This window comes from Beta vulgaris, chromosome 4 (genome assembly GCF_026745355.1).
Source record: "Beta vulgaris subsp. vulgaris cultivar EL10 chromosome 4, EL10.2, whole genome shotgun sequence".
Lineage (NCBI taxonomy): Eukaryota > Viridiplantae > Streptophyta > Magnoliopsida > Caryophyllales > Amaranthaceae > Beta > Beta vulgaris.
This window is the reverse complement of record NC_079205.1, coordinates 22,556,817-22,617,479: the sequence shown is the minus strand read 5'-3', so window position 1 is coordinate 22,617,479 and position 60,663 is coordinate 22,556,817. Positions and strand designations below refer to the sequence as shown.

General features: G+C 34.9%; 4 protein-coding genes across 6 annotated transcripts; 1 reads left to right on the top strand and 3 right to left on the bottom strand.

Annotated features, from left to right (window-relative positions):
* Positions 1-7,757: 7,757 nt before the first annotated feature.
* On the bottom strand, positions 7,758-41,749 carry LOC104907362 (uncharacterized). 2 transcript variants are annotated; one of them, XM_048642936.2, is made up of 8 exons: positions 41,589-41,749; positions 38,108-38,357; positions 33,129-33,234; positions 25,547-25,881; positions 23,680-25,456; positions 22,842-23,089; positions 22,319-22,423; positions 7,758-8,051 (listed from the first exon to the last, which is right to left on the bottom strand). In XM_048642936.2, the coding sequence occupies exons 1-7, from the start codon at positions 41,651-41,653 to the stop codon at positions 22,352-22,354; spliced, it is 2,853 nt and encodes a 950-aa protein (XP_048498893.1). In that variant the 5' UTR covers positions 41,654-41,749; the 3' UTR covers positions 7,758-8,051; positions 22,319-22,351. The 2 variants fall into 2 exon arrangements, with proteins under 2 accessions (XP_048498893.1, XP_048498894.1); XM_048642937.2 differs by lacking the exon at positions 7,758-8,051 and adding an exon at positions 21,745-22,115.
* Positions 41,750-46,013: 4,264 nt separating this feature from the next.
* On the top strand, positions 46,014-46,960 carry LOC130590958 (uncharacterized). The gene is made up of 2 exons (XM_057393753.1): positions 46,014-46,123; positions 46,479-46,960. The coding sequence occupies exons 1-2, from the start codon at positions 46,030-46,032 to the stop codon at positions 46,841-46,843; spliced, it is 459 nt and encodes a 152-aa protein (XP_057249736.1). The 5' UTR covers positions 46,014-46,029; the 3' UTR covers positions 46,844-46,960.
* Positions 46,961-47,646: 686 nt separating this feature from the next.
* On the bottom strand, positions 47,647-52,260 carry LOC130591085 (uncharacterized). The gene is made up of 7 exons (XM_057393996.1): positions 52,253-52,260; positions 51,241-51,329; positions 50,130-50,704; positions 49,211-49,459; positions 48,861-49,007; positions 48,565-48,765; positions 47,647-48,139 (listed from the first exon to the last, which is right to left on the bottom strand). Exons 1-7 carry the CDS (start codon positions 52,258-52,260, stop codon positions 47,816-47,818), a joined length of 1,593 nt encoding a protein of 530 aa, XP_057249979.1. The 3' UTR covers positions 47,647-47,815.
* An 813-nt stretch (positions 52,261-53,073) lies between these two features.
* Positions 53,074-57,852, bottom strand: LOC130591239 (uncharacterized). 2 transcript variants are annotated; one of them, XM_057394234.1, is made up of 4 exons: positions 57,596-57,852; positions 54,437-55,664; positions 53,515-53,842; positions 53,074-53,171 (listed from the first exon to the last, which is right to left on the bottom strand). In XM_057394234.1, the coding sequence occupies exons 2-4, from the start codon at positions 55,520-55,522 to the stop codon at positions 53,089-53,091; spliced, it is 1,497 nt and encodes a 498-aa protein (XP_057250217.1). In that variant the 5' UTR covers positions 55,523-55,664; positions 57,596-57,852; the 3' UTR covers positions 53,074-53,088. The 2 variants fall into 2 exon arrangements, with proteins under 2 accessions (XP_057250217.1, XP_057250218.1); XM_057394235.1 differs by lacking the exon at positions 57,596-57,852 and having other exon boundaries at positions 54,596-55,940.
* Between the last annotated feature and the right edge of the window lie 2,811 nt (positions 57,853-60,663).

Sequence of the window (60,663 nt, the reverse complement as noted above, 5' to 3'; positions counted from 1 at the left end):
AGATATTAGCAGATTGGTGCAAACAACTCAGACAAAGCATATAATGATGCAATAATGCAAATTTAGAATCTCTAAGGATGCATGAGACGCTATGCAAGGATTAAGGTTATGCAAATCTAAGGGATGACACGTCATGCAAGGTAAGGGTCATGCATGACTAGAATGTATGAAATGAAATGCAAGGTCAGGGTTTTGCAAGGCTAGAAAATATGGATATTTAGAATGATAGAATGATTTTCGAAAACTGTTTTTAGTAAATAATCGGGGCCTGTAAACGAGGTGTGCAGATTACAATTTTTTGAAAGTTTTTTGGAGGAACCACCACATATATAAGAATCCCCCAAGTTGGGTGAGCTTATCTTGAATTAGGCACTATGAGCCTTGAGTGAAGTGTAGTTGATATCTCTTGAATGTTTAGAGTTTTCGATGGGTTGTCTTCTTTGGAAAGTTGATATAGACAAAGTCAAATACCGCCAGAAACCATGGAATTGTTGGAGAGTCCTTCAGGGAAAAGGATAGTGTATGGGGGGCTGACTATGTTCCATACCGGTCCATATAGACCGTTAAGAATCGTCATGGTCAATGCACTTATCATAGAACCGTTGACTTTGTCATAGCGGTTTAGTCAGGATAACTAGACGGTACTCCTTGGGCCATTCTCACATGGGCCTGGGCTTGATCCAGTTACTATTTAAATGCACCTACGAGCCTAAAGATAAACATCAATAGAGGATAAAAGTATATTCCAAAAGGATATACTTACATCCAGCCAATAGGAGCAGAGTCCTACCTTAGCAATGACTCTTACCGGCTCCTATAAATACCCCGTTGATCCAAGTCATAAGGTACGTTCACAACACAATTATAGTCCACTTGAGAGCTACCGATTTACCCATTACTGACTTAGGCATCGGAGGGGCGATCCTCGGATCAACCCCCGAGGTTAGCTTACGTGTTCTCTTTAGAGGAAATCAAACCGACTTACATACGAAGGAGATACTGGTTCATACCCTACATTTATTCCATACCAGAACAATTAGCGCTAGATGGAGGGGTGAATTATACTTTTGAGTCTAAGCCATAATTTTACCAGCAAAACCACTCTCATGGATCCTAATCTGCATTAGGCTTGGTCAAACGTGGTTCAAGAGTATACCACTGACAACTGTCTTCGACTTTCGCCAGCTCACATCCATGTTTGTTACCCACTTTGTCAGTAACAAATGCAGGGAAAAGACTACTGGCGAGTTGATGTCCATCAAGCAATGAGACTCCGAAAGCTTGAGGGACTAGTAGGGTGTTTCAATGCGGAAGTCGTTACCATCCCCAGTCTGCAGCAGGATCGGAGGTACCGGTCTTAGCCCTGATGATAGGTTTGAAAGAAGGGACTGCCTTCAGGAGCTACATGGGCCGCAAAAAGCTGACAAGCCTAAGAGAAGTCTTAGTGAAGGCAAATGACTTCATCTGAGGAGTGGAGTTTGACAAGGCGACAGCTGCTAAAAGGCCGACTAGAGATGGGAAGGAAAAGCAGAAAGATCGCAGGGAAGACAAGTATCGGAAAGACAGGAAGCCGAACAATTCCGGAAGGAGGGAGGAAAGTAATTCGGTACAGAAGGGTCATGAAGGGAGATTTGACCGGTATCGCAATTACACCCCTCTGATAATGTCTCGGGCAGAGATATATGAACTCCACAAGAAGGAAGATAAGTGGCAAAGGCCCATAATGATGTATTATAAGGGCTGAGATAAATTGAAGTGGTGCGAGTTCCACAAGGATTATGGTCATGTTACAGATGACTGTAAAGACCTGAAAGACGGGATAGATGATTTGGTACGAAGAGGTTACTTCACCCAGTACCAAGCGTAAAGCCCTAACATTAAATGAGGGCTTATTTCAGAAAATGAGGAGAGAGAAAATATTGTCAAGCACCATGGTTTAGTTTGATTCCAAAAATCAGATAGTATTCACTAACTCACTGCACACACTGCACATGAATGTTCAAAATAATTATCCAAAAAATTAAGAATAGAAGTTTCCCACAAAAAAATTCAAACTTCAGTCCTTAAAAAATCTTCTCCAGCACTGAAGATGGGGTCAGCAGATGAGGGAGGGGCAGTGATGTTTGGCCTTCAAGAGTTGCTAGAAATTGAAGGCATGGAGGATGACTTGCTGATGCATGAGATGTGGACGCATTATAACAGTGATGATGACCATTACACAGAGGATGATGAAGGAGGCACAGCAGCAGATGGGAATGAGCAGAGCAACAACATCAGCAAGGTCAGCCACACCAACCAAACACAGAAATATAAAACACTATAAGTTCATCAACCCAAAAACCACATTTAACTCTTACAAAATGGAGAATGTTGGTTGATGACCTTCTTACCTCTGAAATAAATGGTAAATTTTCATGGGGTTTAAAAAGAAAAATAGCGAGAAAGCATGGCATAAGCAGGATGACATTAGATAGAATATGGAAAGATGAAAAAAAAAACAGAGAGAAAGTGGGCATGCCATAGATGTGAGAAACAAAAAAGCAGGCATATGTGGTAGGAAGCTTAAAGTATATGAGGAACAATGGCTTCAGTCAATCCCACTTCAACTAAGGACAGGTATTGGGACATTTACTGGTTCTCTTAGAGTCCCCCCATCCAATGTCTATAGACTACTCAAACAGGGCAAGCTGAGAAGTCACACAAGCAGCACCCACCCAAAACTGACAGAAGACTGTAAGCTTCTAAGAAGTGGGTGTTACAGCACATATTACTAGCAACAAGGACACAACCACCAAAATTTGTTGACATGCAAAATATTATTCAAATAGATGAGAAGTGGTTTTATTTGAGTCCAGACATGATGAGGTTTTACTTGCTCCCTGCTGAAGATGACCCTTATAGTTGTTGTCAATCCAAGAGATTTAAGATCAAAGTTATGTTCATGTGTGCCACATCTAGACCTATTAAGGACTGTGAAGGGAGGATGATACATGATGGGAAATTTGGTATGTACCCTTTTTGTTGAGTATGTGAGAGCTAAATATTCAAGTAAAAACAGAAGGGCAGGAACTTTGGTGACAAAAGCAATTGAAAGTATTAGCCTAGTAGTTATGAGGGACATGATAATCAACACTATCATCCCTGCCATCATGAGGAATTGGCCTGAAGATGTGTCTAAAGATATCTACATACAGCAAGACAATGCTAGACCTCACATTCATGCATCTGACCCAGAATTTATGGCAGCAACAACTCAAAATGGCTTCAATATTCAACTCATCAATCAACCACATCAGTCCCCTTACTTAGATGTGCTAGACTTTGTATTTTTTAGAGCAATTCAAGCACTACAATATCAATCATTTCCTAAGAATCTAGATGAATTGATTTTAAGAGTGCAGGACTATTATGATTTCTTTGACCCAGAAGTATTGAAATACACTTGGTGCAATTACAATATGTTATGGTAGAAATACTAAAGTGCAAAGGGGGAAACAATTATAAGAACCCACACCGTTCAAAAAGAAAGCTAGAGAGACAGGGATTACTTCCAGAAAATGTTAAAGTTGAGCAAGCACTGATAGATGAGGCAGTTGATTATTTGAATGAGAGGTTTGTGAATGTAGGTGAAGCACTTGACTACTTAGATGAAGCCTAGAATGGGCAGAAGATGTGGCTACTTTTTTGCACATAATGATTTTGTGTATGAAGGAGCCGAATGGGGAGCAACTTTTTGGTATATAGCAAGTATATAAGAAGACAAATACACAGGTATAGAAGTTACAACACTTTTGTTTAAGCTTATGGACAAGATGAAGCAACACTTCGAAGCAAACCATGATTTTTTTTGGAGGGGTTTTGTTTATTTATTAAACAGTTATCTGCATGTTAAATGACTGGTTTGTATAAGTAGTGATGCAACAATTATTGAAGTAAAGCATGTATGGTTATGTTTATTTTTTGCATGTCAACAAGTTTAAAGTGAGTTGTGTGTTTTATTAAATCCATCAGGGATAATTGCATGGCTCATTGAGGAAGCAATGGATGATTTCAAACCTCAACTTATTGGTTTAACAACAATAAGGAGCAAATCATCTAATGCTCCTCAAGCCCAAAGTATGAGTCCCTTCATCATCTGGATTATATATTTTATTTAAATAGGGACTCAAGTTACTACCAACATGGACTCAATTGACAAGCAGTGGGGGACTGACATAACCCAGCAAACCAGACATGAGTAACTACATCATTAGCCAATTGTTCACCCTCCAACCTCCAATCCAAATCCAACCTCATACCCAATTCCAACATCTAATCCAGGTCTATCATTTTTAAAACAGTAGGCAACATAACAATATTAGGCAGCCAACCAACATCAATAGGCAACCCAAAACAGTAGGCCACATATATTATATCCAACCAATATCCCACATACCAACCACAAAAAAGGCATCATAACAATATTAGGCAGCCAACCAACACCAACAGCCAACCAAGCATAATAAACACCCTAACAGTTTTAGGCAAACATAAATTGTGTCCAACCAACTAGATAGGCAACCCAAAATAGTAGGCAACATGAAGCTATAGCCAACAATATCCCACATACCAACCACAAAAAAAAAAGGCATCATAACAATATTAGGCAGCCAACCAAGCATAATAGACAACACATCAGTTTAAGGCAAGCATAAAATATATCCAATCCACAACAAACAAATAATGAACATGACTCAATTCACTAAGTAAACATGCACCAAAAGAATTTGCAATTAAATAGAGTTAGGATGATAGAACTTCAAGGATTCAAATCACTGGCTTTACGCCTGATTAGGAAGCAATGGGAATCAGGATCAAGTTCTGAGCTTGTATAGGGGCAGAATGCTATTTCAAGTTGATCCTCATCAGCCTCCTCAGAATCCAACAGGTCTTCAACCACATCAAAAACCTTGAACCCCCCATCAGTCTCCACATACATCACATACGTTGTGCCTTCATCGTCGTAGACGTTGAAGGCCATAGCACTGCAATCCAAACACTCACATTTCCCCTTCCTAGGGACCTCAACCTCACCCAACTTCAACTTACTCTTAGACCCCATAAGTTCCTTCTCCTTCTTCTTCACCTCTTGAACCTTACCTTTCTTTGAAAAACAGTAAAAAGCCGGAGCCCTTAAGGCGCAAATGATCTCATGTGTAGAATGTAGCATATCCTTACCTTTTTCCCGTCCCCATCTTCCTCAACCCTCGATCTAGGCCTTAACCTTTGTGAAATTGGTCTGAGGTCCAAGATATGCTCATTTTGGGGACTCAGAATTTGAGGATTGGAAGAAGAGGGACGAAATTCCCTTGATAACCCAGTAACCAGGTAAATTCATCAACCACCACACCAAAGCCTTGAAGGTGTAAGGGCGAAGCAATTGCTTTGCGTCTCCACTATCAAAAAGCCTTCTTGGCCAAGGAGACCCCGACTCAAATGCATCAACTCGCGGATGCTATCAGATTCATTAGCGTGATTAGTTTGGAACAACGCATCAACAAGGGGTTGGAGATTAGGCACATACAACTTCGCCATTTTTGTTTTAGGGTTTTTTTTTTCTGAAAACACGAAACAAGATCTAGGGTTTTTGAGCAGTTGAAGATGAATCATAGGGATGAGAGTAAGGATTTCAAGAGATAAAAGGAGAATTCGAAAGTTTAAGGGGGGATTTGAGGAGGAAGTGAAGAATTTTGGAGAGAGAAATTAGAGTGCAGTAGAGAGAGAAAGCGTAGATCAGAAGAGGGGAAATGAAAGTGGGGGGAGAGAAGATGGCGTTTTAAGAGGGGGGGTGGAAGTTCGTAGATTTAGGGTTGGGGAATTGGGGAAGAACATTAATGGGGGGATGAATCACTCTGTTGAAGAAGGTGGGGGTTGGATGTAATAAATGATCATGGGGAAGATGGAAAGGTAGTTGGGGGATTATATTTTGGTGGGAATTGTTAAAATCTGATTAGATTAGTTAATGTTTTAATAGGGTAGATTAAGGGGGTTTTAATTTTTAAATTTGTAGTTAGTAAGGGTAAGTTGGATATTTCACTAGGCAAAATTTACTAAAATAGGAAAAAAAAAGTGTAACATCTATTTAGAAACATGCAATTCAAGGAAAGTGTAACATCTAAAAAGAAACGGAGGAAGTATCATAATTGGGACCGTTTCTATCAAGATTTACTTATGGAGAAGGATATTGCATTAAGGAAAATGGAAAAACTATGTGATTGTTTGTATTTGTTAATTCTTTTTATTACTTAGTTTACACCTTTATAATAAAAATTACTTTTTTTTGCCTTTAGTCTTTTGGTATAAAGAAAAGTTAGTCATTAGTTATTTATTTTTGTCATTAGCTAATCTTATTACTTATTTAATTATCGCTTTTCCTGTAAATTTACTCCTTACTTAACTTTACTATTATTTAGTGGAAAAGTTCATTAAAAGTTAAGTCATGTTTTTCCCTTTACTCCCAAAAAATATCAATTACTTTATGGTTTTGTATTCTTGGTCGGTATACTCCCTTTGTTGTTCTTATGAAGATCTACTCACTTTTCATTTTGCTTTGTTCTATGAAGATCGTAAAAAAAACACAAGGAGTAGCATATATCCAATAAAAGTTACTTATTTTTTTTCTTTAATTTTGTTACCCATTAGTTAACCATTTTTTTAAAATAATTAACTTTATCTACTACTACCTTTATTAATTATTACAATTACTCATATAACTAAATTCAACCACATTCATTACTAACTACTATAAATCAAACCTTATCATGCTCTATCTTTTTTAATTAGTTATGTTGTATTTTTCCTAATATCATGTTTTTAATAACTTTAACAACTGAAATTTATCGTCAAAGTAAGGCATTAACAAACGTGTTGTAATTATACAACCCTGGAGAACATATTTAGTTGACAACAATCGGACCTTAATAGTGTTAAGGAGTATGTATTACAACAATGGCTAAAGATAATACATCACAAGCCATATCACACTTATTTGACTAATAATGTGAAATCATTGTTAATATACATGTAACTTTAACGAATATTTAACAATGTCAACTCCCATATCAGTAAAGTTGAATTTCATAAAACCTTAGGTCGCTAAAATTGAAAAATGAAAAAGCCTGGGCATCGAGCTTGGATTAGCCTAAACCTTGCGTCATGACACTTGAAATTTTCCTAATATATGCACATTCAGTAAAATATGAAATGCGCATTCAGCCAAAGAATATGCAAAAAAGACCTTTTTCATCCTTCTCATTTTAAGTAATCCTATCATTTGACTTAGAAAAGAGATGCCTGAAGTAAAGCTTCTAAGTTCAACAAGGTCAGTATTATCTGGAAGGTGAGCAAAATCACTGGTCCTGTTTCACCATTAATTCTGTCATTGGAAGATGAAAAGGTCAAAACACGCTCGTTCCATAGGAGTTTCCGGTGTTCAACTGTATGTAGGCAATAAACAGCCATACGCAGGATGTTCCATTTAGAAATGTTAGTTACAGAACAATGAATCAACTGTTGATCGGTGTATGGAAGAAAACTGTTCATCCTATTTTCAAGAATGACTATCACTATTATACTACCGTTTTTTAGAAACAAAAAAAAAAAAAAAAAAAAAAAAGCAAGACAGCAGTGCCTAGCACAAGAAGAATCATTCAGCCCTTTGCTTGCATGAGCAGAAAATTAGCCATAGGGTTAGGTCCAGTCCGGAAGGGAGGCATAAGTTTGTGCAGATTAAGCTTTATATCCAACCAGGAAATAAGTTACTACAATAGAAGGCCCTACATAAAACTTCCGATCAATCAAACAAGAGTAGAATGAAAGCCTTCTGTATACCTGAGTGTATTTATTACCAATCTATGTAAAGAAACAATAACCAGAAAAATCCCCAATATGGGAATAACAGGAAATTACATAAGGGTTACCCTCTGCTACCATACAGAATCTTCCTTATAACAGCAGCAGCATCCAGGACGAAACATGGGACCTAAAACATCGGTTCATTGCAACACTACATACTGCAACAGAATCAGAGTCAGTTATCAGACATATTTCATAGAGAAAAAACAACTAAACATGGAAAAGAAGATAAATTCCACAGTTCGTTTTCACAAGAGATAAATTAACTCATCAGAACCACAGTGGGAACACTATTTTAGTATTTTTCTACGTAATACTTTGAAAGGCCATCAACCAAACTAGCACTTTGCAATTCCACAGCAGGGATAACTTGAACATATCAAGTCTGTCTACCATGGAATTAAAACTCGGCCGTTGAGTTTTATAACAGATTTTGGAGTTGCCGTTCCGTGAAACCCCATTAAGGAACGCTAACAAAAATCATGTCCTTCTCACCGCGTCGTCTGTTACATGATGGTGACTCGCTGCGATAGAACGTATTTTTTCCATTACATCCGTTATTTTGTCAAACTTGGCAATATTTACATAATTAATTATCTAGTGAAGGAAACATGTTATTTTAAGTATCTATTTATACACCATTGATAGAACCAACACATATAATGATAGATTTAACTATATTATGTTGAAATAATACTTAAACTAATTAAATGTATCGAGGCTAACATTTGTAGATGTGAATTTTTTTGCACGTTGGCCTGCTCCATGAATCCATTATGGTCCGCTTCCACAACAACGCAACCAAAACCACAAACGCGATTTTATTTCCGTAAAAAACTTATATGGACTTGGTCCACACTAAATTAGAATGGACCTATTGCTAATTCATGTAATTTATGAAAAAATGGCCACTATATAAAAAAAATAAATATAAATGATGAGTAAATATAGATTATGAAGTTTGACTGTGAAAAAAAGGTTACTATGTCACAAAGTAAAAATTTCATTATGATATACTAATGTGAGAAAGAGTGAATATATTAGAAAAACCTATGTTACTCTGACACCCTGTTCTACCTCACATGCCGCATGTCGACTTGACATGACGCTCGACACACCTGGAAATGGGTGTCGACACGCGTATCAAAAAAGCGTCGCCTTACCGACACCCATTTGGGAAAAGTGAGAAAGAAACGTTCTGCCATTACTAGTTAAAAGAACTAGAGAGATGGAGAAGAGAGATAGAGGATGGCGTGACAGGGAAGATAAACGGTGCAGTGCTAGGACTTGGTAGAGATGACCACTGGTGCGGGTTGGACGGACTGGTCCGTGGACCCTAGTGGGCCGAGCTGAGATTTGACGGCCAGGTTCGGACCGTGAAATTCACGATTTCGGTGGGCTGGTCATCGAGCTGAAAAATCTTAGCCCACACCGGTCTGTTACCGGTTTTCACGGTTTGAGAAGCGAATCTGGCAGTTCGTGGGCCTAGTGGGCCGACATGAGAATTTTTTTTTCAAAGTTATATAATCATTTATTATTGTTACATAAAACCTTTAATATTAATTAAAATATATACAATTATTAATATTAATAAATAATTTCATTATTTTTGATTTTGATCGAATTATAATACATGCAATTTGATTAAAATATATACAATGTGATTAAAATATACACAATTTGATTGAATAATTACTTGGGCCGGTCTAGTTCATGGGCTGGGTTAGACCGCTTTCGTGTACCAGGCTGGGTGGTTTTAGTAGCGGGGTTTCGTGGACCATGCTCAAAAAATCTGGCCCACGACCCACCCACCAATTTTACAGTTCGAGATGCGTTGGACCGGGCTTTTCGCGGGCTCAGCCCACATGACCCAAGAGGCGGGCTGGGCTGGATTAGCCCGCACTGTTGCAACAGATAACAAAATAAATGTAGGGTGCGTCTGTGGACAGCTGTAAAGCTGTACCTTGGAATTACAACTCCTTTTATGGTCAACTTATTTTAAATGCTTTTGAGTTCTTTTTCTTTTATAAAAAGTATTTTCCTAACTACTTCCTTCTTCCACGTGACCTATCTTCTTCTTTCTTCTTTTTAAAAATTCACTCTTCTTTTTCACTTTTGTATACCGTATACTATAATTGAGAGTTTAATAAGAATTTATATTATTTTTGAAACAGAGGTAATTTCAAAATTATTTTTTTATCAAAATAGAGTGTCCGAAAATTACTTCCAACACCGTCAAAGATAGACGTGTCTAGAATATTAGTCAAGCCACTCTCTTGACCGTCTCGCCGTATCGGCCAAATTTTTGGAGTAGGGTGTCGGATCCTCCGATCCCTACTTGGATACGACACCCGTATTCGTGTCGGAGTAACATAGGAAAAACGGTCACTATGGTAGATAGTACTCCCTTCGTCCAAAATACTCTTGACACTTATCAAGGAACGTATTTTAGATGATGAGTTGTTTGGTTATCAATTATTATTTTATTGAAAAGTAAAGGAGTTAGTAGTAAGTAATTAGTAAAAATAGTATTATTTTATTTTAAGGAGACAGAATGTGGGTCATGATTAGAGTTGGTAGGTAATAAGAATGGTATTATTTTATTTATAGGAAAAAGAGTGTGGGCCAATAGTTAAAAGGTAAATGATTAAAATAATAGTAGGTCATATCTCAAAATAGAAGTGTAAAGAGTATTCTGGGACAGATAAAGAAGGAAAGTGTAATCCCCCACATTTTTAAAGGATTTTTCATAAATATATTAAGTTATTTATGTAATTATATTAAATCCAAATGAGTTTGGAAAATGATTTGACTTTTAAAAAGGGTTGACTATTTTAAAAGTCAACTAAAATATTTTTCTAAGCTTAATAAAGTTTGTAAATTTTAATTAAGCGGTTTTAAATAAGAGTTTAATTATTAAAAGTATATTTGAAAAGAAACTTAATGGAATCAAAGCCCAAAAGAAATAAAAAGGGAAAGGATATTTGATGACTAAAGTCCTAACAAGCCCATCTTGTTAGTCATCAAAGTTTTAATTGTTGAATTCCTTTTCCTAAGCCCAATAGGATTAGCCTATTGTTTTAATTATTGAATTCTTTCTTTTTCCTAAGCCCAATAGGATTAGCCTATTTAAATATCCTAAAACCCGAATTTTTGCCCTACACTTATTTTCTCTCTCCTCACTTGCACGTGACTTTGAGTTCTCTCCTCACTCGACATTTTCTCTCTCCTCTTCCTCTTGGCGTGATTTCCATCTTTTCTCTCAAAAATCGTTTCTTCTTCGCTAAGTAACGTTTCTTGTTGAACAAGAAACGTCACAAACCTTTTCTTGAAGCCGAAAACAGTGCTGCCGCCGGTCCTTGCTGCTGTCCTCAGTCCGGCGCCCCTTCCTCCTCTTATTTTGGTTGTTTTCTTTACTTCTCCTTTAAGATTCCATTAAAGTTCTAATTTTTATTGTTATTTTATTATTATTTGCATGATTTCGATTTGAGTTATTATTTTTATTATGAAATATGTATTTTTCGGATCATATGTATAAAAGAAAATTTCAGATTTATTATTTTTAGTTTTAATCATGAAAGATGTGATTTTTAGGGTTTTAAATCACTAGAAATCGCATATTTAGAGTATGAATATGATTTTTGATTGGAATACGATTTTTATATTCATTTAAAATATTTTCAGAAGGTTTAGAAAATTTTATAGTTGCTGGAAATTCAGAAAGTTAATATTTTAAGGTTTTTAATGGTTTTTAATCACTAGAATAGTTTATCTATACTAGGGATTAAAAATAATGAGAGTTTAAATTATAAAAAGCGATTTTTAAAGAAGTTTAAAAGGGTTTGGGACGTTTTAAAGTTGCTGTATTTTTTTAGTACAAGTATTTACTCGATTTCTTGGTTGTTTTAGGCGGAGAATTCACTGTAGGGGACTTTTAGTGCTTAAAAGTGGCCTACCGTTACGTTTATACGAGGTACGTACATAGTCTACGTGCTAAATGGTTAGAAACATGCTCTAGGGATGTTTTTAATTTGTAGTATCATGTATAGGACCTTGTAGTTCATATATATGATTTACTGAGATGGCTTTACATGTTATTTGCTTGATGCTACATGTAAACTAAGAATATGTTTAAGTATGACTTGTTTGTATGGAAGTTTGATGCAAGCAACTAAGTTTAGTTTGGTATTAATTCGTGAGTGAATTAATGTAAGTAAATTGGAATCATGGATTCTTTGAGTTTATTATTTATCTTATAAGAACGGGATCTTATTTGGTAAGTATGGTTTATACCTATGTAAAGGTACGGATTTCTGTTGGCTGGGTTCAACAAAGGATAAAAAGAAATAAAAGAGTCTTGATTGATAAGTTGTGAACACTTGTTAATCTAAAGATAAAAAGGAATTTTGTTATGATTATGTGATTATGAATTGTGTATTATTTGGTTGTTGTGGTGTCATCACAAGTATTAAAAGGAATGCAACGTAAAGTGAAACGAGAATAAGTTATAGACTTTAGACTAGTGCACGTCTAGAGTTGGACATAAGGGTTGGGGTTATGGTGAGCGTGCCTAGCTTTTCTAGGAATGGGTTGATCACCATCCCTTTTTATTCAAAGGTTCCTCGATATCGCAGGTCACTCTGAAATGCGGAGTCGCGCCCCATTTCATTTTTTTGGCAGGACAACTCGTCTAATAACTATTCCATTAAAGTGATAAAAAGCTAATTTAAGTTTAGTTCAGTAGAAGTCGTCTGCAGAGTATTACTTATTTATGTTATTATTTATCCCTGCAAGTTTATGTTGTAGTATCATGTTTAGGATTATTTTTGTCTGATATGTAGTACTCAGCTTTGCTGATTACGTGCTTGTCTGTGTTTGTGATCATGGCTTTGCCTATTGATCCTGTGGTGATCCTTCGGGGGAGCAGAGTCAAGAAAGCATTGACATTACAGGTTCGAAGATGCATACCATTGGGGAATCTGGAATGGAGAGGCTTTTATGTCATTAGTATTATTAAGTTGTTTCTAGGAATTTTATTAGTTTGAGTTTATTTAGTTGGTGTGTTTAGTTTAACATTGTATTTGTTTCATAAGTTTAATAAAGTTGGTTTTGTTTTAGTAAGTTTTCCGCTGCAAAATTCTGAGTAAGCCGAAACGTTTTCACACGGGCGATAATGCCTGGGTAATTCTCTAAGTTTTATATTATAAAGTATTTTCTAGAAAAAGAGAATTATCGGGGTGTTACAAAGTGGTATCTGGGAGCTTTAGGTTAGTTTAAGACTTATAGGCGCCTAACTAACTAGCTTATTAAGTGACTTTAGCTTCTTAAGTTACCTAGCTTATTGATTATTTGAAGGAAACCTTAGTATCGCTCCTACGTTTCATTTCGAAAGATGAACACAAATATTTTGAGGATCAAAAAAATTTTTTTTTTAGAACCGAAATTTTTTTTTTTTTTCGGAAATTGAGTTCGAAATTTAAATTTCGAAAATCGAGGAGTTCGAAACTTTCTTTTTGCCGTTTTCGTTTTTCGGAAATTCTTAGGAGCCGAATAAAAAAAAAAAAAAAAAATTTGAGTCGAGTAAAAAAATTTTTTTTTTTTTTTTTTTTTTGAATATCTTTGAGTTCGAAATTTTTTTTTTTAGAAAATTTATTTAGGCACAAAAGTAATGTTATTATAAAAAGTGCCTGCATTATTTTCATACCTTTAAGGGTTTACAACATGACATTGTGAGAATGGGTAGTATAGGAAGGGCATATAGGATAAAATATTATATGCTTGCATTGAAAATTTAGTTCAGCATCATTATAAATTTTCTTCCCTGCAAATAAGTGCATTATTATTTTTTTCTTCCCTACTAACGATGCATGAATGTTTTCTTTCCTGCTAATTGTTATATCCTTTTTGCTATTAAAGTGTTATATTGTACATGCTTTTGTTTTCTTATTCTTTGATTCTTGGTGGGAGTACGTTAAGGAAGAGTGCTAAACCTTTTGGGTTATTGTGATGTAGCTCTACTATTATGGCTGCAAACTTAGGAAACTACTTTAACCCTATCGTCCTGACTGACGATGAAGACGACGACCATCACCCACCCATTGACCATAGAGAATATGAAGAACTGCATTGGATAATGCGTCGCATCTTGAGGAGACACTATGCTAGGGATGATGAAGTCATCATAGAAATGGATCATGCTAGAGGAACTACCAGAGAAGACATATATGATGCATGTATGAGGGTGGAATCTGAACCTGAGGAAGACTTGGACACCATACCTACTAGGCAGTCTAAGATCAAGAGGAAATTCGTTGACTACTATGAGACTGACGAAGAGGACGAAGTTAGTGATGAAGACTTTGTACCTCAACAATATAAGGAAGATAAGGACAAGGATGGCAGTGTAGTGCCATAGGTTATAAACTTACAGATATTTTTTTTTTATATATATATAGAGGTACATAAGGTTTTAGTTAAAAGAATAAGGTTGGGTATATGCCAACAAACAAAGATGTTTTATAGGATTAGCATTTTAGGAAATATATATATACTAGTGTGTTATTTTATTTCACATTTTTTTTTCCTTCTATGGAAGAATAAATTTTAGTTTGTTTAGTTCAAGGAGTAAAATTTATTTTGGACACGTAATGGGGAATATTTTTTTTTTATTTTCATTATGTGATTTCAAATTTTCTTGCCTAAATTCATGTGACTATGAATTTACTTACGTGAACAACTGTATGAATATTAGTGAACTTTCCATGTTGAAACTTAGTGAAATCGTATGTGATGCAATCCTTAGTGATCAAATCAAGTATTGTCTTGCTTGGATGACTATACTAGTTTTCTGGAGCCTGAGTAGAGTCATATTACTTTCAGGTCCCGAAGTAGAATGGCTAACAACACTGAACTAGCTGACGCTATTCGCCTCTTGGCGGAGAAACTGAACCAGGACAAGGTTGAACGTCCAGAGACTGCTGGAGAAATGTTTGAAAGACTGTCCAAAGTGAAACCACCTTACTTTAAGGGACAAGCTGACCTACTTCCTAGAAAACTGGATTAGGGAATTTGAAAAGTTGTTTGAGGTAGTGAATTGCCCTGCTGACATGAGAGTAGGACAAGCTGTTTTATACTGAAAGATGAGGCTGACTTGTGGTGGAGAGAAAACGGGGCTAGATTGAGTGCTGTGAGATTCAATTGGGAAGCTTTTGTGATTGTGCTGAGAGGAAAGTTTTACCCTGCCTTCATGAGGAAGCAGAAAGCCCAAGAGTTCATCAACCTTAGAATGGATAGTATGACCATTTCTGAATACTATAGTAAGTTCATAGCCTTGTCTAGGTTTGCACCTGAGGTTGTAGCTACTGAGGAGCTTAAGGCTCAGAGGTTCGAACAGGGGTTGACTGATGAGATCCAGTTGGGTTTAGGGGGTGAACTGGTAACTGGTAATTTCTCTATCAACTCAGTTTTCGTTAAAACGTTATTCGATTCGGGGGCTACTTATTCTTTTATTTCGCCTTCTGTTTTAAAGAGTCTGGGATTGGTGGAGTATGAGTCAATTGCTTGTCTGTTAGTATTCCTACTGGGGAAGTCGTTAAGTGTACTAAGTTGTTTAAGAACTTACCTTTGAAGATAGGAGGGAGTGTCTTTCCATCCATTTAATCGAGTTTAACTTAGGAGATTTAGATGTGATTCTTGGGATGAACTGGTTGAGTCATTACAAGGCCAGGATCGATTGTGAAGTCCAGAAAGTAGTGTTGAGAAACCCTTCGGGAAAATTTACCTCATATAGACGATTTGGGAAACCTAAAAACTTTGGGTGATCTCTGCTCTACAAGTGCAGAAGTTGATGAGAAAGGGGTGTGAGCTGTTTTTCTGTAGTGTGCAAGATGTGAGTAAAGAAGCTGAGTTAAAACTTGAGGATGTTCCAATAGTGAATGAGTTTATGGACGTATTTCCGAGTGAAATTTCAGGTATGCCGCCTGCAAGAGCTGTCGAGTTTACCATAGACTTAGTTCCTGGAACTGCACCTATATCTAAGGCACCTTATAGAATGGCACCTCCTGAGATGAGTGAGTTAAAGACGCAATTGCAAGAACTTTTGGATAAGGGTTATATCAGACCAGTGCATCGCCTTGGGGAGCTCCTGTTTTGTTCGTGAAGAAAAAGGATGGGAGTATGAGTTATGTATCGACTTAGGGAGTTGAATAATGTTACCATCAAGAACAAGTACCCTTTGCCTAGAATAGATGACCTATTCGATCAATTGAACGGAGCTAGTGTGTTCTCGAAGATTGACTTACGTTCAGGATATCACCAGTTGAGGGTAGCTGATAAGGATGTACCTAAGACTGCTTTTAGAACGCGTTATGGTCACTACGAGTTCACTGTAATGCCATTTGGGTTAACAATGCTCCTGCTATATTTATGGATTTGATGAATAGAATCTTTCATGAGTTTTTAGATAAGTTCGTAGTGGTTTTCATCGATGACATTTTGATTTATTCGAGGAATGAAACCGAACACGATGAACATTTGAGGATTATCTTGGAACCTTGAGGAAGAACCAATATATGCCAAGTTCTCTAAGTGTGGATTTCGTTTGGAGAAAGTAGCATTCTTGGGTCATTTTGTGTCTAAGGAAGGAGTTCTGTAGATCCTGCTAAGATTCAAGCTGTGAGTGAGTGGCCAACTCCAAAGAGTGTGACTGACATTAGAAGTTTCTTGGGTTTAGCTGGCTATTATAGGAGATTTGTGAGGGATTTCTCGAAGATAGCGAGACCTATGACGAATTTAATGAAAAAGGAATCCAAGTTTGAGTGGAATGAGAAGTGTGAGGAAGCCTTCCAGATCTTGAAAGATCGTTTAACCACTGCACCTGTCTTAACCCTACCTGATGGGAATGAGGGATTTGAGGTCTATAGTGATGCTTCGAAGAATGGTTTGGGTTGTGTATTGCAACAGAATGGGAAGGTAATAGCTTATGCATCGCGTCAACTGAAACCTATGAGGCTAATTACCCTACCCATGATCTAGAGTTAGCTGCCATATGTATTTGCATTGAAGATTTGGAGACATTATCTTTATGGGGCAACCTGCAAGATATTCACAGACCATAAGAGCTTGAAATACATATTTACCCAAAAAGACTTGAATATGAGACAAAGGAGATGGCTAGAGTTGATTAAGGATTACGATCTAGACATCCAGTATCATGAAGGGAAAGCCAATGTGGTGGCTGACGCCTTGAGTAGGAAATCGAGTCATAGCTTGAGCGCTTTGATAGTTCCTGAGGAGTTGTGTAGAGATATGCAAAGGTTGAACCTAGAAATTTTAAATCCTGGGGAAAGTGAGGCGAGACTCAGTAATCTTTCTTTGGGAGTGTCAATTTTCGATGAGATCATTGAGGGTCAAGTTGGGGATGAGCATCTAGATAAGATAAAAGAGAAAATGAAGCAAGGTAAAGAGGTAGACTTCAAGATTCATGAGGATGGGAGTCTAAGGTTTAAGGGACGGTGGTGTGTACCACAGAAGTGTAACGATTAAAGAGACGTCTTATGGATGAGGGAATAAACTCCGTATTCTGTGCACCCTGGGGGTGACAAGTTGTATAAGGATCTTAAGGTGATATACTGGTGGCCGAACATGAAACGAGAGGTAGCCGAGTATGTGTCTAAGTGTCTAACCTGTCAGAAAGTGAAGATAGACCATAAGAGGCCCATGGGGACAGTCCAACCACTAGAGGTTCCTGGATGGAAGTGGGATTCGATTTCTATGGACTTTGTGACTGCCTTACCCAAGTCGAGGAGTGGAAATGATACCATTTGGGTTATAGTGGATAGACTGACCAAGTCCGCTGTTTTCATACCTATTAAGGAGACATGGAAGAAGAAGCAACTCGCTACAACCTATATCAAGCATGTAGTGAGATTGCACGGAGTCCCAAAGGACATTATTTCAGACCGTGACTCTAGATTTCTATCTAAGTTTTGGAAGAAGGTCAAGCAAACCTTGGGACAACATTAAAGATGAGTACCGCCTTTCACCCTGCGACCGATGGTCAGACTGAACGGACTAACCAAACTATGGAAGACATGTTGCGAGCTTGTGCTATAGATTTTCAAGGAAGTTGGGAGGACCAATTAGATTTGATTGAGTTCTCTTACAATAATAGTTACCATGCGAGTATCAAGATGGCACCTTTTGAGGCGTTATATGGCGGAAGTGTAGAAGTCCCATTTGCTGGAACGACTATAGTGAGAATGTAGTTTTGGGGACAGAATTCATTGAGGAGACCGTCAAGAACGTTAGATTGATTCAGGCTAGAATTCAAGCTGCGCAAGATAGGCAGAAGAGTTACGCAGACTTAAAGCGCGCGAAGATGAGTTCGCTGTAGGTGATAAAGTATTCCTGAAAGTATCACCCACCAAAGGCGTTATGCGATTTGGGAAAAAGGGCAAGCTGAGTGCTAAATATGTAGGCCCATATGAAATTTTGGAGCGCATTGGGAAAGTAGCTTATAGATTGGCATTGCCAATGGAGTTTGAAAAGATGCACGATGTGTTTCACATATCCCAATTGAAGCGCTATATCCCTGATGAGCGCCATGTGTTAGAGCCTGAACGAGTGCAGATAGATAGTAGCCTCACTTATGAGGAAAGACCTGTCAAGATTCTCGACAGGAAAGTGCGTAGTACGCGTAACAAGGATGTGCATATTGTCAAAGTTCTTTGGTCTAACCACGAGTCAGAAGAGGCAACGTGGGAAGCCGAAGAGGATATGAAGAAAAAGTATCCAGACCTATTCCTTGAGGTGAGTTACGAGGGCGTAACTCGTTTTCTTTAAGGGGGTAGAATGCGATAAATTTCGCGCTTTTTGTCTATTTTTATGACATTTTCATGTATATGTATGCCTATGTTGGGCAATTTGCACATGTTAGTGCAAAAGAAGTAGAGTCTCCGCATAAGAAAAGTGTTCATAAGTACACAAGTGTTTAAAAATGGGAAAGTGCACCAGAGGCACTATCTTTTCTTCAAAGATTTTCGAAATGATGAGTTAACTTTCGAAAACAAGAGGGTTTTGTGTTAAGTTTCGGGACGAAACTTCTTTTAAGGGGGTAGACTGTAATCCCCCACATTTTTAAAGGATTTTCATAAATATATTAAGTTATTTATGTAATTATATTAAATCCAAATGAGTTTGGAAAATGATTTGACTTTTAAAAAGGGTTGACTATTTTAAAAGTCAACTAAAAATATTTTTCTAAGCTTAATAAAGTTTGTAAATTTTAATTAAGCGTGTTTTAAATAAGAGTTTAATTATTAAAAGTATTTTGAAAAGAAACTTAATGGAATCGAAAGCCCAAAAGAAATAAAAAGGGAAAGGAATTTGATGACTAAAGTCCTAACAAGCCCATCTTGTTAGTCATCAAAGTTTTAATTATTGAATCCTTTTCCTAAGCCCAATAGGATTAGCCTATTGTTTTAATTATTGAATTCTTTTCTTTTCCTAAGCCCAATAGGATTAGCCTATTTAAATATCCTAAAACCCGAATTTTTGCCCTACACTTATTTTCTCTCTCCTCACTTGCACGTGATTTGAGTTCCTCTCCCTCACTCGACATTTTCTCTCTCCTCTTCCTCTTGGCGTGATTCATTTTTCTCTCAAAAATCGTTTCTTCTTCGCTAAGTAACGTTTCTTGTTGAACAAGAAACGTCACAAACCTTTTCTTGAAGCCGAAAAGTGCTGCCGCCGGTCCTTGCTGCTGTCTCAGTCCGGCGCCCCTTCCTCCCTTATTTTGGTTGTTTTCTTTACTTCTCCTTTAAGATTCCATTAAAGTTCTAATTTTTATTGTTATTTTATTATTATTTGCATGATTTCGATTTGAGTTATTATTTTATTATGAAATATGTATTTTTCGATCATATGTATAAAAGAAAATTTCAGATTTATTATTTTTAGTTTTAATCATGAAAGATGTGATTTTTAGGGTTTTAAATCACTAGAAATCGAATATTTAGAGTATGAATATGAATTTTGATTGGAATACGATTTTTATATTCATTTAAAATATTTTCAGAAGGTTTAGAAAATTTTATAGTTGCTGGAAATTCAGAAAGTTAATATTTTAAGGTTTTTAATGGTTTTTAATCACTAGAATAGTTTATCTATACTAGGGATTAAAAATAATGAGAGTTTAAATTATAAAAACGATTTTTAAAGAAGTTTAAAGGGTTTGGGACGTTTTAAAGTTGCTGTATTTTTTTTAGTACAAGTATTTACTCGATTTATTGGTTGTTTTAGGCGGAGAATTCACTGTAGGGGATTTTAGTGCTTAAAAGTGGCCTACCGTTACGTTTATACGAGGTACGTACATAGTCTACGTGCTAAATGGTTAGAAACATGCTCTAGGGATGTTTTTAATTTGTAGTATCATGTATAGGACCTTGTAGTTCATATATATGATTTACTGAGATGGCTTTACATGTTATTTGCTTGTATGCTACATGTAAACTAAGAATATGTTTAAGTATGACTTGTTTGTATGGAAGTTTGATGCAAGCAACTAAGTTTAGTTTGGTATTAATTCGTGAGTGAATTAATGTAAGTAAATTGGAATCATGGATTCTTTGAGTTTATTATTTATCTTATAAGAACCGAGGATCTTATTTGGTATATGTTTATACCTATTAAAGGTACGATTTCTGTTGGCTGGTTCAACAAAGGATAAAAGAAATAAAGAAGTCTTGATTGATAAGTTGTGAACACTTGTTAATCTAAGATAAAAAGGATTTTGTTATGATTATGTGATTATGATTGTGTATTATTTGGTTGTTGTGGTGTCACACAAGTATTAAAAGAATGCAACGTAAAGTGAAACGAGAATAGTTATAGACTTTAGACTGTGCACGTCTAGAGTTGGACATAAGGGTTGGGTTATGTGAGCGTGCCATAGCTTTTCTAGGATGGTTGATCACCATCCTTTTTATTCAAAGGTTCCTCGATATCGCAGGTCACTCTGAATGCGGAGTCGCGCCCATTTCATTTTATTGCAGACAACTCGTCTAATCTATTCCATTAAAGTATAAAAGTAATTAAGTTTAGTTCAGTAGAAGTCGTTGCAGAGTATTATATTATTTATTTTTATTTATCCTGACAAGTTTATGTTGTAGTATCATGTTTAGGATTATTTTGTCTGATATGTAGTACTCAGCTTTGCTGATTACGTGCTTGTCTGTGTTTGTGATCATGGCTTTGCCTATTGATCCTGTGGTGATCCTTCGGGGGAGCAGAGTCAAGAAAGCATTGACATTACAGGTTCGAAGATGCATACCATTGGGGAATCTGGAATGGAGAGGCTTTTGTATGTATAGTATTTAAGTTGTTTCTAGGAATTTTATTATTTGATTTAGTTTAGTTGGTGTGTTTCAGTTAACATTGTATTGTTTCATAAGTTTAATAAAGTTGGTTTTGTTTTAGTAAGTTTTCCGCTGCAAAATTCTGAGTAAGCCGAAACGTTTTCACACGGGCGATAATGCCTGGGTAATTCTCTAAGTTTTATATTATAAAGTATTTTCTAGAAAAAGAGAATTATCGGGGTGTTACAGAAAGTGTAAAGAGTATTATGGAACGGAGGGAGTAACTGTATACTGTAGCTTGAGATTTTAAAAGGTTACTATATTGAACAAAAAGGGTCACTATGTTAAATTAGTACCTTTGGTCCAAGGTCCACGCAAGACTGGCTCTTTATTTCCTGTTGTCTACCGCATATAGGATACTACACAAGCAAGCATGATACGCACCACACTCCCGGGAGCACATTCATTTCAGTGGTAAAAGAATATACCATTCGGAGAAAAAAAAAATCTCTAACTTCATTCATGATTAAAGCAAACACAGTAAAAAAAGTATATAGTAGTATGATAAAAGAATATACAGAAATAATGAAAAAAAACATTAACCGGGAGCAATTAAATATCATGCTCCCTAGTGTGTAATCTGTTGTCAGTCAAACAAAGCTAAGTACGCTACGGCAAGAGCCTTGCCTAGAATATTTATGTTATCGTGGTCTCTTGACTAGAAGACCCCCCTTGTAAGTTTGATCTTATTCCAAATCCCAACACAAGTTTCCACTTACAGACTTTTCAGGCAAAAGCAATTGACGATTTATAGTTGCAAATCAGCAAATGTTTTTTTTGTTGTCATCCTTCTTATAAGGCTTTGAACTTAACGCCAAATTAAGGACAAATATATAATCAATTCAGATTAAGCAATCAAAAGATTAATGAAAAATCAGATTTTAATATATACATCTAGAAAAAAAGACCAGCAGGATTAAGCAATCAAAAGATTAATGAAAAATCAGATTTTAATATATACATCTAGAAAAAAAGACCAGCAGGATTTGAAGCTTTTGTAACTAACATACCTGCAAATACCATGCTGTGCTCACGACTCATGTTTAGCTTTGCCCACGGCTTTTGCTAAAGGAATTGCGTGCTAAAAGTTTATGGCTAGAAGTTAAGTGATCATCCTAGAGAAATCAGTTTAGCTCATGTCAGCATAAAATTTTACACAAACAGCAGAACATATGATAGCACTTAGAAAATAAAACAGCAATGAGACAACAATTAACCTTGCAGCAGAAGATGACATGCATGACAGATACCACAGCTAATTAGGTTTTCTTATTAGATATGAGCTGAAAAAGCTCTACTAAATCATCAGCAACTCCGAACACCAAACAATTACAACATGAAAGCATAAGCAAGGGCATGCAAACACATATTATAGACGATATTGACCCCAAATTCATATTAAATAAGAGGCGTCAAGTTTACGGATAATCATACAGCGAAAAATCAACCAGAAAAATAAGAAAAAATAAAAACATCAACCAACATCAGCACAATCAACAGCAATCCACCAATGGTAAACTGCAGTATATATACCTTGTAAAGGGATGCTGCAGACTCTGATTCCACAGCCTGTACTGGAATATGCCCATGGGACTGAAAATTGTCCAGAGCATCAAGGGTAAGCTGCCAGCCACAGAGAGCGACAGCGCCAGCTGAGGAGCTGACACCAGTGCTGCAACCAGCTGCTGCAACGTTGCCGTTCACCCACGGACAAAATCTATTATGATGCTTGATTGGATCAAATTCAACACCACCAAAGTTACTATCCCCATTTGGAAGCCCTGCATGCATTCACCGGATTTGAAACACCATGTAAGTTAGAGGTCCACATGCAATTAGGCAAATATAGTATAGAAGTCCGGAAGGAGTCACTATGTTAACCAGACATTCGAACTTTGAGAACCCCTCTCTTTTATCTTCGGGATACATCTCTCACACACACAGACACAGGTGCCATACACAAAGTCTGTGATTCATGACCTCTAATGCATCAAAATCTCAACTCTTCAGAAGAAATCAAATTTGCCTAAACTGTACAGGAACTTAAAGTACTAATGATCCAACTGGCATAATTGCATATATTAGCCTGCTGCATGAACATATTTGCCTGACACAGCACAATACATGTGAACTTGATATGAACAGTTTTCTCCCAAAGAACTGTGTATATGTTTGTGACAAAATATTTAAGATGATTCAAAAGACATAGAAGCAGAACTAGTGAAACTGTAAACTCTTTCTTCAGGGCAGTAAAGCCAGAAACAAGATAATAAACTTCTTCTCTTTCCCTTGCTGATTATAAAGATAAATGAAATGGGTAATTCTAGAAGCAAAAGCATGGGGAACTAAAGTCAAGTAAATGACAAGTTACCTGTCCCATTAGCCATCATATAATCTGACTCAGGACATACATCCTCATCCGCAGGAGATTGCTTGCCACCTTGAGATACTTCTTCCTTAGATGCTTCAATGCCCGAGTACACAATAGCATTGCAAGATAGGGAAGGATGAACACTAGCTTCTTGGGCTAAAACTTGCATCTCACTGTTCTTCTCGCCGCTTCCTAAAGATTCTGCTTTCGTTGAACCAACTACTTTTGAGCCACTATCTGCTCTCCCCATTGAGCGAGACACAACATCTTGACTATCTCCATGAGGATCTTCTCTATCCATCTCCTCAACAAAATCATCTCTGGATCCACGTTCCGGAGCAAACTCACCAGTTTGTCCCTGATTTTCAACAACTTCAGCGATAGGCTCCACATCACCAACACCACTGTCAGATCTATTTGCAAAAACATCAGTCCCATGAATCTCAGCTTCATGACTAGCACCCATTCCCACACTTCCACCACTAATACCTATACTAGGGCCATCTCTAGCTGGTGCAGTTACTGTATCTGTGTTAAGTACTTCCTCATCATTTGTGCTACTTACACCCATTTCTCCACCAGTCCGGGCAGTTGCTGGTTGAAAACAGACACTCTGTTGTGCCTGATTACTATAGTTCAGATCAGAAGTGTCAGCAACATCAGCATTTTTAGGCATTGCTACAGAAGGAAAATTGATATCATCAACATCTCCAGGGTAGTTTTCAACACTTTCCATGGAGTTATCATCTGCACTGTGACAGATAGTATCCATTGCAATGACAGAAGATGCATGTGTTGAGTCTCTTGTAGCAGGATAGCGAAGAACTTGATCATTTCCATGTGATATATCAATTCTCCTCTCATCTGCTTCAATCTCAACGCCTTGAGAATTGCTAGGGCCTGCACCAGATGAATCTCTCCGAAATGAAGACCCACATCTTTCGAAAACATCAGCTTCACGAACACGTTTTGAGGGCCCCGCTAGATACTGTTTACCATCATCAACCTCATCAACATCACGATCAATAACTGTTCCCTCAACACTATCTGCATGTTGCAGCCTTAAAACTGGTCTGTCTACTGTGCTTCCACCCTCTTCCAAGCTCCGCTTACGGGTACTTGGTCCTCGCGATTCATACGAAGCAGCACGATCACCAACCTCACTGTTAGAAGGTTGTCCGATCATTAAATCTTTCCCTAAGTCAGCATCACAATATCGTGGAGACACTTCAGGCACATGAACATGTCCAGATGACAAGCCACCAGCCATTGTTAGATTTAGATCCACACATGTATTTGATACAAGCTTCCCCTCGTCTATTGTAGCAGCTTCATCATGGTATTCAGTCTGCTCTTTCTCCATGCAATCTGTACCAACCCATCCACTGATTCCACTGGCTGCACTCACACCACGAGTTAAAACCATTTTTTTACTTGTCTCTGGGATCTCCATGCCATTGGGGGCTACACGAACAGGGCGAGAAACAGTTATGAAGTCCCAGATTCTCACAGTAGCACCACATAAGCTGCAGTCTAGCAATGGTGACCTAGACTCACATTTAGATTCAGAACCCATTACTTCATTCTTGCAAGAATCTTTTTTAGCTGTACTTGAAAAAGCTCTCTTGCTAGGACCAGGATCATTAGGATGACCACATTTCATAGAAGGTCCTACAGAATACCCGTTTCTAGCAGACTGAGCAGAATGATCTTCACAATCTTGGATATCTGGCAGCCATCTAGGTTCCCATCCACACAAAGCTATAAGCTTTTGTGCCTGCAAAGCAATAAGACAGGGACAAAAATGTAAGGAAACCAGTAGGTCATATACTACCTAAGAATCTATGCGGTTTCTCAGATATCTTACACGGGAATATAAAGAGAATGCCTCTTCTCTAGAGGATTCCACTCCTGCAATATTTTCTGGTTTCATGCTTGGCTCGCCGATTAACAAGTTGACAGAGTTGGCAAGAAAGCGATCAATTTGTGGCCCACGAGAAATGTGCATCTGTTCCATCGCAGACGCAGCAACAACTGGTAGTGCAGCAAACTGCAAAAGCCCGTCACACCGGTCTTTGTATCCTCCAATCAGAGCTGATGGAGGAGTAGGAGGAAACTGCACTAGGCTCTCTGGACAGCTATTTCCTCTCCAAGGGCATGTCCCCCTGTGCCCTAAATCTAGCTGTTTTGAAAACTCTTCAGCTGCATTGAAAATATGGAGAACATAGCATATTGTCAAGAATGTTCAGAAACAAAGCGGAATAATACGACTGATAAAACAAAATTCAAATAATAAGGATTGACGTACAGTCAGATATAAAGCTGCAAAAGAACAGCAATCAAGCAATATGGATAAATTATCAACAAACCAAGAGACACAAAACGCACAACAAAATGCCATTCAATAAGGAACAAAGCACTGTAATCAAAGCAAACATAGCGCAATCAACAATACACCAATGTTCCAACATACTCCAGATATAAAAGTATTGATAAGCAAGTATGCAGCAGATTCTTTGTTGTTGCTTATAGTGGTGAGAGTAGGGATGGCAATTTAGTCCGAATCCAACCCGATCCAAAGCAAAAAGTCTGATCTGAATCCGCTAAAGAAAAGTCTGAATCCGACTAAGAAGTCCGAATCCACATAGGAAGCGGGTCGGACTAGGCTCCTGTGCAGGGTCCAACTAGTCCGACCCAAGTCTGATTCATGAAAGGGTAAGTGAGTGATTTTTAGGATTTTCTTTATTTTAATAGAAAAACAATCTAAACCTGAATCTACCTAATCTCTACCCACATATTCACTCAGTCGCCCCTCAACATCTTTTTCTCTCTCCTTTCTCCATTTTCTCTTTCCCCTACTGTAAACCCTCACATTTTTCTATTTGTTCTTCCTCATTCTAGTTCTTATTCTCCCTCCTCTGCCTTATCAATTCTCCCATCTTCAAGAAGCTCTTAAATTGAACCACGTCGCTGCATATCTACAAGAAGCAAATGGGAAGCAAGGATTAGGACTTGTTCTTCAAGAATTCTCGCATCTTCAAGACTACAAAAATTGAAGTTATGTTGCTGTAGATAGACAAGAAGCAAAGCATGGAGGCAAGGATCAGTACTTTCTTTCACATGTGAAACTTAATTACTCCATTAAATTCTATGTATTTTCTTTGTATAGTCACATTTGGTAGGTTTTGATGTCAAGAATCAGAAGTAGAGTATGTTCACTTTTCTGGAGTTCAAGATTTCAAATTCAGTATTTCCTGGGAAATGAAGTCATATCAGTATAGCACGTAGGTTCAAAGTGAGACCGACTACCCCAAAAGCAGTCATCCATAAACCGCTTATTTTTTGTGTGCTTTTGCATTTTTTTTCTTAGATTTCGTGTGTACTCAAGACAGGTCAGACCCGGACCCGGAATCTGAGGTGGCTAGGTCCGATAGAATTTTGAGTCAAATAAGGAGATTGCAAATTCGGAGTTGGACTCGAATTTCAGTTCTGATTGTGAATCGAGTCGGATTTGGATCCTATGTGGTCCAACACGAGTTCTACTTGTTGCGATCCCTAGGCATGAGTGACTCCAGAGTCAAGTACAACTCAAAGAATTGATCAAACAATAGGCAATTAATCAATATCCCCATTTGCCAGAACATGGAATTCTAAATAAAGCATATGTCTACAGACTCTATTATATAACGGAAGGGGGAGCAAATGGTGTCCACTGGAAAAGACATCTATGCCCCTCTTCCTTCAAATGTAAAAGAAAGAATAAAAATAATATCAATCAATGAACAAAAAAAGAAAGTTTGAACAATTAGCAAAAAATTAAATCAAAATAAATGATAACAACCAATTACTTAAATTACATCAAAAAATAGATGAATCACATTAATTAATTTATTCCTATAAGTCAATAAATTAATGCAAAATATAAATTTTCAATCAATTTGCACAATTGAAACCATCTCCAATTGAATTCAATAGCTGAGAAAGGAGAGAAAAGTTATTTTTTCGGATCCATATATAATCAACTTAAACTATATCGCATTATTATTGTGCATTAGTATTAATGTCATACGTCGACGCAGGTAATCAGTCAATCAAAATCATCCGGTCTAATCTCTTTATTTGAGATTCAATCACAAGAAAGGCTATATTGAAAACCATAATTACTCTCTTCCATTGTTAATGGGGAACTGAGACCAACTGCCTATTTTTTTCTCATTATATATGCATTTAAGTATAAATTTTAAAATTATCGAACGCATTGCATGCATGTAAAGCTAGTCTTAAATACTTCCAGAGTAATAGCCACTAATGGTCTTGGTCCGAAAATATGCACCTCTTTCTTTTACGAGGGAAGTCCTAAAGGACACTAATCTTTATCAATGAAAGCCATACGTCATCCACTATATCAACAATTACAAAAACAGATCTAACAAAACAAAATTTAAAAAATGAGACAAAACTATGAATCAGAAAATTGAAATTTGATGATTAGGACATGCACAATCGCTGCCTCAATACAACGTTCCACGGTGGATCTATCGCTCCATCGAAAATTCAAGGAGAAAATTCTTGTATTGACTTAGCAGACTCCAGTGCATAATAGATCATCAGAATACCATCATCACCCACACTTTGGACCATCAGAGACTTGAAAACTCCTACGATAGAAGACAAAACCCACCAAAATGGTTGAAAAAATTCTCACGAAGAGAGAAACCTAATTAATTTATGAAAACCTAAAAATAAACAAGAAATTGGGGATTATCATTAAAAAAAAAAAAGGTGCATGGCAATCCTGAATGAAGAATTCGGGAATTTTTTTTACGGGATCAAGCACCTTTTTTTTAAAGTGTAGTATGAATAAATGAATTATACTATTAATATCCAAGAAAGAGGTAATTAATACAAAAGAAATGAAAGTCTTTTAAAAATAAGTATCTTTATTTGTACTTCATATACATTGGGGTCAGAGAAAGGAGAAAAAAGAAAAAGGGTAAAGAAGAGCATGGAAGAAAAGAAGAAACAGGTCGCAGAACATAAGAGAAACACATCAGAATCAAAGAAAATGAGATCGAAGCATTTGAAAAATGACACATGAATCCAGATTCCAGATCAAAGAGGAAGAGAGAAGAAAAGATGACAGACAGGGACGAAGCAGAAGGAGAAAAATTATTGGTCACCAAAGAGAGGAAAAAATTAACCTGAAAACAGCCGCCAGCCCGCCGGCCGGCGATCACCCAGAAAGTGCCGTCGGCCACCAGAGATGGCTCGCCGGCAACTTCAATCGAACCAACAACCACCAATTTGGGTACTGTTTCGCATTTCGCAAATTAGAGTTTTTGCAATTAGGGATTTCAATTTGTGGGTTTAAATGAAGTAAACTCATGCAATCAAATGAGGGCTATTGCTCGATTTTGTAGGCTAAAGACTGGGTAAGTTTTAGTTTTAAGAAATTTTGCTTTTTTAGAGGTTTTTAGCTAAGATCTTCTTCCCTTCTCACGAATCTAGCCTAAAAGCGACTGAGGCGCGCGTTGCACCTCCCAAAAAGCGGCCTAAGACCCGCGCCTACCTGCGCCAAGTGTAGGTCGCCTTGCCTAGGACTTCCAAGGCGATTTTCCTTGCGCTTGAGGTCACTTAGCGCCTGGGTGCGCCTTGGGCGTGCTTTTTAAAACTAATCTCACAACCTATTAATTTTTGGCCTGAAAAGATCCATACCCTATACAATTGCTACCCATAGTTCTGATTGATGTAAGAGTCAGCAAAAATCTTGTAAGCATTCCACCAGAAGCAACAGCACTACAAAGTCAAATGCACGTCATCTTTGAATATACAAAACTTCGATCTACAAAAGAGAAGAGCAGGAAAGAGAGCCACTGCCAATGATACTGCAATAGCAGTGAGGTACTCAGGACCAAATTATACCACATAAAATTGCAGCATATTGTATTCTGTAATATCTAAAAAATTCTCTGCAATCACGGAATCCTTAACATAATTAAACACGAGCTTCCCTCCCCTCAAATGCCTGTAATCCAGAATAAACTTATAGGTGCGGAAATTTGGACAGATTCCATGCACCGTTAGTATTTACAATTTTGAAGTCATTGCTTGAAAGTACGAGTAGCCCAAAGTGGAAAATAAACAATTTGGTGTCTCAACACAACTAAAATGAAAAGCACGCATATCAGACTTCTTGAATCTTTTCAGAAAAGGCAACCAAGCAAAAGCCTTCACTTTCTTCTAGATCTTTGATTTCAAAATAAAGCATGCGACTAGAGAGTGAAAGGATGTGGACGTGAACATCTGAACAAGTGTCAAAACAAGAACTGATGGATCTTTGATGTCAAACCTTAAGCTTTATATTCTCACCCTCTACGGTTAATTACATTTGGTTACTTAACTAGGGAAAAAAGGCACGATAAATCTGTTATAAGTGTAGATCACAAATCGATAACGTTAAATATCATGTTTCAACTATATATATATATATAAAAATTCATATGAGAACCACCCTTATGGTGAGAACCACTCATTTTTCCTCATTTTACGAAAATTGTGCTCTTTTCACAATGTTTTTGCTCTTTTTATGTCTTGCTTATTTAACATTTTTATGTTCATTTTGTAACGTTTTTGCTCATTTAGGCTATGTTTAGTTCACCTGAAATTTTCTGATCTTATCTTATCTTATCTGATCTGAACTTATTTTTTCTGATCTGATCTGATCTAATCTGATTTACAAGATCTTATCTTTTATAAAATATATTATTACTTTGTAAATCATTATTATGCAATACATTATAAGATCTTCTTTATAGTATTACTATTATTATCATTTTATTTCTATTACAACTTTTACACAACTTTTATTATTAATAATAATAATATTATTATTATCATTATTATAAGAACAACAATAATAATTATAATCATAATAATAATTATTATTACTAAAAATAATTAAATAACTCAAGTCATTAATTTATAAGAGCACTTATACAATGTTTCACACTTTCCCTTTAAAAAAATGTTTTCACACTTGAGAACTCGGCAAACTCAACTCTTTTTTTCCATATAAAATAAAATAAGATATACAAACAACTATGACTTGAGCAAAAAAGAAATAAATATCGTAAAACTTCAAATAGCTAGAGAGATTTGGAATTCGGTAGGAAGAGGTATACCGAATCTAAATTTATAATTTGTATCTCACACTTAGCTTATTTTGAAATGTAATCCGAACTTAGTAGTTTCGTTGTCATGAATTTGAGATATCATATTTTATATATTTCTTATTTTTGCGTCAATCTTATGTTCTTAACACGTGGCTTTTAATTTTCTATTATTTAATAACAACAAAATAACTTAATATAATGATAACAATGACATTTATAATGGTAACAACAAGATTAATAATAATTACCAATATTAATAAGTACAACAACAACAACAATAATAATTCTTTTGAACAAATGTACTAGTAAATAATAATACTCCCTTTGTATTTTTTTATCTTCCTCACTTAGAATCTTGACACTATTTACAATTAGATAGAATCTTTTAGATTTTTCTCAATAAATAAGAAAAAATATAGTCATGTCATGTCTTGGTTGATTTGTCTCAATGAGTACTTTATTAATATTCAATTATTATAGTTTTTACTAATATGTAATGAAAGATATTTAATAATAATAATGAGTTTTTAAATATAAGCATGATCTGATCTGATGTGAAATAAGCAAAAATAAGGTGAACTGAACATAGCCTTAATGTTTTCTACTCATTTTATGCTTTTACCCATTTTTTTTCGCACCATATATATATATATATATATATATATATATATATATAGGTTTAAGTTCATATGAGAACCACCCTTATGGTGAGAACCGTGAGAACTACTTATTTTTCCTCATTTTACGAAGATTTTGATCATTTCACAATATTTTTGCTCATTTTTTATTTCACTTGTTTTATGGTTTTGCTCATTTAACAATTTTATGCTCATTTATCAACGTTTTTGCTCATTTTACGTTTTTGCTCATTTTACTTTTTTTTCTCATTGAACTTTTTAATGCTCATTTTACATTTTTCTTCTTTTACATTTTTGTTCATTTTATGTTTTTGATAACTTAATGTTTTCTACTCATTTCATGTTTATGCTCATTTGTTACTTTTTTTCCCCTCATTTTAGGAAGTTTTTACTCACTTTAAGTGGTTCTCACGGTTCTCACCGTAAGAGGGTTCTCACTAGAACCCAACCCTATATATATATATATATATATATATATATATATATATATATATATATATATATATATATATGTATGTGTATGTATATGTACATACACATACATACACACATATATATACACATATATATATACATATATCTATATTATATATTATATATTATATATATATATATGGGCAAGATCACATGAGAATGTTCCTTACATGAGAAATGAGAATGAATCTAAACCACACGATTGGATTAGAGTTACAACACTTGTTCATTAGAGTTATACCCACCTAAAAAATTTAGAGCCAAAAAAAAATCAAATTTTGAATTTTTTTTCTAATATTCTTTTTTTTTTTTTGAGTTATATCACTCTTTCATTAGAGTTACATCACTTATTCATAAGAGTTCTAGCGCGTCAATATCATTCTCATTTCTCATGTAAGTATGCATTCTCATATAAACTCACTTCTATATATATATATATATATATATATATATATATATATATATATATATATATATATATATATATATATATATATATATATATATATATATATATATATAAGTTATGTTATCTTCTACTCATTTTATGAACTTATTACCTTTTGGAATCAAACGAAACCACACCAAACCGAGCCCGATGCAATAGATCCAGAAACATTCATACCACAACGAACCTAGCATTACTCCTCAAAGAAAAGGAGGGATTAAAAAAATTGGTTGGCAACCAGATAAAAGAGTTAGGTGGTTGGAGTGGCCGGAAGACTATGTAGACATATAGAAAAATTGCCAACTGAATGTTCAAATACATGCCACTTGCTTCCCTACTACATGTAAGGTAGGGCATACAAAAAATAAATCGTGTTTTTCAAGGAGCCACCAAAAGAGAGATGCCACATCATTAGTCAAGTAAATAATTAGAAATTACGAAGCAACGGTTCTTATGAGCAGAAGGTTCTCCTAGAATCCATAAAACATGAAATCCAGCCAATTACGCAAAGTTTGGCATGGAAGATTATCAAGCATATCCAAATCAATAGATAGTATGGACTTCAACAGTTCTAACACAGCTTTCCTCACTCAATTTAAACAACTGAAAATATCGTTAAAAAGAAAACCTCCAAAGCTGAATATGTTTGAAGAATCGTAACAGAACTTGTAATATCAACAAAGGGTAAATCTAGCTAAGATAGAAACAAGAAATCACCTTCAGAAGCCACCCAGCCAGCTTTTGCACCACATGTCTCACATTCAATCTTATCTATACCAGTATTTACCCACCCTTTGCGAGCACAAGCTAATGAACTAGCAGCCTGCAATTACACATGGAAAAATTGTCATTTTCAATTTATCCAAAAAAAATTAAGAAAAAAGATTACAGAAACACTATCCGTTCAGAAAGACAACATCCAGCCTGCATTTTTCCCTACAGCAAACATGTCTACCAATAACAAGAAGAATCTTCAACATGGTATTCCAAATTATGAATATCAAGGCCTTAATCACGCCAATATAATAAATGGTTTACCAATTTAAATGTATTTCCACAACCAGCACACGTAAACATGTGCACCCACCATCTATGTCTCCCAATCTCTCTTCAGCATGAACCCTTGTCCAAGCCATTCACGCATCAGAGGTGAAGATTACAAGTAATTCATGATTTCTTCCAGCCGCAACCACTCCAATCTCTTCACTTGAATGGAAAGTGAGGCCCCATTGCAGCTTCAAAGCACAGCTCCGTCACAAGGAGTGTCGTCGCGTGCATGGATGATGGAGGAGCATACCCCATCAGTCATGGCGAACTCTAAAAAGAATCATGATGAGATTCCCTTGTGTACCATTGGAATTTGAAATTCTAATGGATTGACCTTCCATTCCCTAGTTCCATATACTTAAGTATGAAAATTAAGCATTTGGAACGCCTTAAGTCTTAATAGCAAGTTAGTGATCCAAGAGCATGTACAGCAATTAAGACTTGAGGCGAGAATGAACTCATTTGATCGTGGTATGAGATTGACGAAGTTAGTGACAACTTTTTGCTGCATGAGACTGCCTTAGCTCAAGCATGCTGCTTATTTGCTAGATGAGGAGGGTGATAAGTTGGAGTGTTTAGACCTCTACTGACACTCAATTGGTTGAAGAAACTTGTAGACGAAATTAGAAGTTTTCCCAGCACAAGAGTGTTTTGAAACTTTGGTAATTCGGTTATCACAAGACATTAGGACAGTTCTTGTTCAAACAATTTATTAGAATCCTAAGTTTGAAAGAATCTTATTTTGCATAATAAATTCTTGGTTTTCCACAGCTAAAAATTTGAGGTTTTATGTGTAAAGCCTGTTGGAGAAGTTTTGGAAGTCAGATAACAAATAGCTGTTATCTAGAGTCTTGGTCGGAACAAAGCTCCAAGTTAGTTAGGATAATTTTCATCGAGTTTGACACTGATATAAATGGTCTTAGGATGTAAATTTCGTTCACGTTTTCCTATCGAGTGTTTACATATCTCCAACCAAAATTAACAACTGTTAGATTGTTAGTTACTGTTTTTGTGACTAATTGTCTTTATATCTTTGCTACACGAGTTCTGAGCTCATAGAGATAACCTCATAAATCAATATCTTGGAAAATACTCTACTTCAAAGGATTAAGAGCTAGTCTGTTTACTTAGACTAAGCCACTCGAAATAAGAAAGTTAAAAGCTAATCTATTCCAGTCAAGATTCAACCTTAATATTATGAAACCTTAAAGCAAAAAATCAAGAGCCCATCTTTTCTACGAGAAACTCAGATTTCCAAAAATTTTGATCAAAAGGGAGATAAGATATTGTTCAAAAGCGATTCACGTCCACCCACACAGACATGCCAGTGTGTCACGCTGTCACCAGATATGGTCAATGGGAAGTTGCAGACACATGGCCCAACTGTATCAGACTATCACTTGACACACGCAACTCAGCAGGAATAGGCCTTGGATAAAGCTCTAAGCCTCTAACTTCGTAAAGGTGTATTGACCATAAACAATGTAAATGACTCAACCATATAAACTTGACCTTGAAGAAGCTCTTGACATCCTGCACATGTCGCCTCACATGGCGGAGTTTCTAATTTTCTGTTGAAGGGCCTAGAGTGAAGAGTAATTAGGGTCTAAGGGTCAATATTAAGCCTCCCCATATAAATATATATAAGCTTTGATTCTAAAATAACTTCTTGATAGAATGAATGAAGCCCTTTTTTCCTCTGTGAGCCTCTTATTTCCAACGTAGATCTAGCCTTTGTGGCAAAATCTTTCTGCCATTGCAAAACCTCATGTAAGGAGTTCTTAGATAAAGTTGCTTTATGCTTCAATTTCAAACTACGTCCATATCATATTTACCTTTTGTTTTTCTCCACAAAAAAGTTTCAACAAAAAAAGGACCCGTTTGGGCTGCATTGCCCACGTATGAGAAATTTGTTATCTTGAAGGGTGAGACAGGAGGGAATTTGCAAAATGTGTAATTTGCTGCATACCCCTTTATCCTCAATCTCAAATTAGGAGGGAGCGAAGGTAAGAATACCTCACCCTATTCTCAATCCGGAACATGCATGGAGGTATATGAAAGAGTGAAGGTACCCCCGCAACTTTAGATGTACACTAAGAAATATATAGGAAAAGTAAAGAGGAAAAGGCTGCAAAACAATGGTTTTAAAACTCCGCACAGAAAGCATGCACAAAATACCCAATATTGATAAGAGCTTCATTGCATTATAATGCACCAGTGCTCCTCCCTCAATCCTTCATTCCAAGTCAAAAGTGATCCACAACAGAAATCTTTGATGATTTTCGCAGCTCTTTTTGGCAAATCAAGAAAAGCTTTTTGATGTTCTTGTTGGTTTTTATGTTATGAACAAGCAGGTAAAGATATAAAATTGAATCGAATTTGACAGCTAAGCCCTTTGTTCAAGAGTTACACACTAATCAATACACCGAAAAAAGATTAAAGAGAAACAATTCACGAAGGATACAATTTTCCTCAAAGGTTGGTTCATAAAGGACCTAAGAGAGAAAATGTCATATTTACTTGACAAAAGCTAAAGAGATCTTTGAATGTGTCTCCTTATAGAAGGCTACTCCTTGTATAAGTACATCCTAAAGGAACTCGTAATAAGAGCCATTTGATTACATTTAAAGGGCTATGACTGAAAGCTATATCACTAAGCAAAAGGTATAAACCTTAGTAAAGTGCACACCCAGATGTGTGAAGCTTGAAGCTAATCAGTTGAAAGATTCTGAAGTTCGTATGCTCCCACATGAACACACAGCTGTGAGTTCAAAATTTCCAGAGCTTCCTCATCTCCAACATGAGCATGCAGTTTCACAGACCCATCTGTTGAAGGTCTTTAAATATTTAGGCTACGGACTCCTTATGCGTCCAATCTCTTTGTTATGGCAATCAAAGCCACGCTTCAAACATAATGTAGGTGAATTCAAAGCAATAAATGAAATCTACTCAAGGGGTAGGTCGATAGGGTGGTCAAACTAGACGGGTGACCATTTGACAGCCACCACAATGATTGCACAAATTTGCCCGTCTACCATGACTCAAGGAAATCTGTTATCAATTAAGTCTGATATTGCATCAGAGAAGGAAGGAGAGCTAGACACCTTTTTTTAACCCAAATCCAAAGAGAGAGAGGGAGAGGTTCAAAATAGAAGAGGGAATAATCATCTTTCCTTCTCAATCTTATGTCTTGACTGAGAAAAGGAGAGTGACAACATGAGAAGTGCATAATTATGCAATAAAATACTTCAAGAGCACAAATTCTATTGTTACGGCCGCAACTAGTTTACATATAATAAGAATATTAGCTGATTTATCATTATAATAATTATGATTATTGTTATTCTTTATTTTTCGTATTATTAAACACTATTATTAGTATAACAATTAAATTTTATTCTTCCCACAACCTCTTCTAAGGCAATGAAGACCTGATTTGTTTTACTTTCACGTGTAATGATTTTCATTTGTGCTGCAAAACGAGAGGACGGGATCCCAGATCTTTCAAAAACATTACAACTACTTGAGACTGATGTTGATACTCCTCCAATGATATACTACCTCCATTTCATAATACATGCAACATTTCTCATTTGGGCACTATTCATCAACCAGCTTTGACAATCTTTCTCCCATCATTATATAAGAAAAAACATAGACAAGTGTAATCTTGTTAAATTCGTCTCAATGTGAGGATTCCAAGTACTAACTTTTTATAATTTTTACTTACACTATTAATGTCCAAAGAAGCATGTTGGAGTACATGAAAAAAATTGATGCATGTCTTGTGATTTGTGAGACGGAGTAGCATGAAATATGGGCTTATAACTAAGTACATCAATTCCGCGGTCAATTTTATAGAGGAATTTGTTGTACCCTCCTATTGCCGGTAATTCCTCTAATATATATTTCTTATCTAAAGTGACCCTAACTTATACTACCTCCGTTTTTATTTAGATCCAACATTTGCCTTTTTAGTGAGTGTATTAAACGAAAATTCAAATGTTGCATCTAATAAAATACAGAGAAGGACAAAGAAAAGATTCATAATTGTGAAATACTTCCACAGACTCTAATGGCTGATGTGTAAGCAGTAATGGAAGCAATGGTGAAGCAATTGTACGTAATTTTATGACATTGGTCTCATGACAGTGTCCGTGGATATGCTTCTCCAGCTCTAGTATGTGCTTCTTTCATATGCTTCATTACAAGAAGATATGACTTCTAGATGATGAAATACGAAAGAGAAAATACCGAGGGATAGCATTGCTATAGAAATTGGCATGGGATATTTAGTAAATACATACAAACTCACCACCTTTACCACCAGTTAAACTACCTAGCAAACAAGCCATACTTAGAAACTTTCTTTTATCTTTTTTCCCAATACTAAAATATAAAGGACTCGTCATGGTCAACCAGATCAGTTCCACGACTCATGCAACACATGAATTTTAAAAACCACAAGTAGTGTCAAAATTGAAATTTCATCCAGATATCATTTTCTTATAAAACTGAAGGGTCAAGGCTACTCATTAACCAGAGTCCAGAGATCAAGAACAATGTGTTAAACATCACAAAATAGTGCCTAATAAGAAAGAGAGATAACTAACATCAAGCACAAAATCTTAGCAACACAAGGTCCAAACCTTCGGTTTCCCAAACCAGTTTCCTGGCTTAAATGTAGCAAGGCGCCTGAGTAAATCTCCTCTTTCCCAAGGCCTGCATGAAGGCTGTGATGATCCAAGTGCCGAGCCACCAGCACTAGTGCTCAAGGAAGTCCAAAGAGGTTGTGTACCAACGCCAGATAGTGAACCTGTTTTAGACCCTGGGCCATGACCTGACCCATCAGCGCCGCCAAAATTTGGAGGAACTGCAGGTGATGAAGCTCCTGCAGAACTGATATAAACAAACATACAAAAAATTGTCAGATAACTTACTTTTGAAAAACTACAAGTACCAAATTACTATGTATATCAATCACAAAAATGAAAATGAGCTTCAAGCTACATGTCTGCCATAATCAAGCAGGAGATTCGGAAATCCAGACATTAAAAAATATATATCCAATATGATACATTGACTTTTCATCCAGCTTCTTCTGGCTGTAATCAGATTCAAGATTCCACTCTCTCCACCCCGTTAAGGAATTCCCTTTTTTGCCATTTTAGGTCTTCCCACTGTGATTTCTCATCTCCTTCATTGAAATAGGTCCATTATCTAAACTTAGATTGTCCTCAATATACTATTACCCACTTTCTCTTATCAACTGCACTTTTTCCCTTGCTCGATTGCTCCTCAAAGAATATTACCCACTATCTCTTATCATATCTACTATTGCTTTTCTTCTCAATATAATATTATTCCTTATCTCAATCACATCTGTCTTTTCTTTTCTACTCTCTATTGTCCTCAAAATAAGCTTCTTCTAAACCTTTCAATAGTCCATAGACAAAAATTCTGTGAGCTTAAATGAAAATTTGACTCCCACCAAACATGTCAGATGTCAGTAACTATCTCTCTCAATCAACTTTCATATATTCACTATTAAACTATCTTCCAAAAAGTCAGCTGCCCCTACTAAATACTAGAATGTGTGTCAAGGCCTAGTCAGATAGTTTATATAAGGAAAGGAGGAATAGTAACATTCCAAAAACTACGTACCCAAAAGTAACCGGCTTCAAGGGACCAAAGGAGTAATAGATTGATAAATTCAAAAGCATCTACTATAAACTTGATCACACATTCCTTATGTGATTGAGAGTACTCTTCCATTAGTTTCATGGGGTATCGCGATAAAAGATCTGATAGATTCATTCATTTAATGAACACAACGACATGATCTTATAAGAACTCTCATTGTTACAGTCCTACAGAGTATGAGGAGAACGAAACAACAGGAGCCTGAAACCATGCTTGAGTCTTAAAAAAGTCAAGTCACAAGTGCGTAGGCCACGTGGCATATTTTTATGACTAAAAGTATTCGTCATTCATAAAAAGAAGAATTGATCTAGAATCCCTTAGAATTATATTTTAAGGCCTAGATGCTATTGTTATCGTTGTTTGTTTTTAAAATAAAAATAACTACAATGATAAGTTCAAGTTTATTATACAATCCATATCGTATGACTTTTGAAATCTTCAAGGCAGTGTTATCCAACGAAGCCTAAGCTAAATATCATCGAATTCATACGAAAGGAGACAGAAAATCCAATACCCCCTTAAAATAAAAGGCCTAAAACTTACAACATTTCTAGAAGCAACTTTTATGCCTAAACCACCTCGCTTTTTAAGGTGCCTTGCACACTTAAAAAATTTATCTATCTAATCTAGAACAAGATAGTTTTGAGGTGTCCTACACAATCAAAATTATAAAGTCTTTAAGCTATGGGTTTGATCTTATTCCATGACTGACTTATATAAACATTTTACTTTTAACAAGTGATGTCAATAGATACATATTGTAGTTGAAACTAGGAGATCTAGTAAATCTAGACATCAAAAATTGAGAAATCAACATTCCATCGTTGTAGGATTCAGACTCTTACATTGATGTTGTTGCAGCGTAACTCTTTCTTCTATTCGAACACCAATCATGTTTTAGCTTTTTTTGCAAATCATGGTATGGCAGAAAGAATCTACTCTTCCAGTCTACACAATGTTTACTAACAACCATAGTATAAAATCCCAGCCCCATTGCGACCACATTGTAAAAGCTTTTGCGCTTACTGCAACCAAGATACAAGACCACAACAGCCGCAAATCATCTGCATTGCTCTATATTGTTGTTGGTGCAGCATAGATCTTTCTTCTGTTCTAACACCAGTCATGTGTTTATCTTTTTTGCAAATCACTCTATGGCAAGAAAATCATATTCTTCCAGTGCTACATAACTGTTTACAAACAACCATAGTATAAAATCCCGGCCGCATCGTGGCCACATTGTAAAAGCTTTTGAGCTTACGGCAACCAAGATACAAGACCGCAACGACCGCAGTTCATTTGCATTGTCCGGGAAAGTGATTTCACGACCTTTGTTGAGATCACAACCGGAACCAAGGTCAAAACCCATGCTAACAGCTATTCATTCCAGTGCTTTCCACTTCACAATACTTTGTTTGGAAGTGGATTTTGACAATTTACTTAAGTCATCAAACCTTTTCTTTCACTATTCATATTGTCATCACACATCCCTAAAATCAGTCTCTCTACTAGTCTTCATTGGCGGACAATAATGAGTGAAGGAAGCATGCCTCAATATGGCCAAGATCCACTAGAGCATTATGGATGACTTTTCTTCTATATGTAGGATACAACTAACTTCTAATGTAGGTAATAAATGCCAGAATTATATAATGTCATACTGCTGTTTCAACGGTTAGAATTACACTTGAATTGGCTTTGGGAATTATTCCACTTAGTTGTATATACAATCTATAAAAAGTTTCTTTGTTCTGATTGCTCTTCTTTAGTCACTTAGATAGCCAGATAAGTTACCCTATATGAAAAAACAAATAACTTTTTTACTAAGCTCTTCAGCATAAAGCAATTCTATTGAGCTAATAGATATATGGCTCTACGATTTCACACAGCACAATAATATCGTGCTTCTTTCGATGATCTGATCCTACACCAATTCTCAAACTAATGAGATAAGCACATTCAACTTCCCACCTCATAACGATAATATCCAATTGCACAACTCCACGAAAACGAGGGCCAATTGTATTGAAATGGACTGAAATTCACTCCTTGATATCAGCAAAGTTGGTGTTTCATACATATATCCCACGGACCGTAAAGAACAAGTTTAAGAACCATATAGTATTTGAAACTAAAAAGAAAAAAAAGCCCCTTCCGGCGGAGTATAAACAAAGATTGGAGCTATTTTTTTTTTGCTAAATAATTGAAAACAATAATAAATGGCATGCTACTTCTTATGATAACATGACAGATAGTAAACTAAAAACCAAGTATTGAAAATAACGCGTAAACCCTAAGAATATGCAGCTCAACAGAAAAAAAAAAATCATCAACAATATAGAATTGGACCTCGAATCGTGCCCTAGGAGAGAGAAAATAGAGGCGGATTAATCGCAAATAGACATTGAGGTGAAAGTAGAGTGATACCTGGCTGCCGGTGTTGGATCGACATTGTTGTTAGTACCACCGGAGCTTATGACTTCTTCCCTCATCACTCGTCTCTCTCTCTCTCTCTCTCTCTCTCCTCACTCTCGTTCTCTGGAAATTTTGTTGCGGTTTTAGTTTGACAGTGTTTGAGCGTATCGTAATTTTCTCGTTTTTTGTTCGCAAAGTATTCAACTTATCTTCGAGTTCAGGTATACGCGCTGCTATGGAGCGTTGGTTGCCTGATTATTAGTCATGAAGATAACTTTTGGAGAAAAAAAATACTCCCTCCGTCCCATAATATAGTGCTTGCATTCCTCTTTGGATGTCCCAAAATGTTGTGCCTATTTCTTTTTTATCAATTTATTTGGACTAAATTATCCTTCATTTCTACATAAAATTTTTCAAAATGCCCCTACTTTCTTTTAAAATAGAGAACGTATTGTGTCGGACTCGTCCGACACAACACTCTCATCGGACGAGCAACGCGCGCGACTTATTAAAGACCGAAAAAATAAAAAAAATAAAACAAAAAAAACACTTTCATCCCCTTCATCCGCTTCATCCGCCATTGTTCAAGAACAAAAACATATCCAACAGATCCACTTTCTCACTATAAATCTAGTTCCACTACTGAAATCTAGTTCGTTACAAATTGAACAAGAATGTCAACCGAAGATTCGAATTCACAAATCGCAAGTTCGTTACAAATTGATCTGAGCAATGAGAATACTCACAGAGATCTCACATTACAAATTGAACTAAACAATGAAAACCGTAACACAGATATCACATCAGAAAAAAAAAAAAAAGAAATTACATGAAGAATCAGCTGGAATACAAGACAAAGCAACAGGTGTATGTCTAAAATTAATTTTCAATTGCATTTACTCATTTTCAGTTATAATTTTGATTGTATCAGTTAGTATGCATAAAATTACCTTTTACATTGCAACAAAAGTCTATTTTTCACTCATTAACTTCTTTTTTAGTTAGACTTATTTAGTTTTCAGCTAGACTTATTAAGTGTTCAGTTACAGTACTTTAGTTTTCAGTTAATATAGTTTTCAGTTAGACTTAATTAGTTTTCAGTTGGACTTATTACCTCTTCAGTTAAACTTATTTACGCTTCAGTTAGACTTATTTACTCTTCCGTTAGACTTATTTACTCTTCAGTTAGACTGATTCAGATAGACTTATTAAGTGTTCAGTTAGAGTAATTTAGTTTTCAGTTAGACTTATTTACTCTTCAGTTAGACTGATTCAGTTAGACTTATTAAGTGTTCAGTTAGAGTAATTTAGTTTTCAGTTAGACTTATTAACTCTTCAGTTAGAATTATTTACTCTTCAGTTAGACTTATTAAGTGTTCAGTTAGAGTAATTTAGTTTTCAGTTAGACTTATTAACTCTTCAGTTAGACTTATTTACACTTCAGTTAGACTTATTTTCTCTTCAGTTAGACTTATTTACTCTTCAGTTAGACTGATTCAGTTAGACTGATTCAGTTAGACTGATTCAGTTAGACTGATTCAGTTAGACTAATTTAGTTTTCAGTTAGACTTATTTAGTTTTCAGTTAGACTTATTAACTCTTCAGTTACACTTATTTTCTTTTCAGTTAGCCTTATTTGCTCTTCCGTTAGACTGATTCATTTAGACTAATTTAGTTTTCAGTTAGACTTATTTAGTTTTCAGTTAGACTTTTTAACTCTTCAGTTAGACTTATTTAGTTTTCAGTTAGACTTATTTGCTCTTCAGTTAGACAGATTCAGTTAGACTAATTTAGTTTTCAGTTAGACTGATTCAGTTTTAAGTTAGACTTATTTAGTTTTCAGTTAGACTAATTTTCTTTTCAGTTGGTCCTTAATTTATTTCATTTAGTATTATTATTCTTTCATTTGATACTATTACAATCATTCTCAGCTACACTTGTTTAGTTTTCAGTTAATGCTTTTGTTCTTTAAGTTAGTGTCCTAATTTTTTGACGATGAACTCAACAGCTGAACATGAATATCTCAAGTACATCAATGACGAAAATATCATTAGCAGTTTAATAGGGAGACATGTTACAGATCACAAAGATGGTTACAACTTGTATCAAGCACACTCAAGAGCATTAGGATTTAGTATTAGGAAACAAACTCTAAGGAGGAAGAGAATTGATAATTCAATATACGAATTCTACTTGGTTTGCTCAAAGGAAGGAGGCTCAAAATCAACAAACAAAATAACAGAACAAAAAGAAAAAGACACACAACAAGAAAAACCTGTTCAGATACCAGATGTTGAGCAGCCAACCAACAAAAGAAAGGAAAGAGTAGTCAATGAAACAAGAACAGCATGCAAAGCCATGGTCAGATTTAAGCAAGAAAAACCTGGTGAAGACTTTGTTGTAGTAGCTCATGAGTTGCAGCACAACCATGAGTTGGTAATACAACAAGAAATACATCATCTGAAATCAGAAAGGAAGATAACTGAACAAAAAGGACAACTAATACAAACAATGGTTGAATCTGGCATAAAGCCAATGCATGCATACAACTTTTTGTGTCATGAGGCTGGATCAGAAGAAGTAGTGGGCCACACAAAAAGGGACCATCTAAACTATATCACACAGTACAGAACAAGATTGGTTGAAGGAAAGGATATGCAGAGTGTGTTGGACTTACTTCAGCAAAGAGCGGATGATGATCCTGCATTCTTCTACAGGCTGAAATTTGGGGAACATAACAACATTGTCAGCTACTTTTGGCGAGATTCAATGATGTTGGAGGACTTCAAAGCATATGGAGATGTTATGATATTTGACACAACATATAGGACAAACAAATATGGACTGATATGTGCACCATTTGTTGGCATAAATTGCCATTGGAAAACAACAATGTTTGCATGTGCTTTCATAACTAATGAAAAGGAAGAGAGCTTTGAATGGCTACTAGAAACATTCAAGAGAGCAATGTGCCAACAAGAGCCAAAGACAATTTTCACTGATCAAGATAAGGCAATGGGCAATGCAATTGAAAAGGTATTTTTCAGTTAGAATTATTTAGTTTTCAGTTAGAATTATTTAGTCTTCAGTTTGAGTTAATTATTTATAATTCAGTTAGACTTATTTATAATTCAGTTAGACCTATTTAGTTTTCATTTAGACTCATTTTTTTCAGTTAGCCTTATTTACTTTTTAGTTAGACTAATTTACTTCTCAGTTAGACTAATTTACTTTTCAGTTAGACTCGTTTAGTTGTCAGTTAGACTTATTTAGTTTTCAGTTAGACTAATTTAGTTGTCAGTTAGACTCATTGAGTTTTCAGTTAGACTTATTTAGTTTTCAGTTAGACTATTTAGTTGTCAGTTAGACTCATTGATTTTCAGTTAGACTTATTTAGTTTCAGTTAGACTAATTTAGTTGTCAGTTAGACTCATTGAGTTTTCAGTTAGACTTATTTAGTTTTCAGTTAGACTTATTTAGTTGTCAGTTACACTTATTTACTTTTCAGTTAGACAAATTTACTTTTCAGTTAGACTTATTTAGTTTTCAGTTAGACTCATTTAGTTTTCATTTGGGCTTCATATTACTTCTTTTTGTCTAATGAAATTTTCAGTTAGCATTTACACTGTTTTCAGTTAGACTTCTTAATTTTTCAGTTGGTCTTCATTTATTTCTTTACCTTTTCAATTAGATTCACAAGCATTCAAATGAAAGTGATTTCTAGCATAATATGTACTATCTTAAAACAGGTTTTCCCAAATACAAGACATAGGCTTTGCCTTTGGCATATAGAGAAGAACTTTGTAAGCCACTTCGGATCCCTCAAGACCAATGAAGACTTCAAGAACATGTTCAAGAACTGTTTGATGGGGTGTCAAAATGAATCAGGCTTTGAAGAATTGTGGGCGAAAATGATGGAATTGTATGGACACGAGAAAAAGGAATGGTTCGAGCAAGTATATGATCAGAGACACAAGTGGTGCACCGCATTAAACAAGGATATGTTTTCAGCTGGAATCTTATCATCACAAAGAAGTGAAGTCACAAATAAGGCAATATCATTCAATGCAAAAGCAACAACAAACCTGTTTGAATTCTATCATATATTTGAGCAAACAGTGAAAAGATGGAGAAGCAATGAAACTAGTGACAACTTCCGGAACAGAACTGAACGTCCCAAAGCCGTCAAATCCAAATCAAAGCTTCTGAAACATGCAGCTGATGTATACACACTAGCACTGTATAATGACTTTGAAACAGAGTATGAGTGGGCAATGGCATCATTTTTACGAGCATTTGCAACAGAAAACTCACAGCTGAAGTTGTTTGAAGTCTCACCAGAAGAAGATTTCAGCAATTCACATACAGTAGCATACGATGAGCTAACAGAATTAGTGTGCTCATGTCAATGCTTCACAGAGACGGGGATGCTTGCTTTCACATAATAAGGGTCATGCACATGTTCAGCATATTTCAAATACCACAACAATATATCCTTAAGAGATGGACAAGACTTGCAAAGTCAGCAGTATGGGAGAATGTTCAAGGTTAGTGAAATAAATCAATATGACTAACTGACAAATGAAAGCAACTAACTGAAAAACTGAAGACTCCAACTGAAACAATTAACTGATCACCTGAAAGATTTAATTAGTGAACTGAAAAAAAAAAGGCTCCAGCTGAAACATTACTATAACTAACTGATAAATTAATGTTACTACCAGAACATTAATTGGGGGTTTTGTTTGTGTGGGAGGGGGATATTAGTGGGGGGGTTTTGGGGGTGTGGGGTTTAACACTTAACTAACTGAAACAATTAACACACCACCTGAAAGAATTTATAAGCTATCTGAAAAATTTAGTTAGTCAAATGAACTAATTGACTAAAAAATTATTAAAGAGACAAGGACCAAAGCCAAAATGCACAGTTGTGGACACCATGGAGACATGCAATAACCAAGAATTTCTACAACCTAGTGTCAATATGTCAATCAAATGAGGATGCAAGAACATTATGTGACAAGTCGTTGAAGGAATTATACAAATCAGTGAAAGAAGTTTTCAAGACTGATCAACAAAAACAACAAGAAATCGAAGATGAAGAACTACGAAGACAAACAGTTGAAAATCCTGAGGTGATAAAGACAAAAGGAAGACCACCAAAGGGAAACAAGAGAGTAAAAGGACATTTTGAGAAGCGTAAAATGAAGACAAGGCATCCGAACGAATATGGAACAAAAACCCCAAATGTACCTCAAGTTGAATAGTGTTCAAATAATATTAGTTTTCAATTGTATTCCACTCAGTAATTGTATTGAAATTTACACTTGTTTATTCCTAAGCTACTCGAAATTCAGTAATATTAGTATTTATTGTCCTTCAGTTAGACTTGTTTATTTTTCAGCTAGTGTTTCTAGTGCTTCACTTAGACGTGTTTACTTTTAAGCTTATATTAATTAGTTTCAGTTAGACTTGTATATTTTTCAGCTAGTGTTAATTCTTCTTCAGTTAGACTAATTTATTTCTCAGTTATCTTTATACTGCTTCAGTTAGACTTGTGTCTTTTTCAGCTAGTCTTAATGATGCTTCAGTTAGACTTATTTATTTCTCAGCTTATCTTTATACTGCTTCAGTTAGACTTGTGTCTTTTTCAGCTAGTCTTAATGATGCTTCAGTTAGACTTATTTATTTTTCAGCTTGTATTAATTGTGCTTCAATTAGACTTGTGTATATTTCTGCTTCAGTTAGACTTATTTGATTTTCAGCTTCTATTTAGACTTGTGTAGTTTTCAGCTAGTGTTAAATTTCCTTCAGTCAGACTTATTTATTTTTCAGCTAGTATTAATTGTGCTTCAGCTAGACTTCTTTATTTTTCAGCTAGTGTTTATAGAGCTTCAGTTAGACTTGTTTATTTTTCAGTTAGACTTGTTTGTTTTTCAGCTACTATTTACAGTGTATAAGTTAGACTTAAAATTTATATTTACAAATATATGTCATACACTTATTATTATGAGTTAGATTTTTTTCAGTTGGTATTTGTATTTTTCCAATTAATTTTCAAACAACTTCATTTTTACACAAATGTATTCCATTCAAAGTAAGTGTAAATGTACAATTCATTAAAGAACACAGATATAAAATGTAAAATGAGTTCTGTGCTATTTGTACTGTACATTGCAAAATTCAATGGTTTCTATTTCTACTGTACATTATAATAATAATAAAAAAAAGTTTGGCACCTAAGAATAATGAAATTTCAACAGTTGCTCTATTTTCACTTTGTCTCCAAAATTATTATTCAACACATCTTCTACTTTCGCCTCATGATCCCTCCTTCGCCGTAAAATGTGTGCTTCTTTTCTATTCGTCTTCTTTGATCGATTAAATGCTAATTTATCTAGAACAGCCTCTTTATCCTTCCTTATCTTCTGTCTTGCCATCAGTTCAGGTTTCTTTGCAGACCAAACATAACAGTCATGCTTCACTTTCTCTCTCAGTTTGTTTAAAGGATGGTCCACAAGACGAAGAGCAAGCCTACACCGCTCAAGGTTTTTGGTGGCTGCCTAAAAAATAAAAAAATCAAAACTATTAAAAAAGGTTCAAAAATGTAACAATTACAAAATAAAACTAACTGAAAATAAACAACAACATCAACTAGTCTTTATAGTGCTTCATTGTTTTTCAGGTAGTCCTTATAATGCTTTCAGCTAGTAATGATTGTGTTTCAGTTAGACTTGATTGTTTTTCAGCTAGTATTTATTATGTTTCAGTTAGACTTGTTTATTTCTAAGCTAGTCTTTACAGTGCTTCAGTTAGACTTCATTATTTCTCAGCTAGTCTTTATAGTGCTTCAGTTAGACATCTTTGTTTTTCAGCTAGTCTTTCAAGTCCTTCACTAACTGGCTATCATACCTTTTTCTATTAAAAAACTTTCAAAAACAGAAATGTAACAAGCAAAATACTCCCTAAAAACATAAAGTAATCATACCCTTTTCAGGTCAACAAGTGCAGCATGGTTAGTATTTTGACCGTCATACAGCTCCATGGTTTTGATTGCATAGACACCACAATCAAAATTGTTGTCCTTGCTTCTCCAAGGGAAGTAAAGAGTTGATGTTTGCCAATGGTGGAGACGATCAAAATCACGACATCTCATAGTCTCTTGCATAAAAGAATCAAAAGCACGACACTGCATTTGAAGATCAAAAAAAAAAACAACAATTAAAAAACAAGTAATAAAATGGAACAAAAAAAAAATACAAATGCTCATAAAAAGGTACGTACAAAGTATGTAAGACCGTTAAATTCCTCATGCTTATATCTATCAATGTCCTTCATGTCTGTACGATTGTCAATATTTTCAATCCTTTTTGCTTTCTTGTTCAGCACCAAGACAGTATAATGATCATCCTTGTGAACAGGAACAAAAATCTGGAAGATAAACATAAGATGCAAAAGCAATAAGTCTACCTGACAGAGAACAAAATGAAATACTAAAAACACTAGCTGAACTAAAAACATACACTAACTGAAAACATAAACTAGGACTAACTGACAAGTAACATACACTAACTGAAAGAGAAAATTACACTAACTGAACAAATAAAAAAATGGTTAACAATAATACAACTAACCAGTTCAGCTTCTCGAATATCATTCCGTGGAAATGATTTCACCCATGAAGAAATAGCTTCCTTACATTTCTTGTAGAATAAATCATCATCTTTTGTAATAAGCTTTTTCTTGTTTTCTTCCCATTCCTTAAACTTCTGATCATACTGACTAGTGCCCTCCAGGTTCTTCAAAATAATCTCATTTTCAGCAATCTCACTCTCAAACTGAACCTTTTTTACCTTCTCAGCACACAACCAATTGATATAGTTCTACAACAAAAGAAAATAGATATAATGACAAACTGAAACATTAAGTTTAGTTTTCAGTTAGACTTTTTAAAATGTCAGTTAGATTTATTTACTTTTCAGTTAGACTTATTTAGTTTTCAGTTAGACTCATTAAGTTTTCAGTTAGACTCATTAAGTTTTCAGTTAGACTCATTAAGTTCTCAGTGAGACTCATTAAGTTTCAGTGAGACTTATTTACTTCTCAGTTAGACAAATTTACTTTTCAGTTAGACTCATTTAGTTTTCAGTTAGACTTATTAAGTTTTCAGTAAGACTCATTAAGTTTTCAGTTAGACTCATTAAGTTTTCAGTTAGACTCATTAAGTTTTCAGTTAGACTCATTAAGTTTTCAGTTAGACTTATTTACTTCTCAGTTAGAGTAATTTACTTTTCAGTTAGACTCATTTAGTTTTCAGTTAGACTTCTTTATTTTTCAGTTACACTTATTTATTATTCAGCTAGACTTATTAAGTTTTCAGTTACACTTATTTAGTTGTCAGTTACACTTATTTACTTTTTATTAGACTGAAAACATAATATGACCAACTGAAAAACATAACATGACAAACTGAAAAACAGAAGATGACCAACTGACAAAATAATATGACCAAATGAAAACAAACATATAAAACTAAGCAATAACAACACTTACAAAAGGCATAATATTAAACCAGAATCTCCTTGTTGCAGAAGGTGATTCCTCTTCTTGCCTATTGAACATGAAGGCGCATCCGTCAATAACTCCACTTGTCAGCCAACCTTGACGAGGCATGCTAATTAAGTCGAACTTGTACAACTGAACCGCATAGTTGCTATGAGGATTATCAAAATCCACAATGAGATCACTTGTTAGTTCACTTTGCATAATGTCATTTTTCATCTTCACTTCCTCAGAATCTGTATCCAATGACATATATGCAACATCTTCATACTCATTGTAAAATAGATAATCAACCAGCAACCTCTGGTCAGGAGACAGATCACTCAAATATCTATTATAATTTGCAAACTTCGACACAATATTATGCCATGGTTGTTGACAGGAACAGCATGAATCCAGGGTAGAAGATGAAACATCACCAGCTTCCTTCTCATCCTCTTCTTTTTTACCCTTGTCAGAAGATGAACCAACTCCTTGATCAGCAATCCTATCAATGAGGTCCTCCAAACCTTCATCGTCATAATCATCACCCGGTTCCTTAACCCTCACAACTTTCCCAACTTTCTCTGAAGTAGGGTCATAGTCCCACCCCTTCAATAATTCAGGTGTTGAAGGGATTTCTGACTTTGATTGTTTCTGAGGTTTGTAGGATTTGTATGATGATTGATCAGAATAAGAGCCATCACCCTGCATTCAATTAAAATATTAAAAAAGGATGACAGATATACTAACTGAAAGATAAACATACACTAACTGAAAATAGAAACAGATACTAAATGACAAGAAACATAAACCAAATGAAAATTAAACAATTACTAACTGACAAGAAAGATACACTAACTGAAACATAACATAATACTAACTGACAAAAAACAAACACTAACTGACATGAAACTTACACTAACTCAAACATAAACTGATACTAACTGACAACAAACAAACATACACTAACTGAAATAAAAGATATACTAAATGACAAGAAACATACACTAACTGAAACAGAAAAATAAACAAATTAAAACAGAAACTAAAACTATACTTACTCGAGGATATTTTACATTTACTGGAGTGATGATTGGAATTGAACTTCCAACACCCTCACCACTCTCTGCACTGTATGGAAGATCCTCAACAACAGGACTAGGAGTTAATAGTTGGAATGAAGGGGCATCGAAATCAGCAATGTTTTTCCTTTTAGCAGAAGAATCAACTCTCCAAGACTTTCTGCTATATACATTCTCAACGCTTCAACAACAGGAGGAGGAGGAGGAGGAGTTGGAGTACGAAGATCAACAATATCAATACCAGCAGCGGTGCGAGTAGGGACGTGTGTAGAAATTTTACACTTATCCTTATCCTTAGCCCCTTTGACTTGATCATCATCAGCATTCCTCCTCTTCCTATCAGCTTCCTTTGGTTGTTCTTTCTCAACATCTTAATTCAAAAACAAAAAAAATAAAAAATAAATATAAAAAGTTCCATTTGATATTTATATGATATTCAGTTGGTATTAAGACTATTTCAGTTAGAGTATCAAAATTTTCAGTTGGTCTGAATATTCTTTCAGTTTGACTTGTTTATTGTTCAGGTAGTCTTTATAGTCCTTCAGTTAGACTTGTTTATTTTTTCAGCTAGTCTTTATAATACTTCAGTTAGACTTATTTACTCTTCCGTTAGACTTATTTACTCTTCAGTTACACTGATTAAGTTAGACTTATTAAGTGTTCAGTTAGAGTAATTTAGTTTTCAGTTAGACTTATTAACTCTTCAGTTAGGCTTATTTACACTTCAGTTAGACTTATTTTCTCTTCAGTTAGACTTATTTACTCTTCAGTTAGACTAACTTAGTTTTCAGTTAGACTTATTTAGTTTTCAGTTAGACTTATTACCTCTTCAGTTAGACGTATTTGCTCTTCAGTTAGACTTATTTGCTCTTCAGTTAGACTGATTCAGTTAGACTAATTTATTTTCAGTTGATATACTTTTCAGTTAGACTTATTTAGTTTTCAGTTAGACTTATTTTCTTTTCAGTTGGTCCTTAATTTATTTCATTTAGTATAATTATTCTTTTATTTGATACTATTACAATCATTTTCAGCTACACTTTATAATACTTCATCATTATTGTTCAAGTAATCTTTATAGTGCTTACTTCCTATTTATTTTTCAGTTCGTTTTCATATTGTTACAAACTAAAACAGTATTTCAGTTGCTATTTATAAGATATTATTTCCTTTAGAGCATCACATTTTTCAGTTGGTCTTTGAATTCTTTCAATTAGGAATAACATGAAAGAAACTTACTTCCTCCTTTCTCTCCTTCTGCATGAACCCCAGCATCCAACTCCTTATTTCCTCCTTCCTCTTTATCTCCTTGAAGACCACAATCATCATCAGCATTGCCAGTCTTCTTATTATCATCTTCCTTCGGTTCTTTCTCATTATCTTCATTCAAAAACAAAAACAATAAAAAAATAAATAAATACACAATAACTGAAAAACACAAAATCAGAAATGAATAAATTCATTGACAAACTAAAACTATTTTTCCACCAGATACCAAAAGTTTCATTTGGTATTTATATGATATTCAGCTAGTATTAATATTATTTCAGTTAGAATATCAGACTTTTCAGTTGGTCTTTTTATTCTTTCAGTTAGCTATTTAACTTTTTCATTTAAGCAAACTAAAACAATACAATAAGAAGAACTTACTTCCACCTTCCTCTCCATCTCCATGAAGACCAGCATCCTTATCTCCTACTTTGTCTTCATCTCCTTGAAGACCAGGATCACCATTATCTCCTCCTTTGTCTTCATCTCCATGAAGACCAGCATCCTTATCTACTCCTTTGTCTTCATCTCCTTGAAGACCAGGATCACCATTATCATCAGCATCATCATCCTTTGTCTCATTATAATTCTGGTGATCCTTATCATCACCATCATCATCATTCATCATCATCATCTTTCTTATGCTGATCATCATCAGCATTCATCTTCTTCTCATCCTCCTCTCCTTCTTTTTCATCATCTTCATTCAAAACATAAAAAAAACAACTAAATACACATAAACTGAAACAATGTTTCCAACAGATGAAAAAAAAAAATAAACTGAAAAAATCCAGCAATCAAATGAAAACTTAAGTGAATTGAAAAAATTCATTTAGTATTCATCTCATTTTCAGCTGGTGTTCATATTATTTCAGTTAGACTGTCAAAGTTTTCAGTTGGTCATTTTATTCTTTCAGTTAGAGTATCAAAGTTAGCTATTTCACTTCTTCAGTTAAACATTTCTTTCACTTAGAGTCTAAAATTTTTATTCCAACCAGATTACAAAACTACAACATGAAAATAATATAATGAAAGGAACTTACTTCCTTCTTTCAAATCAACTCCATGAACACCAGAATCCAAATCAGGAACATTTTCAATTCTTCCAAACTCCAATTCAACAGGCCGCTTCACCAATAGTGAAATTGTAGGATCAACTTTGTTTGCACTGTCTTTCGCTTCCAAATGACGCTTGCATATGTCGTCAATTTGACTCAGAAAATCTGGGTTAAATACTTCACTATCATCCAGAGAAATACTGTCTTGAGACAGCTTCTCGCCTTCCTCCCGAATATTCTGGGCAATCTCCAAATTCACTTGACAGAATGCAAGCGCATTCCTCTTCAACTTGTGCATGTTCTTCACATATTCCTTCAATTAAAAGAGCAAAATAGAATAAACAAACAAATCAATATGATGATGACACAGAAACAACATAAACAAAAATATAAGGACCATCTGAAAGAATCAAACTATCAAATGAAAACTTAAATGAAATATAAATAAACTTATTTAGTTTTCAGTTACACTAATTTAGTTTCCAGATAGACTTATTTAGTTTTCAGTTAGACTTATTTACTTTTCAGTTAGACTTATGTACTCTTCAGTTAGACTTATGTACTCTTCAGTTAGACTTTTTTAGTTTTCAGTTAGACTTATGTACTCTTCAGTTAGACTTCTTTAATTTTCAGTTAGACTTATTTACTTCTCAGCTAGACTTATTTACTTCTAAGTTAGACTTATTAAGTTTTCAGTTAGACTAATATAATTTTCAGTTAGACTTATTAACTCTTCAGTTACATAGTTTCAGTTAGACTTCTTTATTTCTAAGTTACACTTCTTTACTTTTAAGTTAGACTTATTTGCTCTTCAGCTAGAACTGACATTATTTCAGTTAGAGGTCAACAGTCTTCACTTAGAGTTCAAGAGTAAAAAAAATAAAAACATAAGATAAATGAAACTCACAGGAACATCAAGAGCATCTATTTCCTCATCAGTCATCAAACTATGAGGAAGATCCATGATAAGCTGCCTAGTTGAAGGTGATGGACCCTCAACCACCTTAATTATAGGAGAACCAGACTTCCTACTAGCAACACTAACACTGGGAGTTTTAAACTCAACCTTCTGTTTTTCACGCTTCACCGGCAGAATAAAATCCATGTTGATCTCAAACTGCTTCACAACATCAGTCAAATCCTTCTCATCCTGCCAATAACTGATAAATGGCTTACTGACATTTGAATAATCCAGATTACGACACTTGAAGTTGTGAATAACAGCAAGAGTCAAAGCGCTGACGCATCCCCGAAGCTTGAATGATACTTTCTTCTGTCCAAGCTCAATCTTCTTAATCATAATAGACTGATGACAGTCCAAAACAGCAGCACAAAGACTTCTCAATATATATCCACACCAGTCATAACTTGAAATTGCAGATGCATCTTCTAAACTCTTGGCACATTTCAGCACAGGCCCTAAATCAGCTATAGGACATAGAAGCTTGGACAACGAAAAGATAACAAATAACTTCTTGAAATCATCCCCGGATTCATATTTCTTAAACAAATCATCCCAATTTTTTCTACCAATATATACCTTCTTGGGATCAGAAATACCAAGAAACCTATGCCAATCCTTCCTGGCACTTCCAGCCTCTATCTGACTACCTTTCCTCCTAAAGGCGTCATCATCTATAACCTCTACTGCTCTATCTGACACAGGTAACCCCAAAACATCACTAATGGTAAACTTATTAAAAATCAGTTTACCATTCTTTGTTGAAAACATCATTCCAGATGCATTGTAATTTAACAACACCTCCAAATTCAGATTAGGACAAAACTTCTTTATCCTAATATCTAAGAGACTCCCAAACCCAATATCCCTAATGTCTCTTTTTTGCTCATCACTCAAATTACTAACCACTTCATTTAAATGGGAATAGTCTGACAATACTTGTAGATTAATTGACTTTATTTTTTGCTCAGTGAAATTCCTAACAAAAGTGAACAAAAATAACTTTAAAACATAAAAAAAAAACACAATCATATAATATAAAAGGAGAATAATGAAAAAAACATACGATCTATCAAATGTGTCTTTCTGTTGATCGGGATTAGATCTTGAAAATGAAAACTTGATTGGTGATAAATCAGATTTGCCTTTCTTCTTAGACAAGGATTTATCACATCTGAAAGAAAGAAAGTTTAATCAAACAATAAAAACTGAAAAAAAAACAGCATCAACTGAAAAAATACAAAGATCAACTGAAAGAATACCAACATCAACTAAAAGCAGACCACCATCAACTGAAACAATAGCCTAGATTATTTTTAAGGTAGTCTATATAGTGCTTCAGTTAGACTTCTTTGTGTTTCAGATAGTCTATATAGTGCTTCAGTTAGACTTGTTTGCATTTCAGCTTATATAGATTGTGCTTCAGTTAGACTAGTTTATTTTTCAGTTAGTCTTTACAGTCCTTCAAAGTAACTTCTTTATTTTTCAGCTAGTATTTGTTGTGCTTCAAGTAGCCTTGTTTATTTTTCAGCTAGTCTACATAGTGCTTCAGTTAGACTTGTTTGTTTTTCAGATAGTCTATATAGTGCTTCAGTTAGACTTGTTTATTTTTCAGCTAGTCTATATAGTGCTTCAGTTAGACTTGTTTTTTTTCAGATAGTCTATATAGTGCTTCAGTTAGACTTGTTTGTTTCTCAGCTAGTCTCTACAGTCATTCAAAGTAACTTCATTATTGTGCTTCACTTAAACTTGTTGCTTTATCAGCTAGTCCTTATTATTTCATTTAGTATAATTATTCTTTCATTTCATTCTATTCCAATTACACTTAAAATTTTCATTGAAAATTTACATTGCTTCAGTTAGACTTGTTTCTTTTATCAGTTAGTCAATATAGTGCTTCAGATAGACTTGTTCGTTTTTCAGCTAGTATATAAAGTGCTTCAGATAGACTTGTTCGTTTTTCAGCTAGTCTATATAGTGCTTCAGATAGACTTGTTTGTTTTTCAGATAGACTTCTCCTTTGTCAGCTAGTCTATATAGTGCTTCAGATAGACTTATTTAGTTTTCAGTAGCTTATTTAGTTTTCAGTTAGACTTATTTAGATTTTAGTTAGACTTATTTAGTTTTCAGTTAGACTTATTAAGTGTTCAGTTAGAGTAATTTAGTTTTCAGTTGGACTTATTAACTCTTCAGTTAGACTAATTTACGCTTCAGTTAGACTTATTTACTCTTCCGTTAGACTTATTTACTCTTCAGTTAGACTTATTAAGTGTTCAGTTAGAGTAATTTAGTTTTCAGTTAGACTTATTAACTCTTCAGTTAGACTTATTTACACTTCAGTTAGACTTATTTTCTCTTCAGTTAGACTTATTTACTCTTCAGTTAGACTGATTCAGTTAGACTTTTTAGTTTTCAGTTAACTTATTTAGTTTTCAGTTAGACTTATTAACTCTTCACTTAGACTTATTTGCTCTTCAGTTAGACTTATTTGCTCTTCAGTTAGACAGATTCAGTTAGACTTATTTAGTTTTCAGCTAGACTTATTTTCTTTTCAGTTGGTCTTCTTACTATTCATTTAGTATAATGACTCTTTATTTCATTGTTTTCCAATTAGACTAAAAATATTCAGTTAAAATTTACATTGTTTCAGTTTTTACACTACTTCATTTTTCAGTTACACTACTTCATTCTCAGTTACATCTTTATTTTTTTAAAAAAAGTAAACAAAAACAAATTAAAAAACAACAAAAGAAAGGTTAGAAATGTCTAAATGAAACTAAACAAAATCAACTGAAAAGAATATAAGAAGCAACTAAAAACAATACTAGAATCAACTGAAACAATACAAGAATCAACTGAAGGAATATAAATATCAACTGAAAACAACATCAACTAAAAGAATACAAGTAGCAACTGAAAGAATATTATAATCAACTGAAAGAATATATAAATATCAACTGAAAAACAACAACAACTGAAAACATGTGTATAAAAACAACAAACTGAAACACAAACCCTAAAACATGAAATAAATACTCTGATAAACTGAAAACATTCAAAAATAGAAAAAAAATATCTAAACTACTCTAAGAACTTGAAATCTACCTTGGATCATAATCACCATCTTTCTCTTTCTTCTTCCCAGCAGTAGACAGTGCCAAAATTTTTCCTGAAGATGCAAGACTTCACCTTCTTCGACTTCGGGCTACATTACAATTACAACAACAAAAACGCTCAAATTTTGAAAACAAAAAAAAATTTGCAGCAAAAACAAACGAAATTATACCTAGAATCATCATTTCTAATCCTCTTCACCATATTTGCGATGCAAACGTAATGAATTACGAACAAAAAAACACGCTAAGTTTCAACAGCAGCAGAAGCAGAAAGCGAGAGCAGAAAAATTCTAGAAATAATCAGTAAATAATATATCGGTTTCTTTGAAATGAAGAAGAATCAGTTTTAAAACTAGCGAGAATCAAGTAGAAATCCAAAAAAACAGTTTCAAAATCGAAAAAAGATAATGACCTAATAACCGTTATATGTTTTTCTAAAAATAAACAAAATTGCTGATCAACAAACAAATATGAAAAAAAAAGAAAGCCCGCGCGTTTTTGATGGCCAGGCCCGTCCGACGAAAGCTATTGGGTCAGACGGTCTGACCCAATACTTTCACTTTAATACTTTCACTTTAAAATATGTGCCCCTATTTATTGTTTTACACCATTCCAAGGTATATTTATTGCTCTTTCATTTTATTTTAAAGGAAAAAGAAGAGAAAACTAGTTCCAAGACAAAAATACCCAATAAACATTTACTTAAATATTTTTTTTTGTGAAATCCTAAAACTCTTTCCATTTTCCTTAATTCTTGTGAAAAATGAGAAGTGAGCACTATATTATGGGACGGAGGGAGTACTTGAATAGGTTTGACCAATTACGTATTGTTTACCGCAAATCATATTTCCATCAATCTGATTAGCATGTACTCCGTTTACGTTAATATTAGTGTGCATTAGGTCAAATGCACGTATTGTTTCTGAACAATCCAATGTATCGGCAGAAACCCACTATATCATATAAAAATCAATATATCATTTAGATATATATTTTACATCATACAGAAACTACATCATTTCTAAACCATCCACTATATAATTTATAAACGGACTATGTCATGAAGAAACTCACCATATCATTAAGAAATATACTATATCTGTAAGAAATATATTATATCATTTTGAAATAATACACTATGTCATGCAGAAACTCATTATATCATGCAAAAACTCATTATATCATGCAAAAACTCACTATATCATATATAAATTTCATATTTTTATATGTTAAAGCACGTGTCACGATATATACTACACAACCTACATTTTCATGCATGTTAAACATTACATTAAAATTAAATCCTCCATTATATTGCATATAATATCACTATATGTTTTCCGTTGATAAAAACACTATCTACTATCTATTATAATATATATTACAAAATCCTTGAGCCATGAGAAGGTGCCACATAGTATTTCTAGCCTAAATTGTAGAGTGTAATCCCCCGTAAATTTATGAATTTTATAAATATATTTTGAGGTATAGTTATATATAATTAAGTATATTTTAGTATTTAAATGATTTATTTCTTCAAAGGTTGACTATTTGAAAGTCAAATGAATTATTCTAATGACTTAAAGAAGTTAAATATTTTGTCTAGTCATGCTTTGAAGAAATATTTGAAAAGTTTAAAACACTTTTGGGTTGTGAAAAAGATTTCTAATTGGGTATGAGAAACCCAAACACTCAATTCATCAATCATTAAACTCTAGTTTGAACTCAATCACCTTTTGATAAACCCGCAAGGAGAATCTATAAACCCCCCCCCCCAAAATCCCAAATATTTCCCACACAGCTTTATTTTCTCTCTCCTTCTCCCATAACTTTCCGCCTTTCCCTCCTTTTCTTCTCTCTCTTTTTCTCTCTCCTCTTCCTTCGGCCTTTGCTCCTCTCCCTTCGTGCGTCCGTCGCCGCCAGATAGATCCACCGTCGCCCAGTAGCAGCCGGCGTTTCCTTGGCTACCGCGAGATTCCTCTCTCCTCTTCTTTTGTTGGTTGTTATTTTCTTCCTCCTCGGATTTTTATTTTAATGCAAAATTTTTATATTTTTTAGGGTTTGTTTTGATATGATTATGTTTAAAAGTTATAGTTTGATGATTTGATTATGAATATAAGAGTATATACTTTGTGTATTAAAGAAATTAAAATTCAGATATACTTATTATGTTTGAATTCGATTTTTAATGATCAAAGCATAAATTGTTAGGGTTTTATGTTGGAAAGTCATAGTAGTATATGATTAAAATTGCCTCAACTGTAGTCCCCCGTAAATTTATGAATTTTATAAATATATTTTAATGTATAGTTATTATATTTAAATATATTTTAATAATTAAATGATTCATTTCTTCAAAGGTTAACTATTTGAAAGTGAAAGGAATTATTTTAATGATTTAAAGAAGTTAAAATATATTTTTTAGGCATGCTTTGAAAAATATTTATAAGTGGGTATGAGGAACTCAAACACTATTTCATTTAAAATCTATTTGAGCCCAGTTACCTTCTATAAATCCCATAAGGGGAACCTATATAAACCCAAGATTTTTCCCACGCACACAAGTTATTTTCTCTCTTCTCCTTTTCCCCACAAACTTTCGGCCCTCCTTCCTTTTTCTTTCTTCCTTCTGTTTCCTTCCGGCGCCCCACCGCCGACCATCACTGTCGGCGCTAGCAACAGCTGAATCGTGCCACCACCCTTGGCCACTGGTGTCTTCTTTCCTCCTTTCCTTTGCTTTGGTTTGATTACTTTTCTTCCTCCTCAAGTTTTTATTCAAAATTTATGTTTTTTTAAGATTTGTTTTTAGTATGATTACGTTTAAAAGCTTTAGTTTGATGATTTATTTATGAATCTAAGTTTATATAATTTATGTATTGAAGAAATGAAAATTCAAATTAAATTTGCATACCAGGTTTGAATTGAATTTTTAATTATGAAAGCATGGATTTTTAAGGTTTTAAAGATTGGAAAATCATAGTAATATAATACTAGGATGCTCGGACTCGGGTACGGGTGTCGGAGTCGGGTACATGTCCAAGTGTCGGACCCTTCAAA

What these genes read in the sequence shown, in the direction of transcription:
- LOC104907362 (XM_048642936.2), bottom strand. Translation starts at nt 41,653, where the DNA reads ATGAGGGAAGAAGTCATAAGCTCCGGTGGTACTAACAACAATGTCGAT. An exon ending in CATTCTCTTTATATTCCCGT is followed by an intron (nt 25,457 to 25,546) that starts GTAAGATATCTG and finishes ATTGCTTTGCAG; the next exon opens with GCACAAAAGCTTATAGCTTT. An exon ending in CTGCAGCATCCCTTTACAAG is followed by an intron (nt 22,424 to 22,841) that starts GTATATATACTG and finishes TGATTTCTCTAG; the next exon opens with GATGATCACTTAACTTCTAG.
- LOC130591239 (XM_057394234.1), bottom strand. Translation starts at nt 55,522, where the DNA reads ATGATTGTGTTTTTTTTTTATGTTTTAAAGTTATTTTTGTTCACTTTT. An exon ending in TAGATGCTCTTGATGTTCCT is followed by an intron (nt 53,843 to 54,436) that starts GTGAGTTTCATT and finishes TTTTAATTGAAG; the next exon opens with GAATATGTGAAGAACATGCA. An exon ending in AGTTGATTTGAAAGAAGGAA is followed by an intron (nt 53,172 to 53,514) that starts GTAAGTTCCTTT and finishes TTTTGAATGAAG; the next exon opens with ATGATGAAAAAGAAGGAGAG.
- LOC130591085 (XM_057393996.1), bottom strand. An exon ending in TCCATACAGTGCAGAGAGTG is followed by an intron (nt 50,705 to 51,240) that starts GTGAGGGTGTTG and finishes ACCCTACTTCAG; the next exon opens with AGAAAGTTGGGAAAGTTGTG. An exon ending in TTAACGGTCTTACATACTTT is followed by an intron (nt 48,766 to 48,860) that starts GTACGTACCTTT and finishes CTTCAAATGCAG; the next exon opens with TGTCGTGCTTTTGATTCTTT.
- LOC130590958 (XM_057393753.1), top strand. Translation starts at nt 46,030, where the DNA reads ATGCACATGTTCAGCATATTTCAAATACCACAACAATATATCCTTAAG. An exon ending in AGTATGGGAGAATGTTCAAG is followed by an intron (nt 46,124 to 46,478) that starts GTTAGTGAAATA and finishes ATTATTAAAGAG; the next exon opens with ACAAGGACCAAAGCCAAAAT.